The sequence below is a fragment of the Caloenas nicobarica genome, chromosome 2 (genome assembly GCF_036013445.1).
Source record: "Caloenas nicobarica isolate bCalNic1 chromosome 2, bCalNic1.hap1, whole genome shotgun sequence".
NCBI classification, from domain to species: domain Eukaryota; kingdom Metazoa; phylum Chordata; class Aves; order Columbiformes; family Columbidae; genus Caloenas; species Caloenas nicobarica.
Genome location: NC_088246.1, coordinates 11,956,833 through 12,025,392, shown reverse-complemented (window position 1 = coordinate 12,025,392; position 68,560 = coordinate 11,956,833). Strand labels below are relative to the sequence as shown.

The following is a 68,560-nucleotide window of genomic DNA, read 5'->3' as shown; positions in this document are numbered from 1 at the left end:
CCATCATATAGAAGAAGAGGTGCTAGAAGTGCAGAAGGCATTAAAAGCAGCACTAAGATTTTTTTTAAATCACTGTGTATTGAAAAACAAGGTTTAGATGTCCACTACATGCACTTGCACAGTTCATGTCCTATTCAAATGTCACAGCTGTACTCTCAGAGCCATCCTCTCTCCAGACACAGACGAGGCACAGAACACTTTGCTTCTGTGTGAGAAAGCTGGTTGTGAAGAGAATGTCTCTTAGATGCATAGGTCATATAGCATTTGTCTCACCTGGGCTCAACGTTTTGCTACCAGGCACTGGCCTTTGCCAGGGAGCCTGGCAATAAGGCAGAATATTTTCTGACACACATATTTGTCCAGTAAACACTGAACCAACTGCACATTTCACAGAACTTAACAGATATGCTCCCAAACCTATAGATCTAACTCAGAGAACTGACCTAGCTGTAGTAAGCAGACAAAAACCAGTATAAACATGTATTTTTCACTACTGAGTAGTTCTCATGGTGATTTTGTCCATCTATAGTAATACCAAAAGGATGAATGATATTAAATTTGTGTCCAAACTCAGTGTCAGCTGACCATTCCAGCAACAACAATCACGGCTGCCTGACACCAGGAGAGAAGAGCTATGTGATTTCCCTGAGGCGCTGAATTTTCCATCTTGCATTTAGCTCAGTGAACAGACAGCTGAAGCTTGCTATTCATGATTCCTATAGTATAAACTGGTTTTGCTTTTGCTTTTAGAACTATTTCCCCCCTTACACTGAAGGGGGAGTTAGAATGGAGATTGCACAAAAACTCGCATAAATGATACTGTCTTTACGTGTACTGTGAGGTGCACAGTGATTCCACACTGACCTAAGTACACTCCATTCAGATGTCCAACACACATCAGTAGGTTACAATGAGACACCTCTGGCAGTCACCATTCATGGGGGTTTCCTCTGCTCCTTTTGCAGGTCGTTCCACTCCCAAAGTCTGGCACATATGATCCATTAGGGGGTGGCCACAGCTCTCAGCCTGGTACACCCAGATACTTGTACTTTCATCTCAGTGTATCTTTTCTGAGTTATTGTACTTCAGTTTGGTTTATCTTGATGCAGTGGCCTGTAAACTTTGGTGATGAACTCATTCTCTTATAAGCAGATCTGACATCCTTGTTTCATGGGCAGCAATGACTGTTAGGGCAGTCTGGGCATTAACGTAGCTTCAGCTCCAGAGTTAATCCATTGCCACCAAGTGCTTGGCTCCGCTCAACCTGTGGATCATTTCAAAATGTGAATTTCTCAGCCTCGGTGATTCCATTAACTGGGCAGGAGCTACAAATACTAATCAAACAGCAAAGACTTCTTTCCACCTCCTTGCAGCCATGTACTCTGACAAGTGTGACAGAGACTCAGCAAGGAGAAGTAAGGTATGGATTAAAGAAAGGATCCATCAATACGACTGAAAAATATCCAGAAGATTCTAGGAAGGGGGAGACTTCTAGACTAGAAGAAAGATAGCAAGTCTTCAAGTAAACCAGCTGCCATTAAGTGTTACCATCACAATTTGGAAGAGCAGAGAGTCAGTGTTGATGCTGGTATCACAGCTGAGTCAAGGAAGCACTAGGAAGACAAGAGGAATAAACTCTAACCCCTGCCTCCTTAGGCAGAGCTGCTGTAGCAAGAGAATTCTTCAAGAGTCTTGAAGCAGCCTGGGCAGAAGGCTCTGCTCTAGATGAGGGGACAGATCAGTCAGAAATTTTAAAGTGAGCAACAGCAATTTGTATGGGAAAAAACTTCTTCGGAAAATGTCCTGAGAATCAAGGTCCTCTGAGATGTTTGAGATGCCAAGACCACTACCTGATGCTTAAACTGAGAAGAAAGTGTTATGACTTCTCAAGTAAGGTTTAACTACATATCTTTCTGGGTATCAGAAAACAACACATGTGGAAACGCTCCCTCTTGAAACTAACTAGAATCTTTCTGCTGGCTGAAAACCAGAAATGAATCCCCATGTCACGGAAAAAGGGCTTTGCAACAGGGAAAAGGAGTCATAAGGTTGTATTGAATAGATCATCTCGATAATTTCTAGGAGTCAGCAGCATTAAGTGATTTTTTACAGGCCTCCGGAGAGTAACTGTCCTCTCCAGCTGAGGGGGAAGAGGTGTAAAACACAATCAGACATGACATTACAGAATACTGACAGCTAATGGCCTTTTCTTGTGGAATCATTGTTTTTTCTCTGAGGGCCTGCCTGCTTTTGCAGAGCACAAGAGCACAAGGAACTTGTGTGTATATATTATACTGTATCTGTAAATTATGAGCATAAAATATCTGAAGGCAGGACAGCAGAGGTTTAACATAGATAAACCCTAAGGAGCTAATGATGTATGGCAATTTAGAAGTATTTACAAGCAAAGCTAGCCAAGTACAAGACATAAAGCCACTGAACACAGCTCCACCTCAGGTGACAAGGGTAGAGATCCTCTGAAAAGGGAGCTCAGAGACAACCAGCTCTGCTCTGTCCCTTTTTTTCCCCTTTCCTTAGAATCAGAGGGAACTTGAGGCTGGTTTATCAGAGGGCAGGCAGAGGCTAGTGGGCATCTCTGGATCAAAAAAAAAAAATCTATCTTGAAACATATGTGCAAGTGCAGGTAAAATTCATGGTAAACTTATTTTAATTAATTAATTAAAATTACTCAAGAATGATCTGTAGATTTTCAGGACTGGATGTTACCAATTCCTATTGACTACAGACCCTCCCTTCATATGATTTATATTTATGATGCATAAGCTGCCACTATCTCTTTTTATTTATATAGCAGAGTACAGGTGATCTACAACAGAATTAGCTGTCAGACATTTCAGCATGTGAAGAATGACACTTTTTTTGACTTATCTAATAATCACCTTGAGCTCTGCAGCTTCAGGAGCAGTAAGTCTATCATTCAAATGGATATATGAAAAGAAACAAACCAAAAAGGCCTCCAGCCCTGACTAATGAATACAACTACTGGGGTTTTCCTGCCACCTTTGCTGCTATCCTCCCTAATCACCTTTTCTAGCAAAAGTACTTTTCACATCACTGAGAAGGATGTAACCTCATAATCCAGCCATAAGGTGTAAACCTCTCAGAAGAATCCCTTTTGTTGGATATGTTTAATTACAAGCACTAGGGTGGATCAGTTCTTGAAGCTGTGAAAAATCCATCAAGGCCAGGAACAATCAGCATAGGGGACACTGAACTGAAGTGTCAGACACTGTACACCCAATACTTGGAAAAAGGGTACATGGTTTCCTTGTTCAGACTGAGCAGTTTCAGTGCATCTGAAGAAACGCGTAGCACAGGTGCCTGGAGCTAATTTTGCAGTTCCACTGCTCTTGGCATAGTCTGGGCGGTCCCGTCCCAACTACACCACTGCCGGTGGTCTCAAAGGACTATGAGAGCAGCTGGGAATTGCCAGCACTGAAAAGGTGTTTTGGATACACTCCTTTCTATCCCGAGCTGCAATGACCCTAAAAAGCAGCAGGGCCAAGGAGATTACTGCAACCCACTGCCACCTGAGGAACTCCGGATGAAAAGGATGCTGACGCTGAAGCATCCCTCAGACCCTACAACTAGCCCGCAGTATTTCAGTGTATTTTTTAAACTATAATAGTTGTCGCTGTTTTATGGCATTTGAAACACTGAACTTGTCTGAATTTCTTGAGTATTTACCACAGTCGTCATCAAGTGCAGGTTTCAGAAGAAATCCCCACTCTGGAGGGCAAAGGACAATGTACCTCTTCAGTTCCTCTGTTTGTCTGCGAATGAACCAGACCACACTGTCACCATGCTGCAAGCATGATCTCTGAGAAACATCAAAGCCCAACTCTTACAGCTCTATTACAAAAATCACATGAGCCCAGCTTCATAATCCATCCATAGCCCAACTTAATGGGAAAAAAACCTCCTTTCTGCTTTATACCTGAGTACAGGTGTGAGCAGGCTGCACACCCAGCACAGACTCAACGATGCATCATCTGAAAACTTCCATTTCTGTAATAGACAAGGTGAGGACTCCAGCTTCCCTGTTCTTCAACACTGTATGGCAATTTATACGAGAATGGAATATCTCTATAAGCAACTAGCACTAGTTTCCAAGTTCAAATAAACATACAAGAAAAGTAAGCAGAGAATCTGCTAACTCTTCATTACTCCATTGAGAAATATACGCCCATGAGTAAGAGCTCAACAGTTTCCATTATCACTATAAGTGAACAGATGCACTTCTGATGAATTGTCTTTTAAAAACTCTTCTGCATTTCTGTGTCATGGAAAGATATTGGATCCAGAGTTAAAGCAGAAAACCACATTTCTCCAAGTAAATTGAAAATTTAGGAGAGCTCTGTGATTTAAACTGTGTTCTATGTTAATAACATGCCATAATATTTAGTTGTATGACTGATGCTAGATTCAGGGAAAAGTGTTACTTTAGAACCACATTTTTTGTAATTAATGTTTCACTTGGGCTGAATAAACATTAAAAACGACACCTTGAGTTCTACATTTGGTCTTTTTGTACATAATATTCTGTCATGATGGGCAGATCATACTAAAAAGTCTATCTGATGGTAAATTGACTAATGGCCAAACAAAAAGTTAATTTCAGTGGAGGAGTCAATTTAAACAAAGGTGGCACAAATATGTTTCTATAGAGGGTATTTGCTTATTTTTCAAGTCTTCAATATTGAAGTTATCATCTTTCAACTTTTTATCCCAGCAATATATGCCTTGTGTAACTAGAAATGTTTGACATCCATAGCTTTGCAAATCATTAGTCTGGTGGGCTGAAATTTTTCACGTAATTTTCTTCATAGATCTCCAACATAACTGAGAAGGAGAAAATCAAAATTGCATCCAAAACAAAGAGAAAATAATAATAAAAAAATTAAAATCTATGAGAACAAGAGCAGAAGAGACAATTAAAGATGCTCATGTTTGAAATGGGAAGTTTGAGAAATAAAAGTGTATGTTTATATACATGGTCCCCACTGAATCTTAGTATAGGGCTCAAGAGGACAGAAATACAAACTTAGAATCATTTTTAGAGCGGACACAACTTTTGGACAGGACCAGTTACAAGACTGAGCTCAAACTTTTCCATGCCTTAGTTTGCTGATTGGAGCTCATATAGTGGTTACAATGATATTTAAAGAATGCTGTGGAGTGCTCAGAAACATACTGATAGAATAACGAAAATAAGTACAAAGGCAGAAAATTGCTAACATGCTTACTGCTAAGAAAATATGAGTTGATTTCAGATCCCTTCAGAAAATTCTTACTCGGCCACGAAATTTCTCCTTGAGGTTTAATCAGCTTTGACGTATGGGTTCAAGCTAAATAACGAATACTGTCACAGATGAACAAAAACTAAATTGAAGACAGTATATTGCTCAAACCTGAAAGGTGGGAGATCTGGTTTCAAGCCCTGGCTCTGCTGCAGACCTGCTACATACAGAGTGGGGCCTGTGTACTAGTCGGTTTGATGATAGCGTAAACTCCGTGAAATAGGATGGTAATTTTCAGACTTGTGATTATGCCCAATTAACAGTAATTATTACTGTTAAACCATCTCTTGAAAGTTTGTAATCAGCTGCTGTTAACAATGGTTTTAATATTTATGGTACCATCTACAGCTTAAGAATTTTTTACACTGCGTTAACGAAACCCAAGGTTTAACGATGGCTGGCACCTGCACCACAACTTTATTTTAAAATGGTCTCTGTCTTAGAGAAATACCACTAAACTGCCAAAGGGACAAGGCTAGAGGGAAAAATCTGCTAAGTGTGGTTTTGTCTGAACTAGTTCTACAGCGGCACTTTACAAGGTTTGTTACCAAACACAGCAGCTGATCCAAGAGAGCCAGGAAGTGCATATGTTCATGCTGTCAATCATGTGTGTAGGTACTCGGCGCTGAGATCTGTGCAGTGGAATATCATTGCAGTCAAACTGAATTTTGGCACTGGATATAATTAAGAAATTACCTCACGATAGCCTCGCCACTATGCTATAAATGATTTTTCAACTAGAAAAGAAACAGATCCAAATCATCACACCTGTTTCTATCAGGACTGAATACTCTGTATTTACACTTAGTTGTGAAAATGAAGCTTCTGTCATTAAAAATGAAGAAGAAAAGTTATATTGGCACATATCTCTGGTTACCTCATCTGAATCGGGATCATTCTTACAGTTAGAGATGCATGAGTAACAGGGATCATAGATCTATGTGATCAATAATGGACTTTTATCAGTTTACTTGATAATTATTTTTCATTTAGCTACGAAAGAAGTCTGAACATTTAACTAAACTGTAGGATTCCACGTAGAGCTCAGACTCAACTGTAGATATCTGGCATAATCTTTTGGCAGGTAATCTAATTTCTCTTACTTTCTCCTCTCTGTGGAAGCAGTATTTATTTAGTTTCACTTCATCTTTGTCTGCTTTGACTGTTGAGATGGTAGCCTGCTTGGAACAGGGACTGTCTTTTACACAGACAGTCAACTATTTACTTGTGCCCTATGAAAGATACTGACACAGAAATAATATATGTTTAAAATGCCACTCAATGCAATGCGGAATGATTACTGGATTCTAATTAAGTTGCAGTTTTATGACAGGAATAGCCCATTACATGCAATCATTTAGTATCTGACTTTTGAAAAGATCTCTCTCTTCCTGCTAAACTGGGTAACAGCATCAGGACTTGTAAAATATTACTTGGTTCATAAGATCTCACAAACTGCAAAGTACTGAGTGGTTTGTGGGTTTTGGCAAGTGTTCCACGTCAGCAGTCCTTAAATACTGGTGATTCATTAAGTCTTATCCCATAGATCTGCAGGATAAAATATTTTGAGAATGCAACTACTAGAGTGTTTTAAAGGAATGGAAAAAAAAAAAAAAGGAGGGAGCGCAAAACAGGATCTTCCTTACGAAGCAGAAATATAGTCCTGTTTCATGCTTCAGTGAAAGTTTTTATCATACTGAGTGCTTCACAAACTTTAATTGATTAATCTTCTATGCTCTCGTGAGGAAGGAAATATTATCCTTTGTATTATACTTAGAGGAAATCATAAAGACCGTAAAGCCCAAACATTCCAGCACATTTTGTGATTTTTAAGGGTTTGACTTTCTGACTGCTCAACTCTAGGTTTAGCTTCCAGGAATACTGTATTTTTAGCAATGCTTCTTCGTAATGAGTGATCTTCTTAAGTATACCAAATGCCACTTTCTTTTTTTGCTGAACTAGAATCCTGATTTAAAAAAAACTTACAAAACATAATTTTAACAATATATCACGAATATATTTAGAAGTAACTTACATAGTCCCTTCTACATCTATTTGATCACAGATCAGGAAAGAACAAACTAGTTAGTCTAATCTTGCTTGATTTTTGTGGACTATCAATCCTATTCCTCACGCACATTGTTCCTTCAGAGATGCATTCTCTCTCCAGACTGCTGAGTTTGAGCTGTATAACAAATCAGAGTTGTTTCTATTAACACACAGTATCCATTGCCAATTTTTAATATTTTACTCATATATGTGCACACATTCCTCAGCTGCCAGTACACCAAGGAAAAATGTCAAATCTCTTTGATCTCAGCAGCGTGCCATTAAGAAATGGAAGCATTCAGCGATTAAGTTCTACATCACTCACACTGAAAAGAGAATTAGAGGTGGCCCAGGAAAGTAGAAAACTCGTATTGCTTTATGGAAAAAGTGCACTAGTTTGACTGTTACTCAACCACAATAAAACTTAACAATAAGGAACTAAACATCATAAACTTATATATTGCCATGTCTACCAATATATAATGCTTTTATAACATTGGACTTTTAAAAAATAGAGTCCCATAGTATTTTTCTCCTTTAGTAACACAGTTAAGCTGCTTTGTAAAAAAAGTTCAAAACAAACAGAACCAACCCCGTCCATTAAAGAAAAACTCCTACGTACAATGAGGCTGTCTCCGTGTGCTGGTCTTCAACAGGAATCAGTTGTTTTCTCTCTCACACAGACTCCTTCAGCTGCAGAAAGAGAGAAGATGAACTCTGCAATCACAGCCCCCGAGTTAGCAGCAGGATTGATACAGCGCAGTCTTCTCACTGGTCTGACGTGTCTGGTTTTCTGCCCAGGTGTTGCACGGGGGTATGGCCTGGGGGAACACATGAAGACTCTATGTCTAGAGGGGTAAGTATCACAATTTTTGAGGCTCTTCTCAAAGTTATAATGGGGCTTATGATGTTCGAGAGCTTAAAATTAGACCTTTCTTTTTTTCCTTTTCTTGACAAGAACCGTTGTCTGCTGAAGAAGAGTTTGGCATTACAGAACAAAATTATATTGAGCTCCTTTATAAAATAAAAAAGAATTAGGAATAGCATTTTTTTCACCATTTTACACTTTTAAGTAATCATTTCTTTATACAGCAGCTGCACGGTGACCACTTAATGGATCAGTCATACTTCCTGAACTACTTGAGGTATCTTCTGTCCTAAATACCTACACTCAAAGCTAAGTTCTATTCCTTCTCCTAAGCAGCCCCTACCCTAAACATCATCCTTTGCTCAGGACTTCTTCAACTTACAAAAGGACAACTTTGTAAGGAAAAAACTTACTGAGGAAAACACCACCTGTGCTCACAGAAGCACTTGTTTGCCCAAGAATGAGCACTGAGACATGCTTCCCTCAGATGAACAGTAAAGCTTCACATCTGATAAGGCCTGACCTCAGGCAGTAGGATACGCTTTTTTGCCTCTACTAGCTAGGGATCTGGAACAACACAGCAACCCCAAAAACAGTTCCAAAGGATACTCGGGTGTCCTTAGAACAAGTCTTCTAAGTTAACTGCAGTACTGTCTCTATGGGAATATCTAGCAGATACCCTGAAGGCAGGAATATGACTCTTACCAGCAAGGATTAAAAGCAGGATCCAGAAGGCCCTACCTGGACTCATTCCTGAGATGTAAAGACAGGCAGCAATGCTCAGTGCAGATCATTGCCAGCTGGCTGTGAGGCGATGCGGTTTTGCCACGTTCGAGGTAGATGGCAAGCTGAGGACTGGGAACATCCTGGAAAATGATTCATTCTAGCATTCTTTCGCATTCTGAGAAGAAACCATATTTTCCATTTGCCTAATTTACTGCAGTCAAAATAACGATCCCTACTAAATAACTACAACTGTTTGATGTGTTTGGTTTTTGGTCAAACAAAAACCTCGTGAATCTCTTGGAATTCACCGCAGTTTTATAAAAGTGAAGATACACACTATTTCCCAACTTGGTAAACTGGGTCCCAGAAGTCATTAGTGTCCTACTGAGAGAACGCTCTCTTGCCTTTCATAACCCACACAAAACAGAAGGCTCATTCATGAAACATCCTTCTCCTAAAACCCCACTTATCACCTCCCTTTGAACCCACACCTACTCGGCTTTACTCCACAGAAGCTGCTGTATTAAGAGCTGGAATGTTCTGCGGCAGGGTCTGTAATTTGGGACATGCACCTGGATCCTCCCGTGGCTGCTGCGACAGCGTTTCACAAAGCCACCACACGCCCTAGGAAGCGCTCCTTGGGCAGGCAATGGTGAGCCGGCCGGGGACCGGCTGCTGGGCCCAATTCTGTCCCTCGTCCCCGTGGCCGGGAAGCCCCGTCCCGGAGCCGCGGGGAAGGTCTGTCAGGGCGCCTGGGGGAGGCCGGACCCTGCCCCAAGCCACACGGCGCGCACCGGGCCGGGAGGCGCCACTTGCCCGTCACCGGGGAAGCGACCGAGGCGACGGCGGGGCCGGCCCGGCCGGGAGGGGTCGGGAGAAGCCGGGGCGCCCGGGCGCTGGGAGCGGGAGGAGCCGCTGAGGGAAACGCCGCGCGCCGCCGGGAGGGGGCGGAGCCGCCGGGGAAGTCCCCGCCCTCTGGGCGGGGCTACGGCGAGCGCGAGGAGATAAACCGCCCCGGCTGGGCGGGCGGTGTCGGCCCGCCTCCGCGCGCTCATTCAGAGCGGGTGACGTCAGGCTCGTCACGTGCCGCCGCGCGTCACCCCGCGCGCGGGCCCCCTCCGCCAATCCGCGGGCGCTGGTGTCGGCCGAGCGCGCCGCTCCGCGCGGCGACGCCGGCCAATCCCTTCCGCCGGTGGAGGAGGGACTTCCGCCGGGAGCCGGAAGCGGGTCTCTCATGCGAGCGGGTGGTTGAGTCTCGGCTCGGAGACGTTTCGGGCCCCGGAGCCGCCGCCGCCGCCTCCTGCTCCTCCGCGCCGCTCTCCCCGCTGTGCTGCTGCCGCCTGCTCCTCCTCCCGGCCCCCGCCCCGCTCTCCGCTCTCCTCCTACTGGCATCTGGCGGCGGCGAGGCCCCGGCGGCGGCGGCGGCGGCGCAGCGAGAGGCCCCGGCGGTAGCGGAGAGGCCGGCAGGAGCGAGAGGCCCCGGCGCCGGCGGAGACCGACCCACCCCTGCCCGCCCGTCGTTTCCCCGTCGAGGCCCGGCCTGAGGGCGGCGGCGGCTGCCGGTGACAGGTGAGTGCGAGGGGCCGCCCGGGCCCGCGCCCTCCCGGCGGCGGCGCCCGCTCGGGCCGCTCCCCTCCCCCATCTCCCGCTGCGGGAGGCGATGGCGGAGCCGGAGGGCAGGAGACGCCCGCCCGCTCCGCCACCCCCCTCGCACCGGGGAGGCGGCCGGAGCCGCCATCTTCCCACCCGAGGCGGTTCCCGGGGGAGCGGCAGGAGGGAGGAGGAGGGATCCCGGCTCGGGGCCTCCATGGTGGGGGAGTAGGGCGAGTCGCCGGGCTGGGCCGCCGGGGCCGCTCCCGCACTGCGGCCTCGCGGAGCAGCGCTGGCCGCCCCGGCCCCGAGCGGTGTCCGGACAGCGGCCGGGTGAGCTTTGCCCCCCGCGCCGGGTCGGCGTTGCCGAGGATCTCCCCGCGGGTGGCGAGTGCGGTCGGCGGGGGGAAGGGAGAGCGGGGCGGGGGCAGCACCGGCCCGGCGGTGCCCCCCGGTCGTGCCCTCGGCGCGGGGGACCGGCAGCCGGGCCGGAGCGCCGGGCGGGCGCGGGCAGCAGCAGCCGGTGGGCGCGGGCGGGCGCGGGTCCGTGTCCGCAGCAGGCGAAGGGCCGGTGCGGGGACCGGCTGCGCTCGCAGGTTGGGCAGCCAGACTCGCAAAAGCAGCCGCCGTGCGAACGGGGTTTTGCCCGAAGGATTTTATTGTCGTTGGGCCTTCGCTGGCTGCTTCAGCCGAGTTGTTTTCACTCTCAATTTCAGTTTGTGCAGATGTTCCAAATTGCTACGTAGCTTTGTCCACAGTTTAAACCGATGTGTGCTTGCCAAACAATGTTGTAAAAGATTCCTGTGTGGCAGATAAGTATAATTATTTTTATTCTGCAGGTAAGGGAATTGAGGCAAAGTGGTTAAGACTTGCCTGTGGCCACAGAGAGAGCTGGTTTCAAAACCACTGTTTAAACTTGGGTCATGGTTGGGGTAAAACCATGGGAATTCTGGCTTCCGATCCTGCGTCTTGTCTCTGCCCTAGTTTTGTGGGCCTCTGTCTGAATATTTAGTAGAATTGGAGTAGGAATCTTTCTTAAGTATTACATCAGGATCGCTATGGAAAGGCTTTACCTTTTCATGTGGTTTAAGTTTCATGTCAAACTTACCTGGTTTTTAAGGATTGGATAAGTTTTCAAAGGTCAAAGCGTGTTGTGTTCTTTTTTAAACTTGCTGGGATTTCACAACTCCAGGATTTTGATTCTGATCTGTTAAGTTTTTATCAGTTGAACTTTCACTTATTTCCTGCTGACTTGTAAGCATTTCTTCAAGTTAATTCTTGAGATATGAAGCTAGTCAGCTTAATCGCTCTAGCTGTTAGAAGAACATTGATTAAAAAAAATATATTATATTTTGTAAGAAGTGAAAGGGAGGAGAAAAACTAGAGTGAGGCCTGATAAAGCATATACAGAAGACAGTGTGTATTTTATATGAAATGTCTACAGGAAACTTTATTCTTCTAGGTGTTGCCATTTAGATGCGTATACTATTTATATGGAAGCCAAAATTACTCTTATGTTTAATTGGTCTTACATTTTGAGAAAAAACAAACCTTATTGAAACTGAAATAAAAGGTTTGCATAAATTAATAGAAAACATTTGACCTTTTGGATGTTCCTAAATAAGTGATTGTATATTTTCATGGTATATAATTGGGCCTTTAATTGCACACAATGTTCTGGGTTAGATTGAGCTTTTTCCCTTATAATTATTTTGTGTTTTTTCAAGTGTTTACACACAATTGCCTTAAGGACATAAAAGTGTTAGAACAAGTGTGTTCTGCCTTGGTTGCTTTTTATGGCTTACTCTAATGCAAATACACACATGGAAAGGTATGGATGACTGATAGGTACATATATATATATATTGTTTACGTATATTGCTGGAACTTAAAACTGCTTCGGTACACAGCAAGATGGAAGATCTGGAACCGGAGGAAGCTGTGGGGACTTTGGGATTTGGAGGTTGTTTTATTTCTTTGAGACATGCGGTAGCCATGTAGGCAATTTCTGGCTCTGACATTTTACTTGATTAGAGTGAAATTAACTACTTTGTTTATTTTCCTGAAATGCAAAATAAATAGTTAGGTTTGTCTAATCTACATGTTCTGTGGAGATGTGTTGCTGCGTCTCTTATTAAGTCTCATATCTGGCAGTGACTTTGGCTTTAAATCAGTTGTTGAGCTTAATTGGCATGGTAATATAAACTCTTTGTTAAATATTTATTACATTGCCTCACAAAATGCACACGCTAGACACGGAAAAGGCATGTTTCTGGCCATGGTGCATGACAAATCTAAAGTGACAGCTGAAAGGTAGCAAGAAGGGAGTTATAAAGAACAAAGTAATTAGGTGTGGATGTGTTTCATCAGTTTAATTTTTTTAAACTAGATGGCTTTTTGGCCCTTCACGCTATTAATGTTTAATTCCATGGTGCCTCTATATATTAATCAGACATTCACATTCTCGTAAATTAACAGGTAAGGTACACAAATAGGCACGTAGAGCACTCGCTTTTTCTTTTCTTGTGCCTGTGTGGGATGGAGCAGGTTTTGTCAAGGGCAATGGCCTTATTGATCTTCTGGAAGAAGAGTGTTCTTGTCTGGGAGATGCTCCGTGAAGGAAGGTGCAAAGGTGGCTGCAGAGGTAGCTGACAAACGCAGTGGCGAGGAGGCTGTGGCTGGGCTGTTGCTGGCACAGAGGAAAAGGCTAAAGAGACCAGATGAATAAAGCAAAGAAACATTTTCAAGTCTGGAGGATATCAGGCTTTGGGAGTGGGATTTTGTGTGTGTGTGTACATGCACACAGGAGGAACTGTTGTGTGATGTAAGTGTTGTAAAAAATGTGGTTTACATAGCATTCTGTCCTTTTAAGTATTTACTAGCAAAATGACATTTTTAGACAACAGGTTTATGTAACTCTTAGATAAAACTGTGGAAAACAGGTTTTGGCTGCATTTATTCCTGTCAGTAGTCAGTGATATTAACCTGAGTGTTGCCAGCCTCTTGTATTTGCATTCAGAATGGGCACACAGGTAGGAGCAGGAAAGGAAGGAGATTACAAAATAGGAGGTTGTAAGGAAGAAAATTAACTCCTCCCCCTGAAGTTTTGTAAGAGGCAATAGTATGTGGAGAACTGTGTAGATGATGAGTAAAAACTACTCCTGTACTAAAGGCCTCAGAAAGGTATTTGAACAATGTTGTTCCCAAAGCAAAGCATATGCATGTTGAATCTAATACTATCATTTTAGTCTATATAAAACAAGATCTAGACAAGTGGATCTCACCACATAAACCATTAAATTAGGAAGAGAATGTGATGTAAAACAAACTTTGAAATAATTCTAGTTTAATGTGATACCTCAAAAAGGAGAAAGCATGCACACACACAGACACCCTCTTCCCCCCTGAACTGGTAATATGCTTTATCAAAGGTACCAGTTGAAAATGTTAATACAGTTGTAAGCTAATGCTTAGGGAAGTTCTCTTTTCTTTTCCTATGTATTAATTCCTCTGCGCTAAACTCAAGGCAAGCTAGCGTGTCATAAGAGTCAAGCAGGAAAACAGAATACCTCTGAAGCACTTTATCTGAATATTAAACCTGGTGATATCTCACCTGGTTAGTAAAAATAGTTTGATGTTGTAAATACTAGATAATTGAAGAAGACCTATTGCTGTTCTAATGGTCTATTTCTTTTTCTTAAAGAGATGCTGGCTTTGACTGGCTCATGATAAAAATTTCTCTAAAACCAGGAAGTTTGAGGAACTTGTTAGAAATGGGAGACTACAAGTTGATTTCTGTATCACCCATTCATTTAACTTAATCTAGCCAAAGTAGCGCAAGAGAGAAACAAATTCTATTAATTGGTTCATAACTGGTATTTCTCAAGTTTTGGTGATGTGATGGAGACAAGGATTTATAATCTTTTTTTTTTCATTGGTCTTTCATGTTTCTGTGTTGCTGTTATGTACCTTTTCTAAAGGGGGATGCCCTCCCCTCTGTGAGGGAGCTGGTGCCACACAGTAATACCTGCAGACAACAGAGGTGCTCTGGAGTACTTAAATGAGGTGTGACTGTAATACAGCATAATTGTGCGATTAGGATGGCCATGGTAGTGTTCATTCTGTGATGTGTGCTGCTGCAGGTATTTGGTGTCTGGCTATGTGTTTCAGGAACAGCAATTAACTCCAAAATTGGAAGTCTGACGGGGTTACTAATATGTGGCTAGCTACTTGGCTTCGAACATTGTAGAGAATTGGGGGAATGCTGTTTTGACGCCCTGATGAATCACCAATTTCTTTGAGCCTTAATCTTTTCGAACACTCGTTTACCATGGAGGGCTGGGCTATGCATATTCTGGATCCTGTCAGTCCAGCTCCTTAATAGGTTGTTGAATGATGTAATACAAAAGGAATCATTCGTTCATAAGCTGAATGGATTGCCGCCTCTGCACTTCCAGCGGCTCTGTTGTTATTCGCATAAGGCTGTTGGCACGTAAGGAGCCGGTGTCCCTGAGAGTGTGTCCTACAGTGAAGGTTTGTTCTGGATTGCCCTTGTGGCCATCTAGAGTTCATAGGTAGCTGCACTTCTGTGTATGTGGCTTTAAGGTTGTAGTAGCTATACACAGCTTTTAGTTCTGGACCATTGCACATGTAGATTCATAGAAACAGAGATGCCTATAGATACATGTAGACGTCTGTCTGGCATGGTAGCTTATGGTCAATTAGACCCAGAATCACTTTATCTGTTGGGGACTCCTTCCTGAAATGATGGTATTGCTTTCAGTATTGAAAACAGCAAACACTGGCAATACAGACTTGGGAAATTACACCTTCAGATGCCATCAGTAGTTCACATGGGACTTGCTCAGGAATATGTTGAGTTTTGGGTGTAGTTGTAAAACATAGTTATTTTGTCTAAAGCTTACACTGGCCATTTTGCAAGTCTAAATACTGTATCACTGCATATTGCTTTTAGATTTCCTATGTTTTCTTGCACAAGTAGCAGAACAGTATTTTCCCTTCGCTTAGATTAATTCTCCCTCAACTTCATACTGGCTCTTCCCTGCTACCTTCTGGAAATAAGCAACAATTATGAATATTGTTTATTGATGGTATTTGTAAGGCAGACTATCATCTGTAACAGTAATGGAGTTACAAACTTACTTTTAAAAACTGCAAATTTCTCTTATTCCATTGAAGTGTTTCTCTGCATTTCTTGGCAGACCTAACATTCTGCAGCCTATTTTCAAGTATTTTGTAATCATAGGATGCCAGTGATCTGACAGGGAATCTTGAGAAACGAAATATTAGTTAAATAGGAATTATGTTGAGGGGAGAAAAATATTTAACCATTTGGTAAATCTCACTTGCTGGAAACTTAGTGGAATGCTTCAGAAGCTTTACAATGAAGTCTCTTGGCAGCTTTATGGTTTTGGTCAGTGTTGGTATCCATAAGCATATTTTCACAGGTTGTGATGGTGTTGCAGGTGCCCCACAGCAGGGTCTGACTGTTGATCAAACAAGGAACTGATGAATCAACAGGCCAATGTCCAGAGTAGTTTGCTTTTTCATACCCTGGTGCTGAAGGGTTATGCTCAACTGTTTTCATGTATCCTATGGTTTCTGATTCTTGTTCTAGTAATTAGAAAAATAGAGCAAAAGTGAAGAATGCATCGGGGCATGGTTACTTTAAGTGCTGAGGACCAAAGCTTATGAAATAGCTATGTATATGTGCAGAATTTACAATCTTATCTCGGAGTTTCTTTCCCATTCAATGTTGTTGCTGGCTGACAGATAGAGATGGAAAATGGTCAACATGTTGCTGTTTAAAGCAGCAAGGCAAACAATTTGGGCAAAATATCATTGCCAGCATTGTCATGTCTCCAAGATCTTGGATTTGTGTCCCTGTTCCTGTTTAAAGCTTGTTGCCCAATTCTTGACAATAGATGTCTAAAAGGCTTGTTTTATAAAGAAGGGAGGGGGACCCTTTTTTTTATGAACATGTTGCAGCTTAACTTATAATCTATTTTATTATTATTATAATCTTCTGTTTCTTAACTAACATTGTATATTTTATCTGCCTGGATTCTATCTATCAGTAGAATTTTTAAGAGGGTCTGTGCCCAGTTACTTTGGCTTTCAAGGGAGAATTACTGTCCTTAAATCCAAGCTTAAATATTGGAACAGTCCATCCTTTAACAGCAAGTCAAAACCTGAATTACCAGTACTTTTGATTACAGGGATACTCTGAAAAGGTGGGGTGCTCTGTGAACAAATGTGCACCCTGTAAGTGATAGTCTTTCATAGTGTTTTAAAAGTAAGCAAGAGTTGCTTCTGATTTCACTGGATCTTGTAATGGTGGCTTTTTTAAAAGAGGAAGTAATGCTAAAATGACTGGATGATTTGGGTTAAGGTCTATTTTTGGCAAAGAGGTTAATGAAATAATCATTGGCAAAAAAAATTAGTTTCCTTTTCTTATTACGAAACCTTGAAGTTAAATGATGCTTCTTCTGTAAGAAGTTTAATTTCACTTTAGATTTGGTCCTGAACATGTTTCAAAACTTTAAATAACGTATTTTAGGCAAATGTATGCTTTTCAAGTCATCTGAAAAAAAAGAGACCAAAAATGAAACCTCAGGTTCATCCTAGACTGTTTTGCAGAACAATAGTAATATAGTCTTTGTGTAGTGAAGGATTATGGTATACATTTGTGTTGGAAGGACACTTGTCATTGTACTTTTTCATTTATCACTGTAATTATCAACATCTTATTTGGTTCTGCACATGCCCCTCACCTGGACTTTACATTGGTGTAGAGCCTTTTCTCCCTCACTTGTCTCAGAGCTGTTCTGACTGAAGATGTTGTCCAGCAGCACTGAACAGCTGTCCCATTAGTCTGCATCATATCTTCCCAGAATTCTAGTTCTGCTTGTGTTTGTATTTGATATCCTTGGTGTAAGCTTTCTGCTTCTCTGAATTAGGTGCTTATTGTGTGGTCTGATAATGTAGCAAATTGGCGATGTGTGTGTCTTAAAGAATAATTCAAAGCACTAAAAATAAAGTGTCCTAGAAGTTCCTAATACAGTTTTTGACCTCCTCTTGCTTAAGCACAGCTTTGATTGCAGTCTCGAAACGTGGGATCCAAACAACAGCAATATTCTAAGATGATAAGCCTATTACGACCTGTTAAAGAACGTCAGACTTCTAACCTTACCTTCAGAACTGCCCTAAATATTAACCTTACAGCTTTAAATGATGCTTTTAGTCTTGTCTTTAATCAGAAAATACTGCATTCTATTCTGCTGCATTTTTCTGTAGAAGATGTTGTCCATAAAATTCTGGCCAGCAGAGCTGGGTTAGTTATTTCCTTGGCTTTTGTGAACCGTACTGCCTGGAGTCCCAGGCAGCATCATCGGTGTGCATTGGCCTTGTTCTGGTTAGCGAGGAGGGGAGTGTGCAGAAAACTTCCAGATGGTACTGGTAAATCGGAAGGAGGAACATTCAGTAATTGAAACAAGGAAGTTGTTTTTCCCAGCATTGCTAAACTCAAGCTTTTCATGCACAAACTTTAACTTGTTCCTCTAAGCAAGTGCTAAAGCTGCTGGTACTTTGTCATGCATTGTCTTTTGAAGACTTGGTGTTTCTTTGAAGAACTGGGAAAGGCCAAATAGGCCATCACTAGCTTTAAAAACTTGAAGCAGCTAGTAAAATATTGTAGAACTTGCAGTTGTCTTGTGAAATAAACATAATTTATAAAGTGACAGGTCTGTTTGCCGAAGGACTGGCATGCTAAGATGCTGATGAGCCCATCAGCCAGCAAAGTTCGGTATCTTTTCTAGTTTTCACTCCAAGACAGGTATCAGTTCTAGTCTTAAAATGAAAACCGCTTCATATGATGACAGTGCAACAGTTTCTTTAAACTTCACTTCTCTGTGTGAATTCTCAGCATACTTAATTGTTGCTTCCTTCAGCAGTGCAATAGGAAGATTAATCTCTGACTTCCCTTCAATGGATACTTTAATGCAGCAGTGTCGAACTCATTTTCGCTGGGGGCCGCATCAGCCTCGCAGTTGCCTTTACAGGGCCAAATATAATTTTAGGACTGGATAAATGTAACTACTCTTATATTTAAACTGTCCTAAAATGACATTTGGCCCTTTGGAGGCAACTGTGAGGCTGATGTGGCCCCCAGTGAAAATGTTTGACACCCCTGCTTTAAATAAAAGCAAACCCCAAAGAACCCCTTGGTTAAATGGGAGCAAGCCAGCCATGTGGGGAGGGAAGGGGAACAAGGAAAATATATTATGTAAGATATTATCCTTGCATAATAATTCCTCATGTGTGCATGAGTTCAGGGAAGATGTGATAAAATGAGACAGACTTAGTATCCAGAGTGCCAAAATAAACTCACCTGCTGGAAATAAGATGTGTGTCAAAAGGACAAACTGTAGTTATAGGAAAAAAATTACTGAGAAGTTTTTCACATGGCTTTTTCTGATGGCTATGTTAATGTCTTCATGTGGTGTCTTGGTTGGCTATGGGAAGAAGTAATATAGGCTGAAGATAGGTGGAAGCTTTTGAAAAGTCTCCCTTATTTTAAATAAATCAGAGTTTAAGTTACCAACTAGTGTTCTGAAAATGTATATTTAAAAATAGTACAGAAATGATCAATATTTTGTGAAATCCATAGTCATTAGTACTAATAAGTATCACCTCCTGCCCCATCCACTTCAGGGCAAGCTTTAATTTTCCTTCCAATTCGGTTTACTGCTTTTAGTCAATTGTGTCTTGGTCTTTAGCTTTGTGTGTACAGAGGTGTTGTGCAATTGTTAACTCCTGTGGTCAGTGCAGACAAGCAATATGGATGATGAGAGCTGTTGATGAATTATGTAAGTTATGCATTTGATGGTGCTAAACTTCTGAAATGGATTTTTGTAGTGAATTCTTAATGTTTGCATTTGGTAAAAAATTAACTTACGCATCAGTGAACAGTATTTGACATTAAATATTGGTATTACATTAAAAGCCTAGAATAGTCTCCCAACTAATTTGTAGGTATAAAGATATCTGAAGTTATTGATAAGCTTTGACTTTCAGAGAATAATTCAATTAGCCTATAAAATATCACACTAAAGTGTCTAGAGTTAATATTTGTGTAGTTTGTAGACAATTTTAGCAGTTAAAATTACGTATATTAGTAAAAATGCCAGCACTTTTATCTGTATTACCTCAGCTTTGATTTGTATTTGCAGATCAGAATCCCACTACACTGGACACTGTGCAAGCAGAGACTGTTGCCTTGTAGCTTAGTCAAGTGTAACAGGTAAATGCAGGTGGATGGAAGTGTTACAAGAAATTAATGTGAGCAGAGGGTTAGTATAGTATATGCCTGTACTCAGTTTTTTTAAAGTGATTAATTTAAAAAAGTCTTGCAGAAGGAGCGAGCTTCCATCACGTTCTACAGTTTGTTAAAACATAGTAGGCAAAACTTTTTTTTTTAATACTTGGCCATTACTTAGGCTGGCTGTTTTAGAGGATTATGTGCAAAGTTGGTCCCCCTCTGCAGCTGGGCACATTTAACATCTGTAGCCTCTATTACACAGCCTGGAAGCAGAGGCAGGTGTGCAGTGCTGTGCAGGGTGTGAGGTCTGGGACTTGAAGCTTGTCCTTCTGTAGATACTTGGACACCTGGTTGCCCTGTGTCCAGCCTTGACTGGTGCTCTGTTTTCAATGTGAAGGAGCGGTGGTTTGCGTTGACCTGTTCTTTCACTCTTTGAATCAGTACAGGCATTCTGCTGGGATTTCTCTCGTGAAAGTCCTGTAAGTCTGTTACTGTTGTCTTTATTTCCTTCTCTCTTTTGCAGTAGGAGCTACTTGTCATGCTTTGTAGGCACAAGTGATAGCAGCAGAGTGACATGGACTTGACCTGTTGAGTTTCACGGAGAACCGCAGTGCTGGGTTGGCACTGATCTGCTGCTGCTGGTTTCCAAGAGAACAAGAAAGAAGATTAATGGCATCAGTTGTTCAACTTGGGTCCTCTCTCCTCTACTGCTCTTCTGGTGGTCCCAGAAGTAAAGTGTGTCACACTTTATTCCGATTCTGTCCTTGCTGGTGATGTTTTCTGTCCTGGAAAAATACACACCTGGGCTGGGAGGTAGGGATGAGGTTGAATGCTTATGATCTTAACTGAGAGCAAATGTTGGATTATTTTAGTGCAAAATCATCATACTTTGAGGTACTTGCCCAATGTACTTGAGTGGCAAATTCCTAATCTCTTTCCTGAGAAGAGACCTTTTTCCTCCGGTGTGAGATGCTTTCTGTCTTTTGTATGCCTTGGTAATGAATGTAGAATTTGTGGTTCTACATTCAACTAGATAAAACAACTTTTCAAGAGAGTATGGGGCTGTGGAGAATTATGGTCATAGATGCTATATGTTAAGGTAGCATTTCACCTTTCATCTCAGGATTGTCCTGGTTTGGCTGCGCTGCTGACAACTTTAAATAACTCTGCCATTTGATGGCTTGTTTAGATAATGCACAAATGGTTGATTTTAATTAACAGTTTGGTACTTTTTGAAATCATCATCTGATGAAAGAATATTTTATCTGTCGTGATAGTTATAAAAGAAATTAAATATGCATCTTTATGGATAACCTGCAGGGTGTGTGCTATTAGTCCTCTTAGAGTGAGGAAAACAAGCTTGTGGCTTTGTCATGGATGTGCTACATGGAACAACCCCTGTTAATTAATGAGTTGGGTTTCTTAATGCTATGTGCTTCAGCCTGCAGTCAGGAGAGCGCTGCTTCAGGTTTGAAAGCTGGGAACAAGCTGTAAGCAAACTGCTCATGACACAATCACACTTGTCTTCAAGGCACATGATACTCTTATCAAGCACAAAAATTTCTTCCCACTGGGTTATTCCTGTCTCGGTAGGCACTCCTGGCATTCATTAATGGTATGATTTTTTTAGCTTATATGCTGTTAAACATCTGGTGCATTGCATCACTGAGGAGGATGTGATCCACAGGCTTAGTCTGTTTCTTGAATGATGTTTCAGTGTGCATCAGATAGTACCTGTGTGTAAAACTTGTCGTCTTGGTGTGCAAGAGGACTGTGGAAATTCTATGAGAGACCTTTCTGTATAGTGAAAAGATTTCCTTTTATTTTAAGCATATATATTTAAAATACAATGCTTAAAAGGCTGGACTTAAAGATAATCAGGATTATTGGTTGGTAGGAGTCATCCTGTTGTCTTCTGTGTACTATCAAGATCTTTCTTTTCCTGTTGTTTGAGATTGGGTGAGTGAATAAGGATGTAACTTTATGCCCTTCCCATTTTTCTTGCTCTTGACCAAAAGACTTTTTCGTATACCTCTGTACCGAGTGCTTATTTACCACTATCAGGTTTCCGTGGTATTTTACCACCTTTGTTTACTAACTTATTGCTTGGTGTCTCTTGGACAACTAATTACTCTTAACGATCTGAATTTCTAGACTTGCGGAGTAATCAGTTCTGGTGTGTGGTTCCATCATGTGTGTTTGTGTGTGAGCTGGAAAGCTCCATAAATGGAGTTGCAAATTGCTTGTGAAACCCTAGTGCAGAAATGTTTCATTAAATAAGAAAATGCAGCGTTCTGTTGAAACAGCAAGGTTTGCTGTTTCTCTTAATCTCAGCCATTCTTAGAGAATGTTTGAAGAGATAATTAATAAATTGCTGAACAGTTTTGGATGCTATCAACCTTATAAAGAACAGAAGATTTTTTTTAAAAAAAAAAACCTTGTGAAGTAGATGCAGCAGCAGCTCTAAACCATTTGAGCTGGTGTTATGTATTGCAGAATGTTGAAAACATACAGCATTAAGGTTTAGGTGGTCTTCTGTCATAGTGCATTTCTTGCTAACACCCAGTTGCTATGTGGGTTTTTTAATGCCTTAACACCTGCCACGTATCCAGTTACAGATTCACTCCATGTGCTTGTGTCCATGTTCCTCTTTAAGAACTAAAAAGTTGCATTGTTCTGGGTGCTGCCAGGGGGGATTCCCAGGCAATAAGTAGTTTTTTTGGAGGAAGGAAAACTGAAACAAATCTCGAGTTTCTCAATCTGACTTACCAGCCACCATGCTGACACATACACTGGGTGCATGTACATTTTGAAACCTTCAGCTGTCAGACTTGGATAAATGTCCGTGTCAGGCGAAGCTCGAGAGGTGAAATTCTCAACTTTTTGCCCAAATGTTTAGCTAATTGGCAGCTAAACAAATTCGGAGCCTTGTGATGATTTTTGAAATACTGCTATATTCAATATTGAACTTATGTACACACATGGTGACTATTTGTCATGTTGGCTTTTCAGTTGCTGTTGTGTAATACAGAGTTTACAACTGATGTATGCACAATGATGATTGCAGAGATTGCCACTGACAGATGTGCTTTTTGGGGTTGTTAGATATTTTGTTTGCAGCTATTTTGTCCACTGTGGTAATGTAACCACTTCACAGTATATTTTCTTTTAAATAATGTCGTCCTTTGAATGACAGATTTCCTGTCACATCTGCTGTGTAATGAGAATGATTTCCTGCATTGAAAGGAAAGATGGAAACCCCTGAATTCTTTCACAGGCTTTCTGTATCAGAATGATACAGCTTTGTAGGGTTATTCATCTACAGAATGGTAACATGGGCCCTATGCAGCGGGATGATGGTTCAACTTTTAGATGAACAGCTGAAATATTTTCTTGAAAGTATTCTGAAATAGCCATTTGATTGAAATTGCAAGCTCCAGTTTGTATCAGTGCTCATAATGCTAAGACAGAGGGAAATTTGCAGCCTTTCAGGATCAGGATTTGTAATTTTTCTTGATGATGCTCTATAAGCTTAACTCTCCTGCATCTGAGTTAGCAGCTTTACCTGGACTGAGAACATGATTAATTCTTGACATATTACATATGCTTTGGGTATTCAAAACACTTGTAAAAGTAATAAAGGTGAACTTCATTTAGACAGGAGTTGGTGTGTTGAATGAATAGCATAGTTTTGGAAGAGGCATCTGTTATTTCTCATATCAAGTATGTGATGTATTCAGCAGATGAGAACTCTTCAAAGCTGAAGCCAGTGGTAGCTCTGATTACTTCTGCTGTGGTGTTGTGGTCCTCACGAATACATAAGGGCATGAAAGACGGTGAGAAAGTATGTTATCTTGGAGAGCACAAAGAGTTTCTGGCCTGCAACTGGAAGTTTGTTGTGAAGCTTAAGTTAAGCAGTGAACCTCTGTTTTGAAAACATTTCAGGCTTTGCCATGTTACTGGAAGTGTATTTCTGTATTAGCCATGTGAAAAGTTTGTCTTAATCTGTGTTTAAAGTTTCTAAAATGTTTGCTAGGAAGAGTTCTGCACAAAGCCCGACTCGCATCTATTTTTGTTTGTGCTTGCTGGAAGAGCAATGAAAAGATCTTTTATTCTAGTAAGCATTTTTGTTTTATGGTGTTGCTGTTTGCAGTGTGGAAGTTAGTTGTCAGCACTTGCATTTGTAAATCTCTTTTTAAGGGCTGATTACTCTGGGCTGAAAGTTGGCAGGCAAGATCTCAGCCCTAGAGCATTGTTTGGGGTTTTGCATGTTTTTAAATAACAGATCTGACTGGTTTGATTGAGAGAACACATGCTGCTACTCATAATCTTGTAACTCTAGACAGCAAAATAGACTGCATAAAAGCACGCTTTGAATATGAATTAGAAAAATTAGAGACTGTGTAATGAAAGCAGAGGTGGGAGGATTGGGGGGTACACTCGAGGGAGGTTTAAGGGGGCTGGTGGGGCAGTCGTGGTTTTTGTTGTCTGTGTGACAATCAAGTAGATGTCTCTTCCCAGCTGTTTGCAAGGTTGTGGGGTATGTGGATGCAGTGTGTACATAAATACATTCAGATGGTTGAATGTTAACTCTGCCAGTACTAGAAGATACCTGAACTAAAATGCAGTGTAAAGGTTACCCTTGCGTAGGCACCACAATAAAGCACATGTGTGGCTTTTGGATGAGAATGGTCCCAGCTCTGCCCAGCTTGGCACCCAGACAAGTATGATTGTGTGCACTTATCTGTGTGCTCATCCCATGGACATTGCTGGGTTGTATCTGGTAATGATGGAATTCTCATAATGAGATGCATTTGAAAATATTTGCTAATAAAGAGCCATGTTGTCAACTTCTTTTTTAAAGAAAACAACAACCAACAATTTTTTTTATTTGTGAAGATGGTTGTGGAAGTTGCAGAAGAACACCAGTAGGCTGAAATACCTGCTGCCTGTGTTGCTCGGCCAGGTGGTCTCAGTCGGTCCCCAAAATATTCTTGTAATTCCTCAGATGAAGCACTGCTGGCCAAGTGCCCACAAGGACAGATCTGTACAGGTACGAGGAAAGAATTGCTGCCCACGTTGTCCTCGTTCTAATGAGAAAATGACTCTTCCCCTTCCTGTGGCAATTACTAATTTAGTGGGCTGAGCCATGTGTTATAGTTTTGGGGATAGTAAGGACTTCATGTTTGAATGCTGCACGGTTTCTAAAGAAACATGTTTTTACCTGTATTTTAAACTTCTGGGGGATAAGTGTCATGCCTACTTACAAATCAAGTTCAATCTGCTTTTAATAAGCTTCTGTAAAATATGTGCAGTGTCCCTTGCATCAGGTAGTTCTGGAAATAACTATTTGCATGTCTTGAGAGTAACTTCACTCTTGACATAATATCTGAAGTTGTTCAACCTGACTAATTACTCTGTCATGACCAAATGGCGAGCAAGAAGGAAAAATAAAGATTTACTATATGTATTTACAAAATTGAGATTATAATATTAGAAATTTATAATTGTGTACTTCTAAATTGAGTCATGAAGGCAGGCCATTCTATAGATGTAATTTGTGGAAGACATGGATTTTTTTTTTTTTGTAAATCTGCTTGCTATAGACTAGAAATAAAATCTTACTGAAGAGATTGTGTGACTCCAAAGGTCTGTCTTGTGGTTTTTGTTTTGTTACAATTTGAATGAAAAAAAATTGCAGTCTGCTTCTGATAGCTCAGCCTTCTGCCACAGGTATGGCTGTCTCTATCCCAAACAGGTCTGCCAGCTTGCATTTTTTTCTCTTGAATGTCTCCTACTTATTGCCGCAGCATGTATTTATGCAAAGATAAGGCTTACCAATCAGCAATGTGGTGTCTTTTAAAGTGGTGAGCAAGTTAACTCTTCAATGGGATGATAATCTTTTATTGCTGCACTAAAATGCCATATTTAACTCGCTGATTTGACTCTCAAAAGAGGATAAACTGTCTTCCAAACTGTGATCCTCATCTGTAGTTTCTAGCACTACGAGATACTGATTGTGGTTCCTCTAAATAAACTTGTGTGTGAAGATACACATCAATACTACTGAAAAGCATGCTAAAACACATCCTGTGAAGAGCCTTTAACATCTTGTGGTCTTTATTGTTTCTCTCTCTGAAGTAATGTGGCTTTTTCCATGAACTCTGAATTCTTTGATGTGGTAGTCGTGGAATCCTCCTGTTACACAAGTTCCATCCTTGAAGAGACTGGCAAGTGGCAACTCTGCGCTGGAAAAGTTGATGGCACTAGCTTTCCAGAACAGCCCCGCACATGAAGTCATTTCGAAGTATGTTGCAACAGATGAGGTTTTGCAGCAGAGCACTTGATATCCTGTGGACTTGTACCAGTGTGATGTACTAAGTGAAGAAAATTGCGAAGGAAACTCCTGCATTTGGGGTCTTTCACTATGGCTTACCTGATAACAGAAAGGCAATAGTTGTTTGTTGTTAGAAGTGTGGAAACTTAGAAGACAGGTTGAATGTTCTCCTTAAACAGATTATAGTAGTATTTTACTTGTTTTGAGAGCCAATTTGGTCCTTAATGATCAAAATGCAACTTAACAACAATGCCAAACCCGTATATTTATTAAAACAAAAATAATTAGTTCACGAGGTGAGTGGATTACAACAAATCCGTGTAGGTAATGAGAATATTAGTTTGAGTAATCCAAACAAGGTTACCTAGAGCTTCAATCTAGACATAGCCTGTGATAAGCATCTTGTGTAATCTCATCTAAAGGCCTTGTGAAAAGCAGTAGAATGACGTGCTGCTCTCATTGCTGGTGCCTTGCCCAAGGAATTTCAAGCTGCAATGTGCACGTTGCAGTCATGTTATCTATCAGGTTGGCTAACAACTTGTCCTCAGCCAAAATTAATGATTTAGCTGAATATGTGGTGCGTGATGGCCAGTCAGCAAATGCTTTAAAGGACATATATGTTGTAGAACTTTACTCTTGCTGAACTCACATGATCTTAGTTGTTTTCCTCCTACAATCCATAGAATTACACAGCACTGGTGCTAATGCTACATAACTGAGGAAGGAAGAGATTGCAGCACGGCTGGGGACAGACTGATCCTAGAAGGGAGTGGGAATGTGTGAGATAAGCAGGTGACAGGGAAGCAAAGAAGTCCCTCGGTGTTGATTTGGGAATCAAAATGCTGAGTAGATAACATCATTGACTGAAACGCATTTGTCTTTCTGTAAAATAGACTTTAGTTTGTAAATCTGGAATAATGTTGTGCTCAAGGTTAGTATGAACAGCAGTGAAGATTACATAGAGAGAACGCGAAATGTATAACAAGTCCTGTGCTCTTTTTAGAAGGGTATTAATCCAAACTTTTAAAAGGCTAAAACCAATTTCTCTAAAGAATAATTATCAGAAGCATTCTCCAAAAAGCTTAGACACCTTCTGCAGTGTTAATGTGCACACAGCTTCCCATGTGCGGGTTTGACAACCCAGAGTCAAGCTATTTAATACTTGCTTTTTAAAAATTGCTTTCATCCTAAGGATGGCTTTTGGTTATTTTATAAAATACAAACATTCTGAATCAATTCCACACTTTCTGCCATGTGGACTCTGTGTGTGTTCATGTGTGTGTAACACTGTATGCGAGGAACAGTATAATTTTTTTACTTTCTATGTGTGGTGATGGTTTTGTGGTGTTTGTTTTTCTGTTTTGTTGTGGGGGTTTTTGTTTGCTTGGGGGGTTTTGTTGTGTTTTGGTGTTTTGTTTTTTGTGTGTGGTGGCTTTTTTGGGTTTGGGGAGGGTTTTTTTGGTCAGTGTCATTTCTCCCTTACTTAGTTTCTATTCCAAGATTAGAGGTAAGGGGTTAGGAAAAAAACTTCTGGGAATGTAACAGTGACACATTGCATGTGTTTCTTTCAAAAACGTGTTTTTCATGCTGACTTGACATCAATAGCATGAAGTGATAAGCAACTGTTCATCTAAGCTGAAAATTTCATCCTGTCGGGGATGTCAGTATATTTGTTTCTTCAACTGTATATGCAAAGTATCTTCTGTGTAATCTCATAATATGGATGTTTGAATCAGTTCATAGGTGAATGTCATTTTTTTTTACTTGAAAATTTTGGGATGTATTCAATAAGTTATGAAAGATTTCTGGTTTTGTCCATTTCAAAATCTAGTGTAGAGGAGATTCTGTGGAAGGCTATAAGGCCTCAGTCTGAAAGAAACACTTTTAAACTCCAGTCTTTGGGAGTCAAGATACCCTAAAAGGAACTCACGCTGCTAAAGTATGGGATCATACTGGTAGCTTCCATGTGCTGCAAATACTTACTTTTTCTTTTTTCCTCACCCTGAAGTTTGGTGTCACCAACTTTTGAAGGCAAGAAATTTCCTTCACACACTGTTACAGATGAAATACTGGAATTTTTGAGCAAATAAGTAACTCAAAGTATAGTACAACTTGCTCATAGTCCTTTTAGAAAAGAAAAATTTAAAAAATTACCCCGATTTTTACATACCGATATTTACTTGCTGAGACTTCATGCTTTAAATGAGATTTTTCTGTGTGGTGATTGTCTTTTAAGACTAGGTGTTTTTTAAAACAACAGTATTAAATAATGGCCTCAAATTTCAAAGCAAAGTCGCTGTCAGACTTTGAACTGTACTAAATTTTCTAGTTGCCTAATCAAATAAAATAACATTTTAGTATGATGGAGCAGAACAAGTTGTTGTGTGTTACTGATCTGGCAGAACTGTTGTAACAGCTGCTTAAAATTTGCGTTATGAAGATTAAGTGACTGTCAGAGTAGTTGTAGAAGACAAAGGTTGGTTTGTGACTGAATGATACTTAATAAGTAAAGTCTGCCAGGTGGTGTGAAGAAGTCATGGTTTGAAAACCAATCTGGATAATGAAGGTGGGAGTCAAGTGAAACTTTCCCAGTGGAATTTCCCTGCCCGTGCTGTGGCAGGTGTTCACCTGCACTCCCGCTCAGCCGGTGACAGGAGCCGAGCTCCGTCCTTCCCTTGAGCCAGAACGTTTTCCCTGAGTGCCCAACGCTGGCCCTGTGGTGCGGAGGTTCTTTGGACCTTTGGTCTGAACCAGCATGGCTGGAACGGCTGTGAGTTCTCCAGAATTTCCAACAACCGCTTACAGAATCTTTTGTCTTCCTGTTTCCGCAGCTTACAAAGGTGACCAGTAAAGTTCTCTCTGAGCAGCCAAAAAGCAGACAGCTCATGACTTCTGATCAGGACACTAAAGTTGTGGCTGAACCGCAGGTGCAGCAAGTACAAGAAGTTAAAGACGGTTCTCATCTAGTAAGTATTATAAATACATACTCCCTGGTATAAATGTTATATGAAACATCTTTTTTATTATGTTGTAATCAAAATTGTATCTTGGAACACTTAGAAGACAGTTGGCTGACAGCATTTTAACATAAAATGCTAGCACAGAGCTATTGAAGGTGGCTGATTCTCCATACTGAGTAGGAACCTCAGCTGAACTTCCCTTCAGCCCTACAGGGAATTTAAATAAACTGCGAATTACAACAGTTTGTACTCATTTAGGATACAGAGCTTTTTAGCCTGTGCAGGAATTGAATTGCCAATCTTAATTTCTAGTTCACACATTAACATGTGACGAAAATACAGGAAATGTACTTGGAATGTATCTAACTGAAAAAAGTACAAACCCATACAAGAAGGAAATTGCATTCTGTAACAGGAATTTTGCTCAGTCAGTTCTGCCAAATGGCCCATGCTGCTGCTTCTGTGCAGAATCCAGTAAGTTGCTTTATGGGATGCTTTTGGCAGATCATACAGCAGATAGTACTGTGTGTATATACGTTGCAGTAAACATTACATATGTCTTGAAGAAGACTGAATACTTGATTTGTGTGTAAGCTCTGGTCATAACATTGTATTTTCATCTTTGATCATTAACTGTATATTGGGAGGAATGTTTTCTCCTGGGACATCTTGCAGGGTTTGGTTTCAGTGTATGTTCTCCTGGGTAGTCTGTGCTATGCTAAGCAGCAGGTGCTTGCTGCTTCAACTTACCTTACAGCAAGCACTAAGGAGTATTTTGAAAAACACTGTAAGCTTGTGATTTTCTTTGCTAAGCAAGCTGATTCCCTCTTCCCTCTTCTTTTTTTTTCCTTTCGTTAAATTGGTATTCTGGATTTTCTTCTGCTCTGTTTTACCTTTCTCAGGTGTGAGTTTTGTCTGGATAGAAAAGGAAAATGTTGAACCTACTTTTGTGCTATACTTTTGAAAGTCGAGCTTTTGTGATTTATTTTTATTTTTTTTTCCCTCAAGGTATTAATTTCAAGAAACCAGTGTGTAAGCTTGAGTAAGAGGCTCTTGCAGATTTGTCAGTACACTGTGTTAGTATCAAAGATGGTTTGATCAGTCTTCACATTGATGCTAATTCTCTTAATTTAGCACACTGGAATTTTTATAAAGCTACATGTAAACTTGGATCTAAATCTTTATTTCTGTTCTTTAATACTTATTTGGAGAAAGAGTAACCATTTATTTCAAATTCAGAAAAATCTGCTCTTTTCCTTAGTAGAAGAGACTAATGCCAATTTGGCTATCTTGGAATGTATCCATAGTGCTATAATGGTGCATTTCAAATAACTATTTATTTTGAGATTAAAGCTTTTCCTTTGCTATTTTATTCCAAAATGTGAGACCTGTAGCTTATTAAGCTTAAGTTATACCAGAATCATACTCTTACATGCACAGCATCAAAAGGTCATTTTGCTGTATGACAATCATAGTCTATATATGCTGTTAAAAGTGATGTTTTCAAGATGATCCCTTCCATGATGGCCTGCTTGTGTGAGTATATATTCCCAGTGCTTCAGGACTTGACTTGCAAGTTTTGGGAACAAGGCTATACTTTGAGAAAAACTTCAGAGAGTATAGGAAGAAGTTAGCAAACTAAAGTCATGAAGATGTTTTCATCTTTCCAAAAATGTGGTAGGAAGGGGAAAAACTTCTGGATTGCATTTCCGAAATGCAATTCTGATTGCATTTAGCAAGTACATGCTTCACATTAACTGCAAATCACCTGCTGTTTCGTAGTGTGTCTTAATTATTTTGAGATGAGGAGGATAGACTGTAAAAGGTGTAGATTATGTCTGTGGTGATCCCTCTTTCGGTGTGTATTTGATATGGGGCCATACTGCCATGGTATCTAGGGAGATTTCTAAGTGGTTTTAATTTTTTATAGACTTAAAATAAATTTGAATTACATTTCCTATCTATTTTGGCTATGCTGTTCTGCTGGGATCTGGTGATAACCTAGTCTGAGTGCTTTTGTGGCACTTCAGGAAGAAAGCTGTAGAATTTCTACTGGAAATTCTGATACATCTGTAGATCCTGGAAAAATAACTCCCTGTGTGCTAGTCTTAATTCTCAAGTGATTATGTAAAGTAATTTTGTTATATCTTTGATTAAAGTAATAATTAGGAAAATGTATCTATTAGTCTGTTTTCTTTGGCAGGAGCAAAACACATGTTCTGTGCTCAGTAGTGTTGAACAGATAGTCAATAGTGACTGAATTAAAACAAAAGTTTTGATGTGATGGAACCCTTCAGAAATCTCTTTCCATGGTTGCTTATATTAATGATAGAGATCACTTGTTTACTAACAGTTTTCAAAGGCTTAACCTCATGGTGAGGGAGCCAAGTAGTTTCTTCTGCCTTGAAGTAGCTATAAAACTATATGTGATTTAATGCCTAATATAGATTGATTGCAAGTCTAGTATAGTTCATTTCCAACAACAGCTCCTCTTGAATTTGGCTGATTTTAGTAGTATTTAATAGCAGTATTTCAGCAGTTTTGTACACAAGTTGATTGAAGGCAGTTGGCAGCTTCAGGATCCTCTTAAATTTCTTATTAATAGGTTACACTTACAAATTGGAGGTACGTGATTTAGAGGACACTAGCAAATTCTTAGCTTTGATAAATTTGGGAGTTAAATATGCTGGTGGGGTTTTTTTTAACGTAGAAGCAGTCTTGGTCATTCACGTTACATCTGTCATTTGATTTTTTTTTTTGTAACTTGATTGACAATGACTCTGAGAAAGCCCTTCTCATACTGTACCCAGGAAAGTCGGTGTTTAAGTCCCTTTTGATTCACTTGTCTGATTCCTTTTCAGTCAGTAACACTTTGCTGCTAGAAATTTGAGGTTACTCTCTGAGGGAAGAGGCCAAAGCCCAAATCCCATGGTGGAGGTAGTTTAGATGACCTGTCTCTGCCAGACAGGACTTAACAAACCTTTCAGTGCTAAAGGCACTTGCTCATTGATCCTAAAATTGTCCTCTGCTGTGCCCACATTGGAATATGTGGCCTCTGAGCACTTCCCAAGGACCAAAGGATTTTCTTACCTTGATTGACTGAACTGAAGACGCGATCAGGAAATTTGAGATTCACTTTAGAAGGGATTCTTGTCATCAAGTGGCAAAAGGTTCTGCAAATGTTGGTATGTTCCAGCGAAGGATATTGCCATGGGGCCGTTTAAACTTGCTGTCTGTGATAGAGTCACCCATTCTCTCCCTAGTTGAATAATTATCAGGTGCTGTCATGGGCTTCTGTTAATGGGTTTTCAAACTGATGTGGTGTGCTGAGTTTTGTCAATGCATATAGGTACTGTAAATACAAGCTCAGTCATATCGTTGGTTCTAAGCACAAGAAAAATAGCCAAGACTATATATGGGATGAACCCTTATCCCTCTGCAAGGAATAGGTACATGTAGAAATGCAAGTAGATAGAGAGATATAATCCTGTTAAGCATATTGACCACTTGCCTTTTGAGCAGGTGTGTGCAGAACATAGGACTAAAATACTTATTTTTTAAAAATTGTTTAAGTTATAAAAGTGCTGCTTTAGAGCAGTTTTGTTTCATGGAGAGGGAAAAACTATTTAGGCTTTGAGTAGGTGAGAAATATGAGAGCCAAAAAAAAACCCAAACACTCCACAGCTGAGCTGGGCTCTGAAGTGGCAGAGCACAAATTCTTTTGAAGTGCTTTTCAAGTCAGGTGGCAGTGTTTAGCTGAGCTTTTCAGACTTACTGAGTCTTGGAAGTTAAACAACCAACCTCAGGTGATGTAGCATAACAACAGTATGGCATTTTCTCCTTAAATTTATATTGTGTGGTGTGGGGTTTTCTTGTTTTTGTTGGGTTTGGTTTGTTTGGGTTTGTTTGGTTTGTTTGTTTGTTTTTTGTTTTAACAGTGATCACACAATAAACAGCATTGAGAAATGTGACTTAATGTTCACCATGGGTGCTTAAAAATAGAAATAATCCCTGGAACTCTTGGATAAAACCAAAGAAACGAGTACAAAATGTGCATTTGCACAAAAGGAGAAGGGTATGGGAAAACTGGAAGAAGTTTCTGCTTGCCTGAACTGCTTCACCCATTTTCTCGCCATTAGTTGATAGCAGAAGTGCTTGTTAAGGCAGTGAAAGAGTGGACTTTGCCCTGGTCCGTCTCTTAAGGGCACTCAGTTCCTCACCAGAAAGCACATAGTTAGTAATGGCTAAATCACAGGGGGAAAAAAATCTTGCTATTTATTTACCTGATAAAGGTGTTTTCTGAATAGTTGTAAACTCTGCAAGTATTACTGTGCCTTTATGCTGACATTAAAAACAGTTGAATTGTTTGCTCATGGCATTTCTTAAAAACAACTATTCTAAGTAACTCCCTCCCCCTTTCCCCGTATGTGGTTCCAGGGAATGCTCCAGAGAGGAGTGACTTGGCATAGTTTCAAGTCTGGATCCAAGCACGTTCAATAACTTTGTCCCACGGGAGAATTTAAAAAAATGCAGCAGATGGCAGCAATGATGCATCAGGCTGCCCATCCATCCGAACAATGCGTCTGCAGGCACTTTGATAAGCTGGGGGACAGGGGAGTCTCTCTCTTTTCTTACCTGGCGATTTCAAAGCAGACTTGCTGCGGAGGGGATGTATTCCCCAGCCAATTGAGCGATCTCTTTTATGGTCAGAGGATTAGTGGTGAATAGGAGGTTTGCCCTGAAATTTAGCCAGTGCGATTCTTTCACATGTACTAAATCTGAGATTGCCCATGGCATTTAAATTTTAATGGCATTTAAATATATAGTAACCTGTGTTTAAGAATCTAAAGCACGTTATTTTTTTTTTTTTTGTCATTCATTTATCCTATGAGCAGAATATTTGTCTGGGGAGAAGAAGGTACATTGGCAGCTGTATTACAGCTTTGCACTTTTTTGTGTTACACAGAATATTTGTAATGAGAAGTAGGATAATAGATGACTCAAATATTCAAATACCCTGCAAAAGGTTCAGAGAAGACAATAGAAGCATTTCACACTGTATAAGGAAGACAGGTTCACCTCTGGTTTGTTTTATGCTTCTAAATGTGAACTTCAGGAGCCCGTCATAGTGACTGCAGTGCAGACTAAAGTGAACCATTTTCATTTCTAAGAGCGCTTCTGCACTTGCTCAGTACTACCTTATACTTGCAGGTTGTTATTTTAAGGTTGTGAACAGTTTGGGATAGCAAGACCTCTTTTTAAAAATATTTTCTTCTACCTGACTTCAATCCAGCCTGGTTCTGCTTACTCTGGGTCAGCACAGCATTTTTTTTTTTTCCTCAGTCTTCAGGTGACAGCAAGAAGCAAAAAATGCTTCTCTTTTGGTTCATTACTCTAAACAGATGTGAAGTTAGTTTACCAACTAGATATTAATGAGTAGAAGAGGAACCAATGCTTAATTTGTTTCTACGTTGATAGTAGTAGACTTTTCTGTCAGAAGTGAGGGAGAATGAAAGGCAAAAGTGACTGTGGGCATCTCTAAATTTGTTTGGGTTTTATTATTTTTTCCTTGAAATTCTGGAAACAAAGCAGAAATCTTGTGACATGATGGTGACAGGGAACAGATAATAACATAGATGAGACCAAATTGTGTCTTAAGCCTTATGTAGGCTGTATGACTTGTTAAAGCAGCTGTAAAATAAGTCAGAATGACAATCCTGAAAAAAAAATTAATAATGGTAGCGGAATATTAGAGCCTGGATCTCTGTGTGTTACCCAGCCTTTACCCTGCAAGTATAGTTTACAGCAGAAATTAAAATAGATCTTAGTTGAAAGGCAACTGCTTTAATTAACCTCAGTACCCCTGTATACTACTATATGAATACAATGAAGGCAAGTCGCCAGGCTAACTTGAAACTCTAGTTCAAGTACATCTTGATTAAGCTTGCCATGAGGTGCACAACCAGTTGAAAATAGCACTGAATTCAATGTACAGCTGAAAGAACATTTGAAATAGAGTTTAAGGATCTGTCTTGTCTGTCTTTCGTCTGTGTTTTCAGTATCTCTTAAGTAAAGGAGTGGTGCTATAGTGGTACAGTCTGCAAGTCCTGTGAAGGATGGGTCCAAATTTGAAACAATAGCAATGGATTTGAGAGGAGGTCTGAGTGATGTAAAGTTATGTAAAAGCAAATAAGAACAACTCTTGGAGCAGAAAAGTTTGCTTGGTATTTTCAGCTTTTTTAATTGGATTTTTATTTCTGAAAAAACAGAATTACTTTTTTAGTAAGTAAAGGGACTTCCAGTAGTAGAAGCCTTCCAATATGTAAATGCATGAGTATAAAGATGTTCTACCTGTCATAAGATCAGAAATTAGTCTGTTTATGCACAACAAAGAAAACTTATACCGGGGCCAGACTTTTGGAAGAAGTAGTATTAAGTCAAACTACTTCTTAAATCTGCCTGGGATTTTTTGTAAAACAATCTACAGATTTTTTTGAAGGTTAAGTATAATTAATCCTGTCACTGTACCATGAGATGGCTGGATGATCTTGAGGCCCCTTCCAGTGCTGTAAGTCATGGGAGGTATTATGTATTTTTTTTCATGCAGATAACAAATAAAAAAAAATACTTGGAACAGAATTAGCTTCTGATAGCGTACAATGACGGTTCATTGGAATACATGAGGTCTTATCTATCTTTAGCCTGTTTTTCCTAAAGAAGTAATCTTGGTGTAGGTTGAGCTCTGGGGGAAGGGAGGAGGAGGAGAAAATGGTCCAAAATGTGTTTGCTCTAATAGCTTCCACTAGTTTAGTCTTCAAATCAAATTTAAACATGTGAAGCCAGGATGTATTTATCCTTACTTAAAAAGCAGGATTTGTTTTAAATATTAAGCAGTTTTTTGGCATACGTGGACATTGTGAAAGATGTCATTTCAGTATTTTAATGGTTTGGATGAAGGAAACTCTTCAGGAAATTAAACAGTGGAAGTTTGTAAGACTTGGTAATACTTGTAAGCAGACAGTAATCTCATTAGGAGAGTTATTTGGCTTGAATATTACAGTGCATATGATGAAATACTGAAACATTGCTCAGCAACTGGGATTTGTACTTTGAGTGGCAATGACATATGAACCCCTTATGGTTTTAAAGTGTGCTATTTTTGGCAGCTGGGTGTTGGCTTGTCTCCTCAGTAGCGGCAGAAAGTTAGTTTAGCTATAGAGGAAGGTGATTTGCAATGAGAAGACTCCTTTGACACTACTTATTAAGCATGGGCTGCTGCTTCAGTAAAGAATTGAGTAACAGCACGAATGAGGAGAAAACCGGCTTATTACAAAAATCTGTGGAAGAGGAAGCACCCGAGTCAAGGATAAGTAAAACTTTATCTTCCATTCTAGGAACTGTGAAAAGCTGGGATCTGCGTACAGCGGGAAGGACAGTTAATGGGGCAGCTGTGATAGTCAGCACTGAACGCTTTCATAGCGATGATTGCGCAGCGTCAAATTCTAAATCTGGGTTCTGGGATAGAAAAGCAAAATATCCGTCATACCAAAGCATAGAGAATACTCCCCATGAGAGCTCTAGGAGAACGTATGACAGACCTTTTAGCTTCTTTAATTCCTTTAGTCGCCTCCTGAAGGTGTCTGGTACATACAGAAATCTGCAGAAAAATGAAGAAAAGAAAGATAAGGTTATTAAAAATAGAGCATCTAAAAGATCTCGTAGTAATGGTCAGGACATGAACAGTATAGAAAATACTAATAGGCATATTAATAATGAAAATGTAGCTGCAGAAGAGCATTGCTTGTTTTATCATAAATCTACTTCACATGTACCAGACATCCTAGACAAAGGCTTACAGGGTGAAATTTCCTTAAATAGAAATTGTCTGGAGGATTGTGCAGTTACATGTGAACATTCCAGGCAGAATGAAACAACAGTAAATGTTGAAGACAGCAAAAGTGACAGCCTACAAAAAGTTTTAAGGTCATATAGAGAAATGTCTCCAACATTTTCCGATCTTGATGTAGACAACAGACAAAATACAAAAGATAAGGAGTTTTACAGTATTTGTATTGTTGATACTGAAGATCTGAAAGGGGATGAAGAAGTGCCAGCGACCGAGCATGAAAAGACTGCAGTGAACACAGATAACTCAGCTGTTGCTGATGAAGGAATGTGCAGCATGGCATGGCCTCCAGACACTGCGGAGGAATTTCCAGTGCAGCAATCGGCACAAGTGGAAGCTAACTTGAATTCACAGAAAGAAGTGTTCGAGTATGAAAAAGAGGATAGGTCAAACATGCAGGAAAAGGAAACAAAGGAGTACTGTGGCATAGACATACAATCTTCTTTTGATAACTTGCTGGTTACCAGGTGTCATAGGTTAAATACTGACAATACAGTAACATATGGCTTGGGAGCAAAAGTATGTGGTGAAGTCATCCCTGAAAATCAGCAAGAGGAGGTATATAGCATAGGTAATGCTGTCAGTCGGAATGAGTCACTCCGTAGAGTTTGTGATTCTATAAAAGTCGTGGATGCTGCTGCAGAGGACCCATGCAGCCCTAATTCAGAAAACATGAAACACAACGATTGTATTTCCAGTGTATTGTTAAACACTGGAGTATGTAATTCAGGAAAAATTGAGGGAAGTGATGATTCTGAGATTGTACCATTTGGTTTAAGTAGGCATCCCTCAAGTGTTGTAAGGGAAATAAATACTAAACAGGTGGCAGAGAACATGGGGAGTGACTTTAAATTATCGTTAGAGTTACATGACATGGACAATGATTCTTTTATGGTAAGTCAACATGTAGAAAAACTTGCTGAAGAAGGCTACATCATAAAGCCAGAAAGTGAAGTAAACTCAAATGTGGAAAAGAGAATGTTTCAAAGAATGTATCAAAATAGCCAAACATTTGCACCTGACTCTAGTGAACATGGCAGCATCTTGGAAGGATTCTTGAAAGATAAAGAGAAATGTACAGGTGCAGTTTCGTGTAGCTGTGAAACTTTGACTGAAATGCCTGAAAACATGGAAGAAAGTTCTGATTTTCAAACTCAAATTAAGGGTTGCACTGGAAACAAGACATCAACTGAAGTTGCAAACCATAGTGGCATGCATGAAGATGTCTGTGTGAGTGTCACTGAGCTAAAAGGTGACATGCTTGAGGAAGATGGTAGCTTGAGAAGAACTCAGTCATGGGTAAGTGGTGGCACTTTGACATCTCATGAACTACATAACACAAGTGCAGATGAAATGTTCCTAAAGGAGAACAGCCTAGAATCTCAGATTTCACAAGAGTCAGCAGGGAATAAAGTTGAAATATGCAAATATCCAAGTTCAGATAACAAAAACAGTGTATTTTCTGTGTCTTTGGAACATGAGGATATGAATAAAATGGATTTGAACTGTAGACAAGATGAGCAACAGGATCTGTGTTCCTTCCACACAATGGAACCCAAGGTAGCAAGGGATATAGTAGAATCTGTAAAGCAGACAAAATTTGGAGTTCATCTAGATGAGACAATTGATAACAAGGCACAAAATGTAAAACAGAATTTGGATGCTAACATTATTGATCGTGATAAAAACATCTTAAATTGCAATAAAGGCTTGTCGCACAACCAGAATACTTACTCTAATTCCACTGTACCTGTATCTTTGGACAATTGTGTGTACAAGAGTATAAAATTGATAGATGACACTAAAAGTCTGGAAGATGACACTAATCACTCCCATAAAGCCCATAATTGTGTACCTTCATTGTGTCAAAATTCATACTCTGTGCACGATAAACCAGTGGAACAGCCTGAGTTATGTCACTCTGCCAGTCCAGAGCCAGAGGTTGAGAACACCCAAGTTTCACTTGGGCCTTTTACTGAAGCAGGATCAGAAACTCATCAAAACAGTATGTGCGATGTAAGTGAATGTAATCTTCAGGATGGTGAAGTAGAACAGTGTGTTGGCCCCCCCTCAGAGGGGGAGAACCTCCCTGCTTTTAGTATGTCAACTGGGAATCTAGAAGCTTTTGCCACTGGGAATTTAAAGCAGTTAGAAGCCAAGGCTACTGAACTGAAAAACACCAGTTACATATTAAATACTCCAATTTACTTGACCGCAAGTTGGGAACAGATACAGTCAGATCACAAGATTTTCTCAAACAAAGAGCTTGGAGTTTTTGTTGACCCAAAGCAAGTAGACAAATACGCTGCTACTCCTTCCTACGAAATACACGGTGCCTCTCCTGGGGCCACAGGGTTTCAGCGAGGCACCGAGCGGGGCACGTTAGATCTGATGGAGGACATATCGAGTGACCAAGAGCACGCCTATGAACTGGACAGACAAATTCCCCAAGTTGAAATATGGTCACATTTCATCAGCCTTCACCCTGGCAATGGTGATTGGACAAATCAGCTGTTTCCTGACACCGTTTCTGCTGGTAATGGTGACTACCTGATGGGCTTTTTGTGGAATAATACAGTTTCTAACAATACAGTGAAGAATGACAGACTGTGTATAGTTAGTGGAAACTTCCAGAATGAACCTGAAGATTCAACAGGTGCTTCGTATGCTGTGGGAAGATACTCGTATCAGCTGCTGGCACCAGAAGGTGTTGGTACTTGGGGATGGCAAGATAAAGATGAGTTTGTAAGTATTCCGCAGAAGTGGTTTGATGTTAAAGCTTCAAGCTGAAGCTGGGAATTGTAATGAGCCAAGTCAAACTGTGCTTTCATTAGATAGTTAAATATATCATATGCTATTTTGTCCTGAGGCTGACCAATCTCTCCTTTGCAAAACTGAATGCTGTACAGCATGTAGTAGTTCAAAATGAATATTGATATATTTTTTTTCTTTTTGGTTCTTTTAGCTGTGTGTGAAAGTTTAAATGTTGGGGAAAGTATCTTGATTGCAGATTCTCAATTCTAGATGAACACTTCAGTATGTGGAAGGGAAACTTTCTACAAACTGCCCTCTTGACCTTCGTATAGGAATAAAAGTTTGTGGATTTCCTGAAATCTTCAAGTTCTTGCCTGGTAGCAGTTAGGACACCTTTTGCTCGTTGTGGAGCTGATTTTCTGCAGTGCTTCAGGAGGAGCGTGGGGCCGCAGCTGGGCTGGGGCAGGAGGACACGCGGCTGCCCTGACCTTGCCCAGCAGCCGCGGTGCCGCAGCCTCAGTTCGCTGTCTCCTGGGAGAACTTTGTGAATTAAAAATGGAAACTATTCCAACTTGCTGTCATCTTTGAATCTTTACTATTCAAGTAGCGATGTCAAACACTTGCACTTTTTATAAGTCTTTAGCATTCAGTAGGTGTGTTTAAGTTGGGATTTTTTTTTTTAGATCTTTTTACCTTCTGGATGTGTTTTCTATGCACTGTGATAACGACTATTTTGCGTGCATGTGTTTCAGAGTAATCAAAGCTTCATGGAGTATTGAATTTAACTGTCTTAAACTCTGTAATGTTCCTAGCACCCTTAAATTCACAAAACAAATTTTAATAAGCTTTTTTAGTATGTGTTATCATGAGCAATACTATTTCCCAGTATAATTATCCTATTAAAACATACCAATGACATTCTGGGTATGGAGTAACTTAATGGTTTTGCTCAAACATTAGCAAAACAAGAGCAAACTTTCTCATGTTACTATCAAAAAAAGTACTGTAGATGTTGGCACTGCAGAGAGCAATGTCTCTGAAGCACAAATATAACCATTTATATAATGGGTTATGTATAACCATATGTGACCATTAAACATGTCCATTTCCAATCCAGGTTAAAGGATGTTGGCCTAAGATTATTTAGCCTGATTGAGTAATTCATTCTTTTTGTCCTGCCTAGGGGAAAACTAATTTTTCTTTATGCTCCGTTTTTTCTCTTGAAGTAATGACAGAAGTTGTCATGTACTTCTCATGGCTTTCAGTTTTCCATAATGCTTCCTTAAAACTGTGCCATGTTCATATAAGTCCAGAAAAAAGCCTTGTCCTTCTGTATTTTCTTTTTTTGTGTTTTTTTTTTTATTTTCAAAATAAACAAAAACACAATAACAATGTAGTCAACATTGAGTTAATTTGTGTATTAGAGAACTGCCTGAAGTCCAGGGCAAGTACAGGTTGAGTTAGTCTGTCAAAGGCAAAGCAAGAAATGTTTGTTGTAGTTTGCTCTGCTTGGCCGCCTTTTCTGGTGATTCTTAATCAGGAAAATGAATTCTGTGCTGCACAATTCAATTGGTTTTGTACCTGAAATGATTATGGGATGGCAATTCAGTTAATATGTTCAGATGTGGAAAGAAAACCAAACAATCTTAGGTTGTACATCTGATACTGTTACTTGAAGCTGTGCATGTATATTTATGCACAGATGTGTGCTGTGCATCCACAAAGTGCATAATCAAATAACTTTCTTTTTGTAGGAGTCAACCAAGGTTTCAGAGTTAAATCCTAATGCAAAGGTGTGGGGAAATCATATGTTACACTTGGAAGCAAGTGGTGCCACTGACGGTAGCGTGAGCAAAGCGTGGGAAGAAATACCCGACCAACCTCCAGATTCTTGTAAAGAAGGTATGAATAAGAGTTTCTAGCTGTTGCTCAAGCGAAAGGTAAAATTCAGTGCAGAACTTTCTCAATTTTAATTTCCTGTTGAAAAAAAGAATGCAAATATGTAAGCAACTTCAGATTTAGTTTTAACTGTGATGTTGCTGTGATCAGAAGGAATGTTTTTTGAGCGTTTGTCATCTCTGCTGCAGGACTGGATGCCAGTGGTGATGGTGACAAAAAGCATCAGAATGCAGTGCTGACAGAGCTGCAGGAGCCGCCACCAGCTGTTCCGGTGTCAGACCAGACAGATATGAACCCTTTGGCACTCGATCATTCTGAGTATGACTCTATGCATGAAACCACCCAGACAGGTAAGGGAAAGCTAGTATTTGCTTGGACTTCATTTAAAAACGAAACAAAACACCACACTGTATTTTGATTCGAACAGTGAGCATCCACTTATTTTTTTTTAACTACAACAAAGCAAACAAACCAGCAAAACTAAACCGCTTTTTTTGTTCAATATATGCATTCTGTAAACAGATCCCAAAAAATCCTGTGTCTCTTGCTCTCAGCCCTAGATACTGCACAGACTTGATAATAAGTTCTGGATATAGCTGAACATTGTTTTCTGAAATGTTATTCTGAATGCAAGGCCCCAGTGTAGACATTTACATTTAGATACCTACCTGTCTAAGCTGTGTGTTCCTAGTTGGGTCAAGTGCTGAGATGCAATTCACATTCCATTTGTGTCTCAAGTAGTAATGTTAATGTGTTGGAAGATCAGTCTTGTACTTAAAATGCTAAAATTAGCAACAATTTAGCCGAACTTCTTTGCATTCTTTTGAAATGAACTTTCATTATTTTTTTTCAGTGTAACTGTTGGTAGGTGTAGTCTATACCAGATGGCATGTTTTAAGAAACTTTTGGGAAATAGCATAGAGATTGTTTTTCACTGAAAGGAACAGAAGGTCTGCAGGGTGCCTTTACGCTTCCTGCTTGAACTGAGATGAGGGATGGGAAAAAGAGGAAAATGTCCTGGGTGTTTTTGAGATTCATGAGGTCTGGTCCTTGCTCACTGAGCTTGGCTGATTTTATTACATGTATTTTAAATGACCAGTATAGCAGCTATGATAGTTGGAAATCGAGACAATTGAAATCAGACGCAGTTGCACCATCACCTTTGTTGAAAACTGAAAGTTCTCTGTGATTTCTCTACTTAAGGGTATTATCAGGGAATACTAAATAATAACTGACTGGCAAACAGAAAAGTTATACTAATGGTGCTGAGCACTCTAGAAGGGAACAGTGTTCCTCAGCTTAGTGTTAGAACTTGTCAGCATGTCCTTTATGTACCCAAAATAATTAATTTTTGTTAGCAAGAGTCAAATAGTGTTGTAAAGCAGCTGAACAGCAGATCAGATCTGTTCTGCTTGATGAATAGTAACGTAGGTGGTCCCAACTCTGAAATCTGATTTTTTTTTTTTTTTTTAATTGTTATTTTTTTAAATACATATAATTTTGGTCTTTGCTAGGTTTTGGGCAAGGAAGAAAGAGGAGATGCGGAAGGAGAATAGTGATTAGTACGTGAGATGTGTATTTCTCAGGTGTTGGCATCAGAATAGAACACATGAAGGACAAAACAGTGGGAGGAAATTAAAAGTTCCTTTAGGAAGAAGAGGTGAAGGAGAGCTGAACAAAAGGATGAAAGTTACTGAAGAAGGGAAGGGTATAGATGGTAATAGTGTGAAATACTTTCAAAAAAACCTAATTTACATTTATGTAACATCTTACTAAATGTTTTATAAATCTCTAAAAGCCACACTAAACTTCTGATCTTTAAACAGTTCTCCCATTGACACAATTAGTTTACCCTCAACTGACTGCAACATACTGGGTCTAAACTAAAATGAATATGAAATTAGTGTTTTCCATGTGGTAATTCTAAAACTTCCAGGTATAAGAAATTTATTCTTCCTTTTTAACCAAGAGATTGTTAATTGATCACACATCTGTTAATTGATTGGATATCTGCTGATATTTCATAACTACATTTTTTAAACTCTCCTTTCTGAATTAGTGTGGGAATAATTTAGAGAGAGGCCAGAAGTACAAAGTGCCTTTGTTTCTCGCTTGCCATATTAGTCAGCTGCATTAGTCAGGGATCTGTCAGATAGAAATTGGTTTGTTTCCTAAGACTGGAAGACAGACACATGAGTTAAGTCGGTTCAGTATTTACCTTGAGAAGTGTTTGTAGCTGCTCTTTGAAAACTGCTTCGAATTTTTATTGATTTGGAGAACAGAGGTGAACGAGTGAAGTCAGACATGGTTTTTCTTTTCTGTCTTAGTGTTTCTGTAGAATTTTGGTGCATGGTGAACTAATACACAATGAACATTTATTGAATTTGAGTATTTGTTACTAGTTATACAGCCAGTAATAGACATGATGGTCTGATTAAAGTATGTGTTGTGTAATATAGCAGAAGTAAATTTTAAACATATGTGTTTTAATTATTAGGTGGAAACGAACAGTTGCAGCCAGAAGGTCAGGAAGATTTACGAGAATTACTGAAAAAAACACTGGAATTCTGTTTATCTAGGTATGTATATACCTAAATGTAGCAAACTGGTGGATAACAAGATACAGTACCTAATGTGGTTCTCAGCTGCCACTTAAAATTGAGTGGAAAGGATGAGAATTTGGCTAATGTAACACACAAATTCCATAGTATCATATTGATATACCTTTTAAAGCTTACATGAAACTTCTGGGCCTAAAACATGAACTAGCAAATATTTTGGTTTGAAATGAGAGGTAGTTATAAGCAACTACAGATTAGGTGAATTTTTGACTGATACTGTTTTTTTGCAAATTTAAACTGAGTAAATGAAACCATTTGGTAATCTTTGAGCTAATGATTTCAAAATTTGCGTTGATACTAAGTGTGATTTTTTTTGTATGTGCATCTGTAGATTCCTTTGTATTTTGAGGGTCAATTGAAAAAAGAAATTAAGGGCTCTGAGTCATATGTGTTCCTGTATAGACTGATGCAAATTGTCAAAGCAATTTACTTGTACTTAATTATTCTCTGTGCTTATGTCTAGATAAAAACATCCTAAACGTGTCTTAATAACCTAGAACAATTCCTAGTCTGTATACTCACGCATAACCAGTTGCAGTCAGTGGTCATTTAAAGTAATAAACTCCCAACAGTATTACATGTTTGTGGGGGGTAATGTGCTTCCTGAACAGGAAGATGCCAATGCTGTTGCGTGAAGGAAAAAAAAGAAGACATTTTAATGTTTTCTGCCAAGTGAGATACAGTAGGTGAATGGACTGGGGAGTTGGTGAAAATGCTGAAAATTAAATGTAGTGTAGGAATCTGCGTTTTACTATGTGATGAGTTTTTGTCTCAAGTTTATTGGCAAAAGTTACATCTGTGACATTTTCCTATCTTTTTTCCTGTCCCAACAGAGAAAATCTTGCCAGTGACATGTACCTTATATCACAGATGGACAGCGATCAGTATGTGCCAATAATGACAGTAGCAAACCTTGATCATGTCAAGAAACTTAGTACTGATATGGATTTGATTGTCGAAGTGCTGAGATGTAAGTAAAAATCCTTCAGTGCTTGAAAGCATTTTAATTATTGCCATAAAACTATTATTCTGAATTTTCAATCTCTCTTCCTTTCTTTGTTATGTATTGCAATACAATGCTATCCATTTTCTGTAAAGCATTAAATAGAGCAAGCAGCTTCCAGTTTAGATCATCACAATGCTTCACATTTGAGATATTGAGTATTTATCTGCGTATATGAGAATAATTTGACTTTAAATTGTGGGACGTGGTGGGATAACTCTCATGACTGGCAGATCACAGTGGATGGATATAGGCTGTTTTGTAAAGACAGGCAGGGAAGAAGAGGAGGAGGAGACATGCTCTACATTAAGAACCTTGAATGTATAGGAGTCAACTATGGTGACTGTGGAATCGCCTCTGGGTCAGGATCAGAGGGGTCATCTCCAAGAGGGATCTTACAGTAGACATCCGCCTCATACTCCAAACCAAGACAATAAGGCCAGCACAGCAATGTTTGAGTCACTCAGGTGAGCTTTGGGTCAATGGAACCTGGTTCTGATTGGTGGCTTCAAGTACCCAGACATTTGTTGGAAGAACAATACAGCAGCTCAGATGCTGTCCATCAAGCTCCTGGAATATGTAGAGGACTGTCTTCTCATACAAGCACTAGATGTGCCACCCAGTAAGGAGGCACTGCTGGACTTGCTGCTCACAAGTCGAGAGAACCTGCTTTGTAGTATCTCAGTTATGGTCTTGGCTGCAGGAATGACAATATTGTGGAGTTTGGTATCCTGCTGAGCCCACTGAGGGTTAGTACGAAGACAAAGGTTTTACATTTTAGAAGAACAAGCTTCAGCTCATTCAGAGCTCAGGTGGGGAGAGGTTCTGTGGGAAGCTTCCCTGGAGGATAAAGGAGCTAGCGAGTGCTGGGAGTTCTTCAAGAACACTCTCTTAGAAGCACAAAACCAGTTCATCCCCTTTAAAGATGAGGGAAGTAGGCAGAACAAGAGACCCCTTTGGCTTAACTGCAAGCTTCTGCATCTGCTCAAAACCAAAAGAGAGGCGTACCAGAGGTGGAAAAGTGGATGAGTGCCCATTGAGAACTATAAGGGCATTTCCAGGGTGTGCAGATATTCAGTTAGAAAAGCAAAAGCCCAGCTGAAGTTGAAACTGGCACAAGCTGTCAAAAACTGAGAGGGATCTTCAAGTACTTAAACAAGAAGCAGAAACAGAAAGAAAATATTGGCCTGCTGTTAAACGGCAGAGGTGAATTAGTCACCAACAATGCTGAAAAGGCAGAGCTGCTCAGCACTGTTCTCACCTCTATTTTTAGCAGCGCTGTTGGGCCCTAGGCCTTAGGGACAGAAATCCGGGTTAACACTAACGCAGACCCACTGTCGGTGAGGGAGGAGTGTGTAAGGGAACTATTAATGTTGCAAGAGCTCAGCTGCTACAAATCAATGGGCCCTGAGAATTATACACCCGAGGGTGTTAAGGGCTGACATCACTGGGAGGTCACTCTCCATAATCTTTGAGAAGTCATGGGGTTGGGGGATGTGCCAGAAGACTGGAAGAAGGCTAATATCACTCCCCCAACTATAAGGTGGGCTTAAATGAGGATCCATATAGGCCCACCAGTCTTACTTCAGTCCCTGGGGAGGATATGGAACGAATCCTCCTGGGGAAACCACAAGGCAGTTGAAGCACGTGATTGGGAATAGCCAGCACAGATTCTCCGGGGCAAGTCGTGCTTGACAAACCTGATCACTTGCTATGACAGAGCAATACGCTTGGTTGATGTTGGGAGAGCGGTGGATTTTGTCTACTTGGATTTCTCAAAGGCTTTCAATATGGTTTCTCATGGCCTTCTCCTAGGGACACTGACACATCATGGTCTAGACAAGTGGTCTGTGTGGTGGGTGGGGAACTGGCTGACAGGCTGTACCCAGAGGATGGTGGGAAATGGCTGCTTTTCAAACTGCCAACCTGTCACAAGTGGGATGCTTCAGGAATCAGTATTTGGCCCAACACTGTTTGATATCTGCATAAGTGGTCTGGATGATGGGATCAAGTGTACCCTGATGAAGTGTGCCAATGACACCAAACTTGAGTGGGGAAGTGGACACTTTGGAAGGGAGAGGTGCCCTGCAGGATGACCTGGATAGGCCAGAAGAGTTGGGCTAGCAAGAACCTTATGAAGTTCAACAAGAACAAGTGTAAGTTACTATACCTGGGAAAACAATCCAGGAGTGCAGCACAGGCTGGGATCTACCCGGCTGGGGAGCAGCTCTATGGAAAGGGACCTGGGGGTCCAGGTGGACAATAAGCTCGGTACGAGTGACCAGTGCGCTTCTGCTGCAGTGATGAAAGCCAACAGGATGCTGGGCTGCATGAGCAAGGGCATCACCAGCAGAGACAAACCATTATCCCATTTCACTCAGTGCTTGTCAGGCCACACCTGGAATCCTGTGTTCAGTTTTGGGCCCCACTATACAAAAAAAAATGTGGACATGCTGGAGAGAGAGTCCAGAGAAGGGCCACAAGGGTGATCAAAGGACTGGGAAGTCACCATATGAGGAAAGGCTGAGAGAACTGGGTTTGTTCAGCCTTGAGAAAAGAAAGCTTCGGGGAGACAGTGTTCCAGTATTTAAAGGGTGGCTACAAAGAAGATGGAGACTCCTCTTTTATAAGGAGTCCCATGGAAAAGATGAGGGGAAATTGGGCACAAGTTACTTCTGGGGAGATGGATTGGACACAAGAGGGAAGTTTTTCACAATGCAGACAGTCAGCCATTGAGATGATCTCCCCAAGGATGTGGTGGATTCTCCAACACTGGACATGTTTAAGATTCATCTGGACAGGGTGCTGGGCCGTCTTCTCCAGACTGTGTTTTTGTCAAGAAAGGTTGCACCAGATCATCCTTGAGGTCCCTTCCAACCTGGTGTTCTGTGATTCTATGATTAAATTCTCAGAAAAGGCTACTAGAAGTTACCAGTAAGCTAAGAATCAAAAGAGATGACTTGATGTGTGCCTTAGAACAAAAGCTAATGAATTGGGATTTTCTAGGCTGGAAGAGTAGGAACAGTGTTGAGATTTTAAGGAATATGTCTACCCAGATTCAAATGTTAGAAAGTATTCTAGGTCATCTTCTGATTGTTTCTTGATGGTCAAAAATATTTGAAGTTTAGCACAAAAAGCTTTGCATTGTAAAACTGTGTCCACAGCATCTCTTGCAGTGCAAAGCTATTATGATTGCTGACAGCTAAAATACATCTTTGTCTTTTCTCTCTTAGCGTTGCCTTTAGTCCAAGTGGATGAGAAGGGAGAAAAAGTTAGGCCAAATCAGAATCGCTGCATTGTGATTTTACGTGAAGTACCTGAATCGACCCCCATTGAAGTAAGTTCAGTAAACAATGGTTTTCACTTAGGATTTGGAAGTTAGATTTCTTCCAGATTTCAGTAAGCATATCACATTACTTACTACACTGTTAGTGAGTTTCTAATGTTTCTAAATGTTTCTAAACACTGCGCCTTAAAGCTTCCTAGTAAAGTAGTTAAATCTTTGCAAACATTTCCATAATGCTGAGGGCAGAGGTGTCAACAAGTCGCTAAGGTTCTCCTCTGGCTTGTGAAATGCGTATGAGAGTGGAGAACTTGATTCTTTGACAGATCTTCAAAGAATAACTCTGTAGCTGGGACTACGACTAATGGAAAGACCAGGAAAAAATGTTTGCCCATAGCTTAAACCATCTTGAATCTTCAAAAAGAAGGCACAGATTCTTGATGATGGGTAGATATTTTAATTTCCCTTATTTAGTTTTACAAAGAAGAATAAAGGTTTTGGAAGAATTGCTCTTCTTGATAGTCTTCATTAAAAAAAAATACTACAATTAAAAAACTACAAAGAAGTGAGTGGCCTTAATAAACAGGCGCATGAAACAAAGTGCTAGAAGGAATTGGAGGGAAGATGTTAGGTGTGCTATATACATAGCTTAAAAATATCAGCTACTTTATTTTCCTAAATGAAATGTAGCCTTTCAAAGACTGCCTAGCTTTTAATATTATAGATTTTTTTTTTCCTGTTATCTCTGTGTCAGGTTGGATATATTAGCAGTGGGTAGTTGCTCTTAAATGCTTAAGAACAATGAAGTTCTGAGGAGCCTTTATTTTCAAAAAAGGTGATCTGAAGTAATTTATGCATTATGTATTAAATTTGCCAGACTGGAAAATCTAAATTTAACCAGCCAGATTTAATAGGATACATTTCCTGGCCTAGCACGGTCAGGCTTTTAGGCAGCAAAGTTCCAAAATACTGTAAGGCTTCCCAATTTGCTTTGCTTTCTGACGCTTCTTGCCTCGAATCTGTGACAAAAATAAATAACATACAAATGCATTAAAACAAATATAAAGTCCAGGGTGTGGGGTTTTTTTTTCCTGTAGAAACTAGTGGATTGTTTCTGAAGTAACATAAACCCTGTTTCAGCTATGTTAATCTGTAGACACTTGAGTTGAAGTGTACCTCCAGGCTTCTGCTGGAATGGCAGGGTTCTCCTATCCCACGCAGTATGAATACGGTTTCATCTGGTTCCATGGTTTTGGGGACAGGGGAGAAAAAGGCATTTTTCTGCACTCGATGCCAAATTTAGGCATCTCTCTATGGCCTAAATAGCTTATCTCTCCTGGTTTAAAAGGAGCAGCTACTTCTACTTGCAGTTTGGCCTTGGACAGTGCTTGTTTGAGTTCCTTCGAGTTAATGAGGAGATTGGAGAGAGCTAACACTGCTGCAGGTGTTCAGAAGTTCTCAGTTCTCTTTTGTAAGCCTGAAAGTGCTTTTTATCTTTTTTGTACCTGGAGTTCCAGAGTCCTGCACTTTAATTGTTTCTCCCACCCTTTTCTCTTCCTTCCTGTCAAAACCACTTTCCTTAGGAGGTTGAAGCACTTTTCAAAGGAGATAATTTGCCTAAGTTTATCAACTGTGAGTTTGCCTATAACGACAATTGGTTCATTACATTTGAATCAGAAGCCGATGCACAGCAGGTAACAGTATTTTTTTTTGAAGCATTTTAGGACATAACAGTAGAAGGTGGGATGAGGGTGGATTGACAGGTTGTAAACTGTATTACAAACGTGTAACAATTTAAAAAGAAAAATTCCCAAATCTCTAAAACTGGTCATGTTTCCACTTAGCTAATATCCAGTTATTAGTCCTATTAAACATAACCCTGTGAGAGTTTTATCTTGTTCACATATCCTGGCATCATGGCCAAGATATAGTTTTTTGTACTAACAACACTGATATTTTGGATGATACATTGAAATATTTCAGTTGTAAGACTTAAAATCTTGTTTTAATGCTACTAAAGCACTTATGCAATGATAACTTAAATCTTGCTGAGTGTGGATTACATCTGAGGATTTTCTGTAGTCTAGCAGACACTTTGAGAATTACTGTTAGGCCTAGCCTGTCAAAATTGTTTCCTTTGTTTAAATTATATTTGACAAATTTTATGATTGCTTTTTTAAAGGCTTACAGATACCTTAGAGAAGAAGTGAAAACTTTCCAAGGAAAACCAATTAAGGTAAATAGAGCTTTATGTTTGGGGGGTGGGGAGCATGTGTGAATATGTTCTGCTTTTTGTGGGGCTCACTGTTTTCTAATATAAATTTAAGTGGTCCAATCTCAGCAGCTATTTGACCTAGAGATGGGCTATTTCACTTGTCCTTTTCCTCCTTTCTGGCAGTGCTATATCTATCCCAGCATCAGGCAGCAGGGAAGCATTCAGCTGTTCCTGCCGCCCTTGAAGGAGAAAGCAGTGACTGACAGGTGTCCTGTAAAAGTTTGAGAGCTGCTGGTTTTGAACCATCCTGATGTAATTTGAAAAGGCTGCTGTAATCAATAATGTAATCTCCTTTGCAGGCAAGGATAAAAGCAAAGGCGATAGCTATAAACACATTTTTGCCAAAGAATGGATACAGACCTCTGGATATGAACCTCTACACGCAGCAGCGTTACACAACGTCCTTTTACTTACCTCCAGTATACAGTCCCCATCAGCAGTTCCCACTGTACAGCTTAATTGGCCCACAGACCTGGTCAGCCACACACAGTTACCTTGACCCTTCATTGGTAAGTCACTTGATTAGTTGCTTTCTTTTCAAAGTTGGTATTACTCACTTATGAAGTCTTAAGGTGTAGGAAGCATACATATCCCAAAGAGGGGAGTTTAAGATACCGATTCTTCTTGAAAAACAATTTTTCAAAATTCTTGCTGTGGTACATGAGATTAATTATTTGAAAATTGCATCTGGTCTCAGACTGCAGTGTGATTCTCTTCTTAACTTTTTAGTTTTTGAGGCAGTTCTTTAGTAAAGATTATTAATTAAACATTACCAAAATAAATCTACTAAAGACTTCTTTTAGGAATGATTAAAAGCCTCTTTAGAAATTAGATCTTCAGAATATGTGTGCAAATATTAGAAAAAGCAATTCTGATATGTACTCAAACTTAATGGAATCAGATAAATAAGGATAACTTAGTATCTTGATCTTTGAGCAGGAAAATAAGTTTTAGGTTAACATGCTGAATTTGGCATGTTCTTAAAGCAAAATATTTTCTGTGCAAAAGTAACATCTTTTTTGGCAATAACAAATAAAATTACTTTTGCTAATAAAAAATAATTCACTTTTAAGTAGCTTGATTTTAAAATTTCCTTAAAGGGGCTGTCGATAAGCCTTAGAGCCAGTATGGTAGAAAGAAGTCTTTATATACTGCAATGGCAGATCTGCTGCATCCTGCAATGCTGCTTCTGTCTTGTCCATTGTGACAGTCCCATCAGAATTACCTTGGCCCCTTCTAGTCTGCCTTTGTTATCCTACAAAAACTAATATGAATATGGTTTTCTGTAATGGCTGGGAAACTAAGGTTTGCCTACGTGGAACCTCCTTCTCCCCTCTGTTAATGCCTCTTTCTTGCAACTAAAAGAAACCAGGGTAGCAAAGCTCAAAATTAGAAGCTTTTTAGAAGTTTTTTTGGCAGAGGATTAAAGCGTCCTTGAACAAACTTGAGTAAACTTCCTGTGTACCGAACAGCAAGCTAATTAAAAAGTTGGTGTACTAAACACTTCACACAGAGGGAAGGCAGCCAGAGCCCTGGCAGGGAAGGCTTTTTAAGGGGGATGAAGAATGCAGAGGAGATGAGGTAGCAGAGTGAACAATGTTATTCCAGGAGAAAACCACCTTATTAAGCAGCACGGAATGTGATTCTTCCTCTAGATAAACTAAGAGTGACTGTTGCACGGCCTTGCTGTGGGACAGTGAGGTAGTTGGATGGCACCAGTGTAGAAGACGTAGATTAATTGGCCACAGGTTTGAGCACAGCATAGTGTGTGTCTGCCTTATGTCATCCTGGAACTTCTTGTATTCCAGAAAGCTTAGAAGTCCTGGCCTCTGGAGGAAGACTTTACAAGGTTGCCAGCATTAAAGATCTCATACCTTTCTGAGTAAAAACAGAAAATTAACTGGCAGAGCTTTGCCTTCAGCTGTGTTGCAGTATATTGTCATGGGTTAGCTATATTTTGTGTGCAGGAATGTAGCCTGATGTTTCTTGAACCTTTTATGTGAAGAGCTACATTTGAATAGAAATTAGTTGTGAGAACAGAGACCACAAGGAACAATGACACAGGAATAATTTTCATGAGACGAGGTTGCTGTTTGCATGTAGACTTGTGTGCAAATATAGGAGAAGTTTCTCTCCTCTTCTGCTTTGGCATAAATGCTAACAGTGCTTTGTCTCGTCTCTAGTTTGAGATTAAATATACTCAGTAGTGTGGGCATATGGTTTTATTTCAGAAATTAGAATATGGCAACATATGTTCTGAAAATTCTGAAACTAGCTACTTCATTAAGTGCTTAATAGTATTTGAGGAAAGATCTAGTTTGTCCTGCTTGTGTTTCAAAACAAACACCCCTCCCTCCCCACTGCATGTGCCCACCCCCCCCCAAAAAAAAAAAAAGAGTGAAACAAGAAAACAACAACAAACCCAAGTGTACTTCTAATGAGCCAGATCACTTCTGTGGAGAGAGCAAATCGATGCTTTCAGTACTATTGGAAAATAAAAATGATGGCTTTTTTCCCTCCAAAAGATGTGCTAGGTTAGGCTAACGGTAGTTTGGCATGACAGCGTTGGTGTTACATTTTATTTTTCATTGATTAGTAGTTTTCTTTAACTTTCGAAGGAAAGGTTACACAAGCTTAAAGATACCTTTATAGGAAACAGTCTTAAACTCAGCTGTTTCTTATCATTTAATTAAGTGTAGAAAGAGTGTGCTACACAGAAGTCTTAGTGTTCTGCATTTTGGTTATTTTCAGTGGGAGAGGACAAGCAAGCATTTGCTGTTGCTAATAACATTTCCTAAAGGAAATTCATTCATACATTTTAAAAAAAGTGTGCTAGTGAGGTTAGAGAGATTACTACAAACATGCTTCAATTTTTGAGATGTCTTCTTAATATAAGACATTGATATGCACCCACCCCAAAAAATCTTTTGCCAATGTTGCTGCTTCGGGCAACAAGACAGTAATTCACATGTAGAAAAAGATAAGATATGAAAAGAATCAGAGGTCCACTTAACATCCATTTATTCTCTAGGCTTTATTTAAGTATCACATGGAAGATAAGTAGAATGAGGAACGAATTTTTTTCTTTTTAGGGAGAGATTCACATATAAACTATAAGAGAAACAATTACAGACTGTGTGGGTTAAGGACTCTTTGGCAAAGAAGTTTCTCTGTACTCTAAAGTCATGCATAGCATGGTATGAAATAGAAGGAGCATTATTTAACTTACAGCCAAGAATTTTGGCTCGATGTCTTTCAATCCTCTTAACAAATTAACAGAACTTGAATACGCGTAGTTGGCTGTCTTCTCAAAAAACCAACATTTTGTAAGTTGGTTACAAGGCACTGGACAGCTGCTCTCTTGCTCTTTGAGCCAATCTTTTAACTACTGCCCTGCATAGAATGACATAAAACACAGGGTTAAGAAAAAATAGTACTCGCTTTGTTTATAATTATGAGCATGCAATATATTCTTTAGGTAACACCATTTCCAAATACTGGATTTATCAATGGGTTCACATCTCCAACCTTCAAGCCTGCTGCTTCTCCGCTGACCACACTCAGACAGTATCCTCCCAGGAACAGGCAAGTTCAACCATCTTTTAACAATACACACACTACTTTACCATCTGGCATGGGGGGGTTTTAATCTGCTTATTTTAGTAACACCAGCTAACTTGAAAATACTTGTGAAATTGAACCTGGTGCAAGGTTAAGTGAGGCCAAAGGGCAGGTGGTGCTGCTGTTCCTGGTGGATGTGCTGTTTGTAAATGGACTGTCTGAAAGCTGAGGATTTCTGTCCTGTGATTTAGGGTATTTAGATGAAATATTCTGAATGATGGCATGTGATCAACAGGATTATACATGAAGTATTTCCAGTTTCAAGTAGGTTTTAGTTAAAGCCATAGTTGAAAGCAGACAGTGAAAAGGTTAATTTTGATAATTCACATGACCCGTTAAAATGAGTATTTATCACTCTTATAAATGAAATAGGCAATAAAGGACTAAAGATCTTGCTTCTTCTGAATTCTGTGTATAGACTTAGACTTCAGAAGATATCTCATAGTGCGTATGTTGAAATGACTTTTGAATTTGTAGGAACCCTAGCAAGTCTCATATACGACATACAATACCCAGTGCAGAAAGGGGACCTGGGCTTCTAGACAGTCCTACAATATTCAACTTTTCTGCTGATCGTTTAATCAATGGCGTCAGGAGTCCACAGACGCGGCAGCCGGGCCAGAACAGGACACGGATGCAGAACGCTACCACGAGTTACACCAAGAGGGAAGTCGGAACTGGACGGATGGAACAGACCAGCATTGACTCGTCTCCTGGATTAGGCAGAGGAAGGTGAGTGTGCTCTGCAGGTGTCCTCTGAACAACCCGCTATTGCTGCTTCTAAACGACTACTTTTAAAAAAGAGGTATGGAACTGTTGTCTTTACTGTTTTAAACTGAGGTTGTCTCTCCTCAAAGCTAAAATCTTGGAAAATACTTCAGAGAAAGTCCTAGGTATAGAACAAATCATTAGTGGCAACTGATGAACAATTTACAGCTGTAAGATCTAATCCTCTATCCTTTCGTTATCTGAAGTTTTTTGCATATTGTTTGTTTGACGTTAATGAAGCAGTTCTGCCCATTCTTTTGTTCAGCGGTGTAGATTGTGCACCTCACCCTGTACTAGCAGTGTACATTGTTAAATTCTTTCAGTTGAAAGACCAGATTTTTGCCTTAATTAGGCATGTACAAACCAAAGATGATGGATTGGTATGGAGGGAGGAAAAAAGGACTGTGTGCAACTAAAAAAACTATTGTTATGGATTTTTAAATAAATAACACTTGGGGAGCTGAACATTGGTGGCATCAATATTAATGTGAGAATTTAGTAGTCTTATCTTTGAATTTTTTAAATACAGTACAGTTCTAATAAGTGCTTTATGAAAGTACTGTGCAGCTTTGTTTAATGATGGCTGTGTTTGCATCTCCAAGTAAATCACATTTTGAGTGACTTAGTGAATTGGAAGATAACTCGAGTCTTTTGCAGATGATCCTGTATTAGACTTATATTGTATCATTGCAAAATTAAATGCGGATTTTGTGCAAGGATTGTAATACTTTTCTAAATCTAATTTGCCAAATTGTGTTATAACTGGTTGGATGAAAAGTATGATTAAGGATATAGGAAACAAGATTGCTCAAACTATAGACTACAAAAATATACGTGAATAGTCAGTACTTGTATTTATATTCTGATGTTTTGGTATTTAATCCATTTAAAATATTAAAAGTCAAACACAAAACTTAGAAAATATGTTGAAACCGAGTTAGAAAGCTTTGCAAATTTTAAACTGCTGCTTGGGGAGACTTCACCTGAAGCAAGACTAGGGGAGAAGTGCTGAAAAATGTTTTGTAGGGGCTTTACCAGAGCTGAAAATAGTTAGCCATATTTCAAACATTACATAGGAATCAAAATAAAGACTAAAACCTTTACTTTGGATATTGAAAGGTGTTGTCTAAGCCTTTTACGTAATTGGCACTCAGATGCTTTTAATGCAGGAATTATTTGTAACTAGTGTATTCTTATGCTGACTTGGGTAAGATCTGTACCTTTATTTTAATGAGAGCTTGCTAGAAATTTTTCCCTAAACCATTTTTAATAACCTGTCTAGAATGAAGATGGATGAAAAAGCAATATGAATTCATTTCTCCTGTTTTCACCAACTGCCTTCTATTCATTTATAGGCAAGGTTCTGATGACTGCTTTCTCTCCCTTAGGAAAAACTCATATGGCTACCGAAAGAAAAGGGAGGACAAGTTTACAGTGAGTGTTCATGATCATATTCAACTATCATAAAAGTAGAGTAACAAGGCAATAGTATGGATATTATGTGGAACAGCAGGTGAGATGAGTGATTGCACAAGCAATTGTTTGTCACAGTTGACTGAAGACAGCAGCTCATTAGTGTCACATGGATTTACTGCATTTGGGTATCAGAGAAGATTGTCCATTAATGCAGAAGTCAGGGAGAAGTTAAAGTTACTCTTTTATAGTAGAAAAAAAATTCCGTCTTAGTGTTACTTTGTCAGCATGCCAGTGTTCGTGTTCAGGGAGAGCTAAATAGCTGAAGTCCTACACCTGATACTTATTGTTGATGTAGACACTGAAGAACGTTTTGCTGATCTGTGTGTCATAATGAATGTTAGTTACTCGGTGGCCAGTTTTTCTTAAGTGTTTCTCCAAGCGCTACTTGGTAAGGGTATACTAACACTATTGAAATATTACAGTCTTGGTAAACTTAAATTTAAGGTGAATACCTAAATATCCTTCAGACTTGAAGAGGATGGGCTAGACATTGTGTAGAAGAAAAAAAAAAGTGATATATATGTGGGGGTTTTTTTTGGTAGGATATAAGGTTTGATTTGATAAAACCAGACCCTTATTCCTGTCACAGTTGCAAAGTAACCCCACTGCATGAGCCATAACACTTTCTTAACAGTCTGGAATCGTCACATTTGTGTGTTTTTTGTCTCCTGCTGTTAAGTAGCCTTATGGGACTTTTTCCAAATGTTGATGCTCCTTTATAGTATAAAACAAGTGGTTCCTTCCCTTTGGTTGCTTTTATTTCTTGTCAGGCTTCTCAAAGCTCGGTGAGATCCTGTTACATATAGGATTCTCAATATTTTTTTTTGCCCTTTCAAAGCTGCTTGAATTTTTAGATTGATGTTCTCCTATCAACATTTTTTTTGTCTTTGAAAGAACAAGGTACAGGTTGGGCAAATAAGCGAATGACTGCAGTGAAAGGGTTACCTTGGATGCTCTTACTGAGCCAGAGAGAGGCTCAGCTGACATTAAAGGTTATTTTGGAATGTAAAACTGGTAGACGTGACTTCTTTGGAGACCCAGGGTTCCCTTCTCTCACACCAGGCTTCAGCTGCAGCCTGTGCAGCCAGGGGCCTCACAGTCTCTCCTGGCCCAGGAACGGTGAGTCTGTGCAGTGTTGTGATGCAGCCCAGGCAGAGCTGGGAGCTGCTGCACACCCACGGCTGGGCACACTGCGGAGGAGCGTGCTCTGAAGTGGAAGATTTAAAATTTGACACCTTTGGACTGTGGAAATAATTGAATTTGGGATCCTGTTTCTTGTGCCATGCTGTAGTGGTTATATATTGTACGTAGGACATCACTACAGCCAGTTACATTTGAATGGAGTGATGACTCTTGATTTATTTTTTTTTTTAAAGGAAAAATGCACACTTGGATGAGAAAGCCTGAACCTTTTTGATAAGATCGTATCTGAGGCTATAGACATAAGCCAATTACTCAACATGTCATAGCAAGTTGACTTGAGAAATTTCATGCAGTTGACAGCTTAAAATCCATCTAAGTCCTTCCTGGTCTCAGTAATTTGTTAATGCTACTTGTTTCTTAATATCTTGGGGCTTTTTAGGATTCATCTGTATAACTTACAATGTTTGTAACAAATATAAAAGCATTGTCTGTTGCAGGACTTCAGTCCCCTTTAAGAAATCTAAGTGCTATGATTTGAAGAACTGGGTTTTTTTAAAAAAAAAAACAGTTGTTCCTCTTGCAGTTTGAGCTGGATACGTGTTGTGTTTCTGTGACCCTTTGACAGGTCATCTGACTCCTGCTTTTGGAGGTTTGCAGCCTCTGTTCCTGTAGCACTCTTAAACTGTTCTGGGGCTCATGCTGGCTCAGTAGCTCTCCTAGGAGCTGCAGTTTTTCTTGCCTCTGTATTTGTTTCCCTTCTTCCCTCTCGACACACGCTTCTGACATAAGCCGTAGTTTGTGAAAAGACCTGGAGGGTAGTTTTGTGTGCATTGCCCTTCATAAGAAGGAAGGGAAAAACCAGTAAGTAATGCAACGACTTTCTGTCCAGAAGCATTGTTCTCACAGTCAGCCCATCTGGGTTATATCCCTGTGAATATTTTCCTTTTCAAATAGGAATTGTCTCAACGACTGCTTTACATTTGGTATTTTGCAGCAGAGATCATCTTGGCACAGGCCTGTGCGCAGTCATGAAACAGTTACTTCTTTGTTTACATGATGTAGATGAAGTTAATGGGTAACTTCATTTACAGCATGTTACAAAAGGAATTTTATTTTTTCAGTTTACCTAGACTCTAGCTTTACAAAGCCTTATAAGCGGTTTCATAGGTCATCTTTAACTGTGGTACTCTTAACTCCCGAACTGCTGTTTGGAGCGCAAAACAATTGCATTTCACCTATTGATCTTTTTCCCTAGTACATTGTTTTTCTTCTTAGATTTAGTTAGAAAAAATCTCCTTGTTTCAAAAATAGTTTTGCCATTTATTGTTGCATTTTTATGAAGTGACCATAGAAATTCGTGGTAGTTGGGTGAAAATTGCCATTATCTATCCTACATGTAAAGCATGCTGTCTTGCTATTTCTTAATATATCTGAACACGATATAAGATTCGTGTTGACTCCTGTTTTTCATTTAGAATGTTACCAATATGAATGGGCTTTATATTTTCTCTGTATTGTGATATCTAAGCCAGTCTGTTTATGTCAGTGTAAGTGTCCATCCTGAAGGGTCAGTGAGAAGACTTTTCTTATTATACCAGTATCACTAAAGCTTATGTATATGACATTTTTAAGGATTTTTATGCCATCCCATTTTAAAAATAATTAAATATTTTAAGAGCAACAGTGGATAATTAAAGCATGTATTTCTCAGCACTGTGGGGGGTTTTTTGGGAGGCGGGATGGGGGAGGCCTCTCTTGGGCTTGACAGATGTGAAGCAAATGCAAAACACAGTTTAGTGTCCCATGTCTGTCTTTTCTGTCATCCAGTGCGGTAACCTCAGCATTTTATTTCTGTTCCAGAGAGGCCAAACACAGTCTCCACCACCTCCAAAACCTCCATCTCCTAGCTTTGAATTGGGTTTATCTAGCTTTCCCCCATTACCCGGGGCTGCTGGCAATTTAAAGACCGAAGACCTTTTTGAAAACAGACTGTCCAGTGTGGTAATAGGAACATCAAAAGAAAGAGTGAGTAGCCACTGTTCATTTTTTATTGGGAAAATGAAGAATTGCATACCTCTTTTTTTCAGATTTGGTGGCTTATACATAGAAAACTTGTGGTTTTACATGGGTCATAAGAAATGCTTTTAAAAATCAGCTGTTAAATGATGTTCTGCTGCCTTCTTCACTTATATCTTAGAATTTGTTGGGTGTTCTCTTTGAAATGGTGTGGAATATGAGCACCAGTATAAGTAGATGTTAATAACACAGAGTAGAAAATATTCTCTTCGCTGTTCATAATTGCATCAGACTTTTTGATAGTCTGAGGTGAAAAATACGTTATAAATTTTCCTCCTGTTTGAAAGTCAGACTTCTGAATTGTATATAGAACACTTTAAAGCAACAAACTTTGAAGTACTGAAATATAAAGAAGCTGCCTACGTAATCTCAGTACACTGGGCATTGTAGCTGGAGCAAGAACTGTTACCAAACCAGCTGGATCCCAGCGTTGGGTTGTCATATTGCTTGTCAAGATAAAAATATACTAGAATGACTTGGCAACCACTGCTTTCTAGGTGTAGCCAAGATGCAGTTGAAAATTTTAATGTTCAGTAGCTGTTCATAGATTTCATTCTTAGAACTGTCTCTACCCTGCCATCTGTGGGTGACAGTATGTTGTTCTCCACCGAGACCCATCTGACCCTGTGCACTATGGAACAGTCTATAGGCTATGGAAGTCTATATTGGCTTTTTTTGCCAGCTCTAGTCTTAACGTGTGTTCTCCGAGCTGTATCACAACTGAAGTAGTTAACCCCTGGATATAGCAGTGCAAAGCAACCTGATGAAACACCAGCTCTCTCTCTGGTGTCTCATCTCTAAAACCAATCTATTGGAGAAGTGTTTTCTTCGATGCCCACGCAGCGGGGTTGGGCAGGGAGGGTGTTTGCTGGTGAAGAGGAAGCAGCAGGGCATTCTGCACCTGAAGCAGTGGCTGCACAAACAAGCCGTCTGTTCTGTCTCCTGCAAGTGATAACAGGGACAAGTACCTTCCAGGGGAGAATGTACCTGCACTTATGGGGAATGTGTAGGACAGCGCCATGATAAAAGCAGTGTTTAACTTACTGTCAGCTGGTACTCCAGATGATAGTCTGTTCTTGGCCAAGATCGGGTTTTGAAGTATTGTACTTTATTATTTCTGAAGTGGGTTTTGGCGCTCATATTTCAGGGTTTAAATGTAATCCCAGCACTTGCTACTGATACTGCAGCTGAGAACCCATTGCTCCTCCCATTACAAGTCTCATACTTTCTTTGCACTGTACTTATTGTAAAGAACTTGTGCTTCTCCCCTGTAAGAGGGAGTCTGAGTATCAGTCAGGCACTGAGATTTTATGATCATGCAATGTGCTGTCACATTTAAAAGCTTCCTTTGATTTCCCAATTTCTTTTTCTGGCTTGCATGAGTTAGTCTGTACCATTGTGTGGAAGAAAGGGATTGCGCTGGCTTTCCTTGTTGGACTCGATAAGGAGTGAGATAACAACAGCCGGCTCCAAAGAGCAATTGTGTTCTACTACAAAGGTGTTTGAGTTAACATTAAAATCTTGCCAGCGTGTACAGGCTGCTTTTCACCTTCATCTCAACAATTTTTCATGTCACCTGATGCGGAGTTAAAGTGCTGAAGTAGAGTTACACAGTGCTACTCTTGTTTTATAGATGGGCGAGTCCGGTGTACGGACGCTGGGCGAACTTAGGGTGTATAATTTCCAGCAGTTGTTATCCAAGCATCATATCTTTATGCTCTTTGCTTTGTGGTGCTCTTCTAGATGTAGTTCTGGGGAATGGCAGGTGTTGATCATCCTGCATTTTCTAACTAGGAAGCTGCAGTGCTGTCAGATTGGGGCTGAGTGTTTTGGCCTAGGAACAGCACTTGCATGTCTGCTTGACTTGATGCTATTCACACTTAACCATGTACCTACAAGTTTTGATGGACTTGGGCAGGAATGCTCAGCAAGTTGTAATTTCAAGCCTTTGCACAAACTACTATAGTGAGTAAAACTATAGAAGCTGTTCTTCTAAACATCCACCTATGGATGTTTAGGCTTAGATCTATTGCAATAATCTATTTAAATCTGATTCAAAACAGTGTCATCAAATACCTTCTTCTAATAGTGACCACGAGTGTCTCATGTTTTATGACCTTGGAGGGGTGGCTGGGCTGGGGGAAAGGGGCGGTCGTCTTGTTCCTTCTGTGCTGTGTTCTCCCATTTCTCTCCCTTCCGCTAACCAGAATCTGTTCTAGTTCTGCAGTCAGGTCAGGAGCAATACAAAGAACATAACACTTTTTAAAAAAAGCAAAATGGTTATAAATGTCAGAAGTATGGTTTTCAGAATACAAAGTTGTCTTTCTCTCTTCTTATTTTGTGACAATTTAAATTCATGCCTGCATCTTGAACCTATTTTACCTTTATCTAGAAGCAAAGTATCACTTGACACTAGCAGAATCTTTTAAGGGCTATGGAAAAAGGCTCTTGCTTGGTAGCAAATCACGCTATAGCATAAGAAAGAGACTTTTAAATAATGGTCATTATCCTAGTTTGCAAAAACTTCATTTCTCTTTTTTTTTTAAGGTTAGGGTTAGCTATTGGGATGATGCAGAGTTAGAGCTTTGAAGACAACAGTCCTTAATGCATAACTCTAGGAGACTATGGTTATGCGAAGAGGCGCAAACCCTACTTTCTCGCCAGCAGGTGCAAAATTTTGAAAGAAGTGATTTTTGTCATCCAGACATGTCCCAAGGCGAACTGAGCTTCCAGCTTTTTGAGAAGGAGCCACACAGGAATTTATTTGTCCATGTTTCTAAATAATTGTGAAGGAAAAAACTCGCTTGTTGCAACACATATATTGGATTCTTTTGTATCTTCCTATAGTTAATTTACCTTGATAAATCAACTTGTAAACTGTTTCCTGATTGTTTTAATTTTCAGGCAAATCGTATTAATTGGATATTATGATTGCCCTTCTATGCCTTTTTTTTTTCCTCCTTCAGAACATTAATGTAGATGCAAGTACAAACACTATTCCATCGGGAATTCCTCGAGAGCCTGTGTTGCCAGTTTCTTCTACATTGCCCAGGACATTTGAAAGGTCTCCTTCGCCATCCCAGTCTTCTGAGTAAGCACTTAATTATATGGCTATAATTATTCTACTCTGAATCACATTTGCATATTCTGTCATCAGAAAGCTAGGTGGAACACTGTAAATAGCTGTTAAAGAAATAATATTTTGTTGTATACTGTACTTGTAGTAAAAGTAATAAAGCTTAATTTCTGAACAAAATCATAATAGTGATTCAGTCTTAATAGTCATTTATCAGACAAATGTTCAGTGTTGTGTTTTAGTCTCTGCAAGTGTTTAGAAGTTTAATGAATACCTTCCTGTCCTGTATTTAGATAGCCTTGAAGTATAGAGAGTAAACCCACGATCCTGTGGGCAGTACCGTTGTCTGTACAGTAAGGAAGGTTTTCAATAAGACTTTGTTTGGAACCTGCAAATCAAATTGAGGTGTTTGAGTAACAGGAGTAAGATAACTGAATAATCAAATGCTATCAGAACATCACAAATTACGGATAGTGTCAAGTTCACATGAATATCTTTTAAAATATTTAATAGTGGTTTTTAAATGCAGTGCTGGTCATAATGTGCTAGGCCAATTAGAGCTATAACTTCTTAGAGTCATACTCAAAGTTTTAGACCCATTGTTAATTAGATAATACATCTGTCCTGAAGTTTCACTTTTCATGAGCTTTGCTTCCTGCTGGATGCTTACAGGGACTCCAAGGTTGTGGATAAACAGCAGCGAGAGACACAGAGTACAGAAACGCTTTCTTCTTCCACACTCAGTACTGCATGTAAATCGGTACAAGTCAATGGGGCTGCCATAGTAAGTGACCTTATTACTTCCATTTCTCTTAATGATTCAGTTTGTTGCATTTAACAGAATGTCGCTTCCATTGGAACCCGCTGTTGTTTAATCATGTGAACCCAGCATCCTTAAGTTTGCATGTTGGTGGCATCATGATTACTTGCATGATACAATTAACAGTGCAAAAGTGTGCAAGATAACTTGGTGAATGATTGCTCTTTATATGATTCTCTTCTTGGTAGTATCCTTGAGGTAGAAGCATTAGTGTGTATGTTGATACTTAAACCAGAGTATTCATTGTCTTTCAGCCGTTTCAGAGTTTCACTTGAATCAGGAGTATTTTGCCCTGTCACAGTACCCCATTTTTCTGTCATACCGTTGCTCATTTTACCTTTATCTTGAACCTTATTGTCTGTACAGCTTCTGTAAACTTTATACTTAAGCCCTCATGTGCATATTTTAGTGCGGCAGTCTTTTGCGACCAAGACTTTTAAATTTTTTCTTCATAGAAGTAAATGACTTTCTCTCAGGACGCTTTGTTTAGCTCTGCTGTCTTGTTTGCTTCCAATTTCACAGGAACTGCGAAAACCTAGTTATGCAGAAATTTGCCAGAGAACAACTAAGGATCCTCCTACATTGCAACCCCAGAAAGAACAGAAGCCAAACACTGTAGCATGTGGGAAAGAAGAAAGAAAGCCCACAGAAACAATAGAGAAAAACAGAGAACCTCCTCCTGCAAAGTCACATCCTGGACAACCCAAAGACCAGAGGAGACAGTCAGGACGCAGATCGTCCCCTCCAGCTGTTGGCAAACGCGTCAATAAAGAACAGAGTACCCCTCCAAAATCTCCTCAGTGAAACCAACACCTGGGAGGGATTTGAAAAGAGGTCTGCTTCCCACAAATTAAACCCATGTTCCCACTAAGATACCTGAGAATGAGTTGCTGGTTAGGAGCTTGCAGTGATATTAGGCATATAACAATGCCTGTAAGTTATTTTTCTGTGAAATACTTTTTCCCTTCTTGAACAAACATTCTATTTTTTCTGGATATTTCTGGATAGTTGTTCTAAACCTTACATTTAGGTTGGTGCTTAATTGGAGGTGAAGCTTAGTGTGATTATTTTTTTTCAAGATGTAAAATATTTGTCTTTAAAAAAAAATCAACTTTTTATTAAGCCTCTCTGTGGCTGTGTGAGTGCAAGCTCTGTACAGTGAGTTTTTTCTAAACTGTTAAGCAGAAATGTGCTGCTGCAATATTTTTAATAAACTGGTCTGAAAGTACATATCTAAAGTGTCCAAAAGACTGATAACGGCAGCTAGTGTGTCGAGTGCAAGGAAGTAGATATATTTTATTAATTAGTATGTGACCTTGGAGATTTTTTTTTATTGGGCTGCTGTACTAAGTGTCAGCAAATGAACTTGCACTTTTAGGTTAAAGAAGTAGTTGTTTCTAGCGTTTTTAAAAATTTAATCTTTTTTTGATGTTTTGCACACACAAAATGAATCCTATGGAGCACCATAAGTCTTTCTGAAATATTTCCTTTTTTGACTTACTGCAAGCAAGTAACCATCTTCTCACTCCAGAATAAAACTGATGTTATAATTTGCAAACACAAAGCACATTGTGAATAGAAAGAATTAAGTCTGTGAGCTTCTCTGGTGGCGAAGCCTGTTAGTGGGTGTTATCAGGAGAAAGCGCCGTTGCCTTCTTGTGATAACCTGAGCTTCCCTGTGCTTGTAAGGGAGTTAACTGAGTCAGCGCTGTATGTTCTGGTGACCCCTGTGCTCTCTGTAGACTTTTGGGTTTTGTTGTTTTGTTGTGTTGTTTTTTTTTTTAAACTCTGCCCCAAGTGCTCTTTGCAAGAGTTCATATCTTAGCCTCGTGTTGACGTCTTCCTGTAACTACAAGCATTGGCATACGGATTTAAATTTTTTCAAGACGTGAGATAATGGTGTTTGTTTTGTGTGGCAGAGGAAGAGATCCCTGATATTTACCTCTGGGATGAGGTTTCTCACACTTATTTACTTTAGAAGTGATGCGCTTTCTGAAGGACAAGGATGCACTAAATTAGCAAGTTTCTAATAAAGTTGAATATAAATTATTTTTGTTTTAAAATGCCTAAAGTTTTTCTTTAAGTGTTTAAACTGCAGGAAGTTCAGACAAAACTCATTCCTGCTGACTATGACAGTACAGTTTATTCCACAAAAATGTTTATTTAAACAACTGATTTTTTTAAAGAGTTATTTCCATCCAATATTTAAAGACTTGAATTTTATTTAAACTTGAAAATGACTTTGCCTTAACTTTTGTACAAGACAGCTTAGAGTTAATGAGGTCTGACCCCGTGGAGGGTTAGCGTGAGTGGGATACAGAATTACTCAGTTACAGTATGTATCTATTGTCACTGGTCTTACTGGGTAAACATACTGTAGTACAGGAACTAGCAGCAGTTTTTGTAATATACCTTAAAGATCTTAAACAGTTGATCTTTTTCAGATTGTTGAAAAACCTGTAAATGCAAATAGTCAATACTGTATTAAATATGTGCACTTGGAAGTGTGTGCTTTGCTTGTACAGTTGTAAATAATCAGAACATATAAAAAAGGTACCCTAAAGAAAAAATCTGATAAAAATTATTGATATTATAAATGTTGCTGTTGAGCTGGATGTAGATAAACTAAATGTTGTGGTTTGAATATTACTTTAATTTGTTGTTTTTTCTTTTTCTTATTTTATTCTGGTGTGCTGAACTGACTCTGCCTCTTCACTGCAAAAGGGAAATGGAACGAAAGTCTTATTTGAAAGCCCTCAAATGTTTTCTTAAGTCTCTCTAAAAACAAGCGATTTAACCAATTCAAAAGTGGTTTGCAATGTAAATAGAGAATTTCAGCAGTCAAACTAATTTTAAGACAATAAAATCAAACTTAATTGGAAAAAAAAATGAGACTGCTACAAAAATACACACTGAAGCTTATTCGTTCACTCTCAAGAATATCAGTGCTTTCCTTAGTGTATGATTCCTAGAACTGTAAAGTAATTATAGTAGTTGACTCCTGATAAATTTCTTATTACAGGCATCAATTGGTAACGAGTTGACCTTTTAAATCCGGCCTGTTGTATGCTGCGGAATTGGGCAAAAACAGGGCATGCTGGAATCCATTGATATTTCTTCTTTAAAAAGCTCGCTTTTTGAATGCTGCGGGAGGAGATGGGGCTCCGCCAACACCACCAAAACTGCTCGCCTGGTTCTGTCATTTGGATTTTTGACACGCTTCTCCTTTCCCCAGCGGCAGTGAAACTGGCAGCTCGCGCTGTGTGTGGTTCGGGCCAGCTGTCCGGTTTCGCTTTGTTTGTCCGCTGCAAGTGAAGGGCTGAACCAGCCGCCAAGGGCGCCCGGGGGTTCCTCACAGCCGCTCAGGACGCCCAGCGGTGCCTGAGGGGATGTGCTGGGACCAGCGGGACGCGTCGGGCTCTGCTCTGCTGCCACTCGTGCTGGGTCGGGGCGCTGTCATCACTGCCTGCCCAGCAACAGTCTGTTGCATCAAAAGCTTAAACTTCCCTCTGATGTGGTTTTTATAGCTGCTTTTTTTAAAAAAAGAAAAAAGTGACACACCGAATAGCTGTGTAATATACAACTTCTACTTACTGCATTTTACTTTTTTTTTTTCTTCCACTCAATGACAAAATGGAGTTTTCAGAGTAGAGTTGTGAAGTTGCATGCAGACTGTTGCTATGATACCTAGAGACATTATAATGTGGCTTTTAAAATGAAAAACCTCCCAAAAGCAGTAGCTGAGTTAAAGACTCAGGGATACAGTAACTGAAATTGGCATTTTACCTTGTGGGATTGTGTGGTGATGCTTTTCGTTTTGAAAACAAGTCAAAATGGGATCTGAGACTCTTCTTCCAGGATTAAAAAAAAAAAGGTTGCTTTTAAAACTTGTTTCAGATCAGTCCCCCCCCATGACACTGTCATTTGGCCACCTCAGAGTCTGTGGAATGGTTTTGTTTGTGGCTTTTGGGTTTTTTTTGCGTTGCTGCATTATCCTTCAAAGACTCGAGCAGCTGGCACAGAAAGTCCCTGTCCTGAGCGCGGTGCAGCGTGTGCCGGGCAGCAGCACCGGCCGCCAGTGCCGGTTCATCTGCTCTGGAACCTCCTACACTAATCGCAGCAGACGATCCGAGATCTCTGAGGAGACCCAGCAGCTGCCGGTTCGTGAAACAGAAGTGTAATAGGGGAGCCTTCTTGAGGGTTTTTGTTTTTGTTCTTCTTCCATTAAGACTGGAATCAAGCTTACATGTAAACTATCAGTAATTTAAGTTTCCTTTTGTGTCATAAAATGTAAAACTGTCTAATTTGAAAAAAAATATGTAGGTTATGAAAAATAAAGATTTAGGCACTGTTGAATTCCTGATTTTTTTAATTAAACCTTTCTTCAGCAGTATTTTTCATTACCTTTTGTCTTTTGCTCCCCTTTTTGGAGATTGTATATTTCTAATTTGGGGGGGGGGAACCCTTAGCTTCACTGTTCAGCACAGCTGTTGTAACCATCACCCAAGGTTCTGTAGCAGCAGCAAGAACACCCATAATATAACTGGAGGCAGCAATATCTGTCTCTATTAGGTAACTATGGTTAACTTTTTAAAAACGAAGCTGATGTGATGTTTCGGTTACTAGAGGGTATCTTCATTAGTGGTTT

The 68,560-nt window shown here is 39.8% G+C and overlaps 1 protein-coding gene and 1 long non-coding RNA gene across 5 annotated transcripts in view; one reads left to right on the top strand and one right to left on the bottom strand.

Moving 5' to 3' along the window:
• The window catches only part of LOC135985669 (uncharacterized), a 25,018-nt gene extending 16,851 nt beyond the window's left edge, over positions 1-8,167 (bottom strand). For both annotated transcript variants that reach the window (XR_010605797.1, XR_010605796.1), the window contains exons 1-2: positions 7,993-8,167; positions 3,709-3,794 (exon numbers count right to left, since the gene is read on the bottom strand). This is a non-coding gene — a long non-coding RNA (uncharacterized LOC135985669). The remainder of the gene's footprint in view (positions 1-3,708; positions 3,795-7,992) is intronic.
• A 2,021-nt stretch (positions 8,168-10,188) lies between these two features.
• On the top strand, positions 10,189-68,255 carry LARP4B (La ribonucleoprotein 4B). 3 transcript variants are annotated; one of them, XM_065627826.1, is made up of 17 exons: positions 10,189-10,533; positions 29,063-29,197; positions 41,606-41,753; positions 41,939-42,100; positions 44,248-44,329; positions 45,205-45,341; positions 48,608-48,711; positions 50,241-50,351; positions 50,840-50,893; positions 51,232-51,441; positions 54,411-54,517; positions 55,031-55,285; positions 56,710-56,755; positions 59,801-59,965; positions 62,983-63,107; positions 63,765-63,876; positions 64,435-68,255. In XM_065627826.1, the coding sequence occupies exons 2-17, from the start codon at positions 29,117-29,119 to the stop codon at positions 64,714-64,716; spliced, it is 2,181 nt and encodes a 726-aa protein (XP_065483898.1). In that variant the 5' UTR covers positions 10,189-10,533; positions 29,063-29,116; the 3' UTR covers positions 64,717-68,255. The 3 variants fall into 3 exon arrangements, with proteins under 3 accessions (XP_065483898.1, XP_065483897.1, XP_065483896.1); XM_065627825.1 differs by lacking the exons at positions 10,189-10,533; positions 29,063-29,197 and adding an exon at positions 36,400-39,842 and having other exon boundaries at positions 55,148-55,285; XM_065627824.1 differs by lacking the exons at positions 10,189-10,533; positions 29,063-29,197 and adding an exon at positions 36,400-39,842.
• Positions 68,256-68,560: the final 305 nt, after the last annotated feature.

Bases quoted from the DNA above. Each gene is read 5' to 3' on its own strand.
- LARP4B (XM_065627824.1), top strand. From the start codon at position 36,459: ATGGGCTGCTGCTTCAGTAAAGAATTGAGTAACAGCACGAATGAGGAG. The intron at 51,442-54,410 runs GTAAGTCACTTG...TATATTCTTTAG, and splicing joins GTTACCTTGACCCTTCATTG to GTAACACCATTTCCAAATAC. The intron at 63,877-64,434 runs GTAAGTGACCTT...CCAATTTCACAG, and splicing joins AAGTCAATGGGGCTGCCATA to GAACTGCGAAAACCTAGTTA.